Raw genomic sequence first — 71,573 nt, forward strand, 5'->3', positions numbered from 1 at the left:
GATGGCCATTCTGACTGGTGTGAGCGGATAGGTTTTTGTAATTTGGATTTGCATAGCTTTAATTATTCCTAATGTTCAGCATTTTTCCATGCCGTTTTAAATTTCTTTTTTTTTTGCCATTACAGTATGCTTTTATTAGAAAAAAAAATATATATATATGTATTGGGGAACATTAAATATCTTGGATGTGCTAATGAGAAAATCATTTTCTCTACATGGACTGAATTTTTACTTGGAGACATGTTTTCCTACTAAAGGGAAGACTAAAGAAGGATTTTACTGTCGACCAGGCAAGACACCTCCCCAAAGATGACAATGCCTTGGACAGTGTTGATGGCGGGCTGGGGCACCTGGAATCCTTGGCCCATACTGGCAGGTACTAACTGGAAACACACTCTTCCTGGGGGACAAGGATGAGAGGCACCTTAGGCCCAGCTGCTCATCGTCAAACCTTACACTTTTCAAACTATGTTGGTGTCTGACTTCCCTTTCCCTGACAGAACAACTCTGGCCCTTGGAGGTGGCTTTATGACTGCAGGCTGTAGAACCCATCATTCTCCCTTGCTCTGGGTAGGAGGTAAGCCTATGGTAGCAGAAACCCCCACATACTGGGACTTGGAATTCCACTCTGTGCTCATTTAACTCTGTGGCATGAAGTCCATGGTGAATTGCTCTTTTTTCTTCTACGATCTGTCCAACAGCTGTCATGAGTGCCTGACCCTCAGCAGTCTCACTCTTCAAGATTGATCTGATTTGACTGATCCGTGACTCCGGGCAGTGGCTGATATGGGCTTTTTTTTTTTTTTTCTTTGCAGAGCATCTCGACCATTGACTTTTTTTTTTTTTTTTTTTTTTTGCTGTATGCGGGCCTCTCACTGTTGTGGCCTCTCCTGTTGCGGAGCACAGGCTCCGGATGCGCAGGCCCAGCGGCCATGGCTCACGGGCCCAGCCGCTCCGCGGCATATGGGATCCTCCCAGACCGGGGCACGAACCCGTATCCCCTGCATCGGCAGGCGGACTCTCAACCACTGCGCCACCAGGGAGGCCCCCATTGACTTTTTTATTGGGGAAAATCCACTTTAAAAATAGCCTCATCCTTTTTCTGAAGAGGCTTTCTGGAGGGCTATATTTCTTCTCTGGCATGAGCTGGAGACATCTGCTCCCAATAGAGTCTGTTATGCCCCTGACCTGGGCAGGGCGGCTCATACTTCCAGCTTGAGGGGTCCCTCGTTCTTTAAACCTCTCTTCGTGCTCTCCTGGTTTATGCCTCCTACGGTCCTCTCTTTTGTAAGTAGGGGCAATCATCTTGCTCTGGCTCTTCCATGAGTCTTGGAGTTTTGAAGTTTGGGGCTCCTGCTGCCCTAGGTTGCTCCTTTGGCCTTCCATAAGGCCACTTGGCTCCTGGGAAGCTAACGTGTCTCTGGTGGGGACTCTCTGGGGATGGCACTGAGGCACCTGAGAAGCCAAGTTGTCTGCAACAAGGAACCTGTGTTTGGGAAAGTCCTGAAGCTGGTTGTCTGACTGTACCTTTACTTTGGAGTTAAACTCACTAGCAACCTCCATGTTAAGGCATGGCTCACCTAGAGGTTGGAAAACAGACATTCTAGGTAGTAGGAAACTTTTGCTGGCCCCTGGCACCTCTAAACTCCTCATAGGTACATTTGTGGTTTGGGATTTTGTCAACACTTTGGTTTCCATGATAACACTAGACTGTGGTTGAAGAGCAGGAGACTCCTTGGCCTCCACAGCCTCCCTGGCCTCTTCACCTCTCAAAGATTGGGATCCTAAGTTCACCTCTATCACTGTTACCCTATGGCAGGGGTCTCCTGAGGCCTGACCACCACTCTCCTCTCTTGGCTCGTTCCTGACCATTGCTGAACTTGGACCTGGCTCTAGGCTGTCCCTCTTGACCCATTCCACAGTCTCACTCTTCCAGGTTCTGCCCACAAGGCTGAGTGTGAGGGACTGAGAAGGTGGCCTGCCCTGCTGTGCAGTCAGAGAAGCCTTTGAGGGCCCATGGTAGTCACCAGGTGGAATCGCTCCCAGGGCACTCTGGATTTCCTTACACACAGTGGAGGGGACAAGGAGAGGCCTCTTCAGGGCAGGAACGGACTCTTCTGTTCTCACCTTCTCTCCTGAATGAGCCTGAGGAGGTTTCTCCGGGAACTCAGCAAACGTGACTGTTGAGTGGGACCCAGATACACAGGTGGCTGAAGGGGACGAGGCTAACCGCAGGGTGGTGGAGGGTTGGAACTTTGTCGACTTCAAGAGATTGATGGGCTTGAGGACCTTGAGGGGTAGGGTCCACCCGTGCTTTACCCAAAACCTTGTAATATGTGCTTCCAGCACCTCTCGAGTGTCTTGAACCAGGAAGGAAACCCTACAGGAGGTGTTCCTGCAGGGTTCCCAACCCTTCAAGCAGTATCCTCCACAGGCTCCAGCAGGCACTGCTTTGCACATCTCACCAGGAGGGTCTTGCCATGAGAGCTGATGAAAGTTGCCCTTGCCAGGAAGCCTCCCCAGGCAGCTCCGCAGAGGTGAAGCCAGGTTGTGAGTCCCCTCCAGTTCTTCCAGGCAATCTCTGCAAGCTTTCAAAGATCGACTTTTCTTCCTACTCCTGCTCCTCCCCTTCAGCTCTACTTGATGCTTCCTGATGTTTCTAGGTTTCCTAGGTGGTGCTAAGAATGGATTACTCTGGAAGCAGGGGAGTAACGTGAGGAAGAGCCCCAGTCCACACAGGAAGCCAAGGATGATATCAATCACCCAGGAAGTTGGGCTGGATCTCAGCCAGATAGCAACAGTGTTTTTCAAAGAAAAGAGATTCTCCGTCTTCTGAACTGCATTGCCGCCCTCAGGCAACAGAGCCCTGGGAGTTCACTTGATGGCAGAACCCCAGGCCTGCATCACAGAGCTGTGGCCTTGTCACAAAGGGCTCCTGAGTGTGGGGGAGGGGCACTAAGAGCAATAGGCTGAATCACTGCCCCTCCTTCGCGTCCAGACCCTTATCCAGCTTTATCCGGAGAGAGCTGCGGAGAGCCACACTGGCGGACAGGTGGCGGCGCCGGGGCTGGGCGCCGTTGGGGCCGGCCAGGTGCAGGTGGAGGGGCTCGCGGGCCGCACGGACGGCCCCCGGGCCCGTGGCGGAGTCTGGGTCCGGGCCAGCCACCCCCGGAGCGTCGGGTGTGCTGCTGCTTTCCAGGGCCGCCTTCGGGCCGCATGGAGCGACCCCTCTGGCGCTTTGTGGTGGTGGTGGGGGGGGCGGAGGAGGTGGGGCCTGCAGCGGTGCCCGGCGGGGGGCGGAGCTGGCGGCCACCGCCGCGGGCGACTAAAGGAGAAGGCGGAGCCGCAGCGGGAGGCCAAAAGCCTACAGCACCCGGTATTCCCAGGCGGTCTCCCATCCAAGTACTAACCAGGCCCGACCCTGCTTAGCTTCCGAGATCAGACGAGATCGGGCGCGTTCAGGGTGGTATGGCCGTAGACGGGGGCGGGGAACGCGGGCTGCCTCTTGAGGCCCAGCTTCGCTTGTCCTTGCGCCTTACCGCCATCCCCGCGGCCAGCCCGCCCCGGCAGCGCCCCGCCGCCCGCCCAGGCAGGGCAACGGAGGCCTCGGGTACCGGGGCGTGGCGGAGGGGCCGTTTTAAATTTCTGGTACAGAAAAACAGAAAAAAACGGAGAGTACAATTAACCTCTTGAAATTGTCCTCTTGCATGGTTGCCCTCTTTAGAAGTTTTGGGTCCATTTTCGACCCCAGGGTTGTTTTTCAGGGCAGGTGCCGTTTACAGGTTGCAATGAGTGTGGATATTTAGCGACCATGAGCACTGGGTTTAAAGCTGCTGTTGTGGCAAACGGCCACAAGGCGGCAGCATTTCTCCATTCCCAAATCTGGTTACTAGGGCAGCAGAGCTTTTCGGGGACCAATGCAATACAGAAGAAGGCATCACTGAAGTCTCATACAGAATACCGTGTCCTGGTGGATGGTAGAATGACCAGCAGGGTGTAGGAATTAGGAACTACTGGATGTATATCCTCGGTGGCTTCACTGACTGTCCCGACATCGTTTACCAGGTCCCCAGCAGCCCACGGGGCTCTCGTGGTCAGGGCAATCCCAGGATATGGAGCTCACCTGGGCAGGCCCCCCCTCCCCAGCAGCCCATGGTGCTCTCGTGGTCAGGCCCCTCCCAGGATACGGAGCTGCCCTGGGCAGGTACCCCGGCAGGGCTGGGCACACAGGTACCGTGCACGTAGCCCTCATTGCAGAGCAGCCCAGATCACCTGTCACTCAGAGCTGACACAGAGCACCTCAGAGCAGGACTTGAGCTAACAAACAGCAGCTCCGACAGGTCTGTGACCCTGGGCATCACTCTGTGCGGCCTCCCTCTGCCTGGTCTTCCAGAGGCTTCCACCGCAGCCGGGGCACCAGGCCTCTGTCTCCACCCATCACCCCTCCTCTCCCTGACTCCTGGGTTCCTCTCATTAGGAGAGGGTCTTCTTGAAGTTGTCTCCCACTCATGGGCCAGATAAAAGGATTAGAAAACAAGCCGGAGCTGCAGCCCCTTGTCTATCCAGACTCTCAGGAGCCCACACCTGTTCCTTGGACCTGGCCGGTTCAGCGAGGTCCATTTTCTGCAATGTGAGTCCCTGAGGGGTGAGGATGGGCTGACCTGGGCAGCCTGACCCTGCCGGCCAGCCCTCCCCAGGTGTGCCTGGGTTGAGGTCCATATAAACACGGCTCCAGGCAGCAAGAGCCCCTGCAGCTGTGCCTGCCGCCATATTCTCTGCCCCGTCAGCAGTCTCGGGGCTGTGCTGGTGGGAGGGAATGAGGGGCCACGGCTCTGTGGGTGGCCCGGTGTGAGTGGGGCTCTGCTGGACTTTCTGCAGGAGTTGCCGGGCTGCCACCTGCTAAAGAAGAGGATGTGTCACCCATACCTTCCGTTGGAATTTCTCCCCGGGCAGAGGTGAGGAAGGAAAAAAGCAGTGGGTGCCGGGACAGGAGGAGTATCTCAGGCAGGGAAATGGAAAGCTTCCAGAAGAGCGCCCGGGGCCAGGACCATCCTGGCTGGCCTGCAGGCACCAAGTCGGCCTGCGTGCTGTCGCTGCTGTGGCTCCACGGCCCTTCCTCTAGGCTTTCAAGTCCTTGGACATATTCAGGTGTTTTACCTGGGAAGGGTGGGAACAGTTCAGCAGCAGCTGGCCTGGGGCTCGGCTCACGTTGACTCACAGACGCCTCGGCACGGTCCCCCAGCTTTGCAATGACGACGCTCCTTGCGGGGGTTGGGGGGGCTGCTGGCTGCATGGGAGATGATTCCCCACCTCTGACCAACTTCAGAATTGTTTGCCGCTGGAGCCAGTGCCCTGATAGGGTTTTCCTGTGTATAACTGGTGGGTTCTGTTTTTTTTTTCTTTTTTGGTTCAAGTGAGATTTTATTCCTCTTCTATGTATTTATAGATATAAGCATGGAAATAATTCATTCCTATAAATACATCTGTGTGAAGGGAAGAACTTTTTTTCCGTTTTATTTTAAAATTTTATTTATTTTTTAAAATTTTGAAATTTAAGTTTATTTTTTTATTCAGCAGGATTATTATTAGTTATCTATTTTATGCATATACATGTATACAGGACAATCCCAATCTCCCGACTCATCCCACCACCAACAACCCATGGCTTCCCCCCTCTTGGTGTCCATACGTTTGTTCTCTACCTCTGTGTCTCTATTTCTGCCCTGCAAACCGGGTCATCTGTACCATCTTTCTAGGTTCCACATATATGCATTAATATACAATATTTGTTTTTCTCCTTCTGACTTACTTCACTCTGTATGACAGTCTCTAGATCCGTCGACGTCTCCACAGATGACCCAGTTTCGTTCCTTTTTATGGCTGAGTAATATTCCGTTTTATAGATGGACCACATCATTATCCGTTCGTCTGTCTGTGGGCATTTAGGTTGCTTCCATTACCTGGCTATTGTAAATAGTGCTGCAATGAACATTGTGGTGAATGTGTCTTTTTGATTTATGGTTTTCTCTGGCTATATGCCCAGAAGTGGGATTGCTGGATCCTATGGTAATTCTATTTTTAGTTTTTTAAGGAACCTCCATGCTGTTCTCCATAGTGACTGTATCAATTTACATTCCCACCAATAGTGGAAGAAGGTTCCTTTGGTCCACACCCTCCCCAGCATTTGTTGTTTGTACATTTTCTGATGATGCCCATTCTAACAGGTGTGAGGTGATACCTCACTGTAGTTTTGATGTGCATTTCTCTAATGATGAGTGATGTTGAGCAGCTTTTCATGTGCGTCTTGGCCATCTCTGTGTCTTCTTTGAAGAAACGTCTATTTAGATCTTCTGCCCATTTTTGTATTGGGTTGTTTGTTTTTTTTTTTAATATTAAGCTGCATGAGCTGTTATATATATTGGAGATTAAACCTTTGTCCGTGGATTCGTTTGCAAATATTTTCTCCCATTCTGAGGGTTGCCTTTTTCCATTCCCGTTTTTTTTTTAACAAAGAAAGAAAGAAAGAAAAAGAAGCAGAACCCTAATGTGCAGAACAAATATGCAGAACAAAATATGCCTCTTGAAAGTGTCGTTTTGAAATACGGACGTCTTTTGAATTTTTTGGTCGATATATGACCCCAGGATTTGTTTTCAGGGCAGGTGTCATTTACAGGCCTGCAATGATTTTGAATATCAACTGACATTAGCGTTGGGATTAAAGGTGCTGTTGTGTGAAACGGCCACAAGGGGGCAGCAGTTCTCCCTTACCAAATCTGGTTACTAGGGCAGCAGAGCCTCAATGGGAGTCGTGCTCTAGGTTGTAATTTAGAATGGAATGTGCCAGGAGAAGGTCCCTTAAGTTTGTCATACTACGTCTTGTTCGTTTTTTTAATTTAATTTTTTTATTTTTTATTTTATCACACCGTGTTTGATTACAATGTTTGGCTTGTTGCAGGTGTGCAAGATGTGGTTCTTTTACACATATACATATGTCTGTTCTTGCTGGGATCCTTTTCCCATGTATGTTATGACAGAATGTTGAGTAGTCTTCTCTTGGTCTTCTGTAGGTCTTTGGTGATTATATATTTCACCTGTGTTTGTATATGTCTGTTCACCCCAATCTCGTAATGTATCCAATCCTCACACCTTTCCGTTGGTGAACCATAAGTTTGTTTAATGAATCTGGGATTGCCCTTCTCTGTGGAAATATCTTCACTGGTATCAATTTTTAGGTAACACCTATAAGTGATATCATACGATACGTGTCTTTCTCTTTCTGACTTACTACAAGTCACGTGATCACCTCTAGACTCATCTACGCTGCTGCAAATGGCATGGTGTCCTTTTCTTCCTTGGCTAATATTCTGTCTGTACATGTACCAGTTCTTCTTTGTCCCCTCATCTGTTGATGGACTTTTTGGTTGCTTCCACGTCATGGCTATTGTAATGCTGCGGCAATGCACATTTGCCTGCCTGTGTCTTTCCAATTCTGTCTTCTTAGGTTATAGGCCCAGGAGTGGGCCTGCTGGATCATATGGTAGCGGAATGTTTACCTTGTAGAGGCACCTCCAGTCTGTTCTCATTAGTGGCTCTTACCAGGTTACGTCCCGCTTAAAGTTGAGGGTATGCGCTTCTCCACAACACCTTCAGCATTTTTTGTTTGTAGTTTTTTTGCTGATGTGTGTTCTGACTAGTGTGAGCCGATACCACTTTGTGGCTGGATTTGCATGCGTCTCATAATCCCTTGAAATTGAGCTTTCTGGCATGTCCTTCTTTTCTTCAACTGTGAGTACAGCTTACCTCTTCAAATTGTCTTCGTGAAGTGTGTGTGACATTTAGAAATATTTTGGCCATTACCTCCCTCAAGACGTTTGGAGGGCAGGTTTCATTTACAGCCCACCAGTACTGCTGCATATGAAGTGACCCTTAGCACAGGTCTTAAAGCTGCTGTTGCAGGTAATGGCCAGAGGGCGGCAGCATTTCTGCTTTTCCCAACCTGGGAACTAGGGAAACAGACCATCCGGGCAGTGGTGTTCCTCGGTTAAATATTAGAGTGGAATGTGCCCCCAAGAGCTGATGTCTCCTTAATTATGTTTGTTTTATAAATTGTATTTATATAGATTTTTTTATTGGAGTCATATTCCATTGTGTACAGGGACCACTTCTTCTTTGTGCATTCCTCTGTTGATGGACATTTTCGTAGCTTCCAAGTGTTGGCTATGGTAAATATTGCTGGAGTGGAGGATTGCCAGCCTGTGTTTTTTTTGTTTTTTGTTTGTTTGTTTGTTTGTTTGTTTTTTTTGCGGTACGTGGGCCTCTCACTGCGGTGGACCCTCCCATTGCAGAGCACAGGCTCCGGACGCGCAGGCCCAGCAGCCCTAGCTCACGGGACAAGCCGCTCCGTGGCACGTGGGATCTTCCCGACCCGGAGCATGAACGCGTGTCCCCTGCATTGGCAGGCGGGCTCTCAACCACTGCGCCACCAGTGAAGCCCAGCCTGTGTTTTTTTGATTCTCATCCCCTCAGGCGATAGGCCCAGCAGTGGGTATGCTTGATTGAATGGTAGCTCAGTATTTACCTTTACAAGGCACCTCATTTTTGTTTTCATTACTGGCTCTTACCATGTCCCACTTTGGACCAAGGGTAGGCATTTCTCTAAAACCCCTTCAGCATTTACTTTGTGCAGAATTCTTGCTGATGGCCATTCTGACTGGTGTGAGCGGATAGGTTTTTGTAATTTGGATTTGCATAGCTTTAATTATTCCTAATGTTCAGCATTTTTCCATGCCGTTTTAAATTTCTTTTTTTTTGCCATTACAGTATGCTTTTATTAGAAAAAAAAATATATATATATATATGTATTGGGGAACATTAAATATCTTGGATGTGCTAATGAGAAAATCATTTTCTCTACATGGACTGAATTTTTACTTGGAGACATGTTTTCCTACTAAAGGGAAGACTAAAGAAGGATTTTACTGTCGACCAGGCAAGACACCTCCCCAAAGATGACAATGCCTTGGACAGTGTTGATGGCGGGCTGGGGCACCTGGAATCCTTGGCCCATACTGGCAGGTACTAACTGGAAACACACTCTTCCTGGGGGACAAGGATGGGAGGCACCTTAGGCCCAGCTGCTCATCGTCAAACCTTACACTTTTCAAACTATGTTGGTGTCTGACTTCCCTTTCCCTGACAGAACAACTCTGGCCCTTGGAGGTGGCTTTATGACTGCAGGCTGTAGAACCCATCATTCTCCCTTGCTCTGGGTAGGAGGTAAGCCTATGGTAGCAGAAACCCCCACATACTGGGACTTGGAATTCCACTCTGTGCTCATTTAACTCTGTGGCATGAAGTCCATGGTGAATTGCTCTTTTTTCTTCTACGATCTGTCCAACAGCTGTCATGAGTGCCTGACCCTCAGCAGTCTCACTCTTCAAGATTGATCTGATTTGACTGATCCGTGACTCCGGGCAGTGGCTGATATGGGCTTTTTTTTTTTTTTCTTTGCAGAGCATCTCGACCATTGACTTTTTTATTGGGGAAAATCCACTTTAAAAATAGCCTCATCCTTTTTCTGAAGAGGCTTTCTGGAGGGCTCTATTTCTTCTCTGGCATGAGCTGGAGACATCTGCTCCCAATAGAGTCTGTTATGCCCCTGACCTGGGCAGGGCGGCTCATACTTCCAGCTTGAGGGGTCCCTCGTTCTTTAAACCTCTCTTCGTGCTCTCCTGGTTTATGCCTCCTACGGTCCTCTCTTTTGTAAGTAGGGGCAATCATCTTGCTCTGGCTCTTCCATGAGTCTTGGAGTTTTGAAGTTTGGGGCTCCTGCTGCCCTAGGTTGCTCCTTTGGCCTTCCATAAGGCCACTTGGCTCCTGGGAAGCTAACGTGTCTCTGGTGGGGACTCTCTGGGGATGGCACTGAGGCACCTGAGAAGCCAAGTTGTCTGCAGCAAGGAACCTGTGTTTGGGAAAGTCCTGAAGCTGGTTGTCTGACTGTACCTTTACTTTGGAGTTAAACTCACTAGCAACCTCCATGTTAAGGCATGGCTCACCTAGAGGTTGGAAAACAGACATTCTAGGTAGTAGGAAACTTTTACTGGCCCCTGGCACCTCTAAACTCCTCATAGGTACATTTGTGGTTTGGGATTTTGTCAACACTTTGGTTTCCAAGATAACACTAGACTGTGGTTGAAGAGCAGGAGACTCCTTGGCCTCCACAGCCTCCCTGGCCTCTTCACCTCTCAAAGATTGGGATCCTAAGTTCACCTCTATCACTGTTACCCTATGGCAGGGGTCTCCTGAGGCCTGACCACCACTCTCCTCTCTTGGCTCGTTCCTGACCATTGCTGAACTTGGACCTGGCTCTAGGCTGTCCCTCTTGACCCATTCCACAGTCTCACTCTTCCAGGTTCTGCCCACAAGGCTGAGTGTGAGGGACTGAGAAGGTGGCCTGCCCTGCTGTGCAGTCAGAGAAGCCTTTGAGGGCCCATGGTAGTCACCAGGTGGAATCGCTCCCAGGGCACTCTGGATTTCCTTACACACAGTGGAGGGGACAAGGAGAGGCCTCTTCAGGGCAGGAACGGACTCTTCTGTTCTCACCTTCTCTCCTGAATGAGCCTGAGGAGGTTTCTCCGGGAACTCAGCAAACGTGACTGTTGAGTGGGACCCAGATACACAGGTGGCTGAAGGGGACGAGTCTAACCGCAGGGTGGTGGAGGGTTGGAACTTTGTCGACTTCAAGAGATTGATGGGCTTGAGGAGCTTGAGGGGTAGGGTCCACCCGTGCTTTACCCAAAACCTTGTAATATGTGCTTCCAGCACCTCTCGAGTGTCTTGAACCAGGAAGGAAACCCTACAGGAGGTGTTCCTGCAGGGTTCCCAACCCTTCAAGCAGTATCCTCCACAGGCTCCAGCAGGCACTGCTTTGCACATCTCACCAGGAGGGTCTTGCCATGAGAGCTGATGAAAGTTGCCCTTGCCAGGAAGCCTCCCCAGGCAGCTCCGCAGAGGTGAAGCCAGGTTGTGAGTCCCCTCCAGTTCTTCCAGGCAATCTCTGCAAGCTTTCAAAGATCGACTTTTCTTCCTACTCCTGCTCCTCCCCTTCAGCTCTACTTGATGCTTCCTGATGTTTCTAGGTTTCCTAGGTGGTGCTAAGAATGGATTACTCTGGAAGCAGGGGAGTAACGTGAGGAAGAGCCCCAGTCCACACAGGAAGCCAAGGATGATATCAATCACCCAGGAAGTTGGGCTGGATCTCAGCCAGATAGCAACAGTGTTTTTCAAAGAAAAGAGATTCTCCGTCTTCTGAACTGCATTGCCGCCCTCAGGCAACAGAGCCCTGGGAGTTCACTTGATGGCAGAACCCCAGGCCTGCATCACAGAGCTGTGGCCTTGTCACAAAGGGCTCCTGAGTGTGGGGGAGGGGCACTAAGAGCAATAGGCTGAATCACTGCCCCTCCTTCGCGTCCAGATCCTTATCCAGCTTTATCCGGAGAGAGCTGCGGAGAGCCACACTGGCGGACAGGTGGCGGCGCCGGGGCTGGGCGCCGTTGGGGCCGGCCAGGTGCAGGTGGAGGGGCTCGCGGGCCGCACGGACGGCCCCCGGGCCCGTGGCGGAGTCTGGGTCCGGGCCAGCCACCCCCGGAGCGTCGGGTGTGCTGCTGCTTTCCAGGGCCGCCTTCGGGCCGCATGGAGCGACCCCTCTGGCGCTTTGTGGTGGTGGTGGGGGGGGCGGAGGAGGTGGGGCCTGCAGCGGTGCCCGGCGGGGGGCGGAGCTGGCGGCCACCGCCGCGGGCGACTAAAGGAGAAGGCGGAGCCGCAGCGGGAGGCCAAAAGCCTACAGCACCCGGTATTCCCAGGCGGTCTCCCATCCAAGTACTAACCAGGCCCGACCCTGCTTAGCTTCCGAGATCAGACGAGATCGGGCGCGTTCAGGGTGGTATGGCCGTAGACGGGGGCGGGGACCGCGGGCTGCCTCTTGAGGCCCAGCTTCGCTTGTCCTTGCGCCTTACCGCCATCCCCGCGGCCAGCCCGCCCCGGCAGCGCCCCGCCGCCCGCCCAGGCAGGGCAACGGAGGCCTCGGGTACCGGGGCGTGGCGGAGGGGCCGTTTTAAATTTCTGGTACAGAAAAACAGAAAAAAACGGAGAGTACAATTAACCTCTTGAAATTGTCCTCTTGCATGGTTGCCCTCTTTAGAAGTTTTGGGTCCATTTTCGACCCCAGGGTTGTTTTTCAGGGCAGGTGCCGTTTACAGGTTGCAATGAGTGTGGATATTTAGCGACCATGAGCACTGGGTTTAAAGCTGCTGTTGTGGCAAACGGCCACAAGGCGGCAGCATTTCTCCATTCCCAAATCTGGTTACTAGGGCAGCAGAGCTTTTCGGGGACCAATGCAATACAGAAGAAGGCATCACTGAAGTCTCATACAGAATACCGTGTCCTGGTGGATGGTAGAATGACCAGCAGGGTGTAGGAATTAGGAACTACTGGATGTATATCCTCGGTGGCTTCACTGACTGTCCCGACATCGTTTACCAGGTCCCCAGCAGCCCACGGGGCTCTCGTGGTCAGGGCAATCCCAGGATATGGAGCTCACCTGGGCAGGCCCCCCCTCCCCAGCAGCCCATGGTGCTCTCGTGGTCAGGCCCCTCCCAGGATACGGAGCTGCCCTGGGCAGGTACCCCGGCAGGGCTGGGCACACAGGTACCGTGCACGTAGCCCTCATTGCAGAGCAGCCCAGATCACCTGTCACTCAGAGCTGACACAGAGCACCTCAGAGCAGGACTTGAGCTAACAAACAGCAGCTCCGACAGGTCTGTGACCCTGGGCATCACTCTGTGCGGCCTCCCTCTGCCTGGTCTTCCAGAGGCTTCCACCGCAGCCGGGGCACCAGGCCTCTGTCTCCACCCATCACCCCTCCTCTCCCTGACTCCTGGGTTCCTCTCATTAGGAGAGGGTCTTCTTGAAGTTGTCTCCCACTCATGGGCCAGATAAAAGGATTAGAAAACAAGCCGGAGCTGCAGGCCCTTGTCTATCCAGACTCTCAGGAGCCCACACCTGTTCCTTGGACCTGGCCGGTTCAGCGAGGTCCATTTTCTGCAATGTGAGTCCCTGAGGGGTGAGGATGGGCTGACCTGGGCAGCCTGACCCTGCCGGCCAGCCCTCCCCAGGTGTGCCTGGGTTGAGGTCCATATAAACACGGCTCCAGGCAGCAAGAGCCCCTGCAGCTGTGCCTGCCGCCATATTCTCTGCCCCGTCAGCAGTCTCGGGGCTGTGCTGGTGGGAGGGAGTGAGGGGCCACGGCTCTGTGGGTGGCCCGGTGTGAGTGGGGCTCTGCTGGACTTTCTGCAGGAGTTGCCGGGCTGCCACCTGCTAAAGAAGAGGATGTGTCACCCATACCTTCCATTGGAATTTCTCCCCGGGCAGAGGTGAGGAAGGAAAAAAGCAGTGGGGGCCGGGACAGGAGGAGTATCTCAGGCAGGGAAATGGAAAGCTTCCAGAAGAGCGCCCGGGGCCAGGACCATCCTGGCTGGCCTGCAGGCACCAAGTCGGCCTGCGTGCTGTCGCTGCTGTGGCTCCACGGCCCTTCCTCTAGGCTTTCAAGTCCTTGGACATATTCAGGTGTTTTACCTGGGAAGGGTGGGAACAGTTCAGCAGCAGCTGGCCTGGGGCTCGGCTCACGTTGACTCACAGACGCCTCGGCACGGTCCCCCAGCTTTGCAATGACGACGCTCCTTGCGGGGGTTGGGGGGGCTGCTGGCTGCATGGGAGATGATTCCCCACCTCTGACCAACTTCAGAATTGTTTGCCGCTGGAGCCAGTGCCCTGATAGGGTTTTCCTGTGTATAACTGGTGGGTTCTGTTTTTTTTTTCTTTTTTGGTTCAAGTGAGATTTTATTCCTCTTCTATGTATTTATAGATATAAGCATGGAAATAATTCATTCCTATAAATACATCTGTGTGAAGGGAAGAACTTTTTTTCCGTTTTATTTTAAAATTTTATTTATTTTTTAAAATTTTGAAATTTAAGTTTATTTTTTTATTCAGCAGGATTATTATTAGTTATCTATTTTATGCATATACATGTATACAGGACAATCCCAATCTCCCGACTCATCCCACCACCAACAACCCATGGCTTCCCCCCTCTTGGTGTCCATACGTTTGTTCTCTACCTCTGTGTCTCTATTTCTGCCCTGCAAACCGGGTCATCTGTACCATCTTTCTAGGTTCCACATATATGCATTAATATACAATATTTGTTTTTCTCCTTCTGACTTACTTCACTCTGTATGACAGTCTCTAGATCCGTCGACGTCTCCACAGATGACCCAGTTTCGTTCCTTTTTATGGCTGAGTAATATTCCGTTTTATAGATGGACCACATCATTATCCGTTCGTCTGTCTGTGGGCATTTAGGTTGCTTCCATTACCTGGCTATTGTAAATAGTGCTGCAATGAACATTGTGGTGAATGTGTCTTTTTGATTTATGGTTTTCTCTGGCTATATGCCCAGAAGTGGGATTGCTGGATCCTATGGTAATTCTATTTTTAGTTTTTTAAGGAACCTCCATGCTGTTCTCCATAGTGACTGTATCAATTTACATTCCCACCAATAGTGGAAGAAGGTTCCTTTGGTCCACACCCTCCCCAGCATTTGTTGTTTGTACATTTTCTGATGATGCCCATTCTAACAGGTGTGAGGTGATACCTCACTGTAGTTTTGATGTGCATTTCTCTAATGATGAGTGATGTTGAGCAGCTTTTCATGTGCGTCTTGGCCATCTCTGTGTCTTCTTTGAAGAAACGTCTATTTAGATCTTCTGCCCATTTTTGTATTGGGTTGTTTGTTTTTTTTTTAATATTAAGCTGCATGAGCTGTTATATATATTGGAGATTAAACCTTTGTCCGTGGATTCGTTTGCAAATATTTTCTCCCATTCTGAGGGTTGCCTTTTTCCATTCCCGTTTTTTTTTTAACAAAGAAAGAAAGAAAGAAAAAGAAGCAGAACCCTAATGTGCAGAACAAATATGCAGAACAAAATATGCCTCTTGAAAGTGTCGTTTTGAAATACGGACGTCTTTTGAATTTTTTGGTCGATATATGACCCCAGGATTTGTTTTCAGGGCAGGTGTCATTTACAGGCCTGCAATGATTTTGAATATCAACTGACATTAGCGTTGGGATTAAAGGTGCTGTTGTGTGAAACGGCCACAAGGGGGCAGCAGTTCTCCCTTACCAAATCTGGTTACTAGGGCAGCAGAGCCTCAATGGGAGTCGTGCTCTAGGTTGTAATTTAGAATGGAATGTGCCAGGAGAAGGTCCCTTAAGTTTGTCACACTACGTCTTGTTCGTTTTTTTAATTTAATTTTTTTATTTTTTATTTTATCACACCGTGTTTGATTACAATGTTTGGCTTGTTGCAGGTGTGCAAGATGTGGTTCTTTTACACATATACATATGTCTGTTCTTGCTGGGATCCTTTTCCCATGTATGTTATGACAGAATGTTGAGTAGTCTTCTCTTGGTATTCTGTAGGTCTTTGGTGATTATATATTTCACCTGTGTTTGTATATGTCTGTTCACCCCAATCTCGTAATGTATCCAATCCTCACACCTTTCCGTTGGTGAACCATAAGTTTGTTTAATGAATCTGGGATTGCCCTTCTCTGTGGAAATATCTTCACTGGTATCAATTTTTAGGTAACACCTATAAGTGATATCATACGATACGTGTCTTTCTCTTTCTGACTTACTACAAGTCACGTGATCACCTCTAGACTCATCTACGCTGCTGCAAATGGCATGGTGTCCTTTTCTTCCTTGGCTAATATTCTGTCTGTACATGTACCAGTTCTTCTTTGTCCCCTCATCTGTTGATGGACTTTTTGGTTGCTTCCACGTCATGGCTATTGTAATGCTGCGGCAATGCACATTTGCCTGCCTGTGTCTTTCCAATTCTGTCTTCTTAGGTTATAGGCCCAGGAGTGGGCCTGCTGGATCATATGGTAGCGGAATGTTTACCTTGTAGAGGCACCTCCAGTCTGTTCTCATTAGTGGCTCTTACCAGGTTACGTCCCGCTTAAAGTTGAGGGTATGCGCTTCTCCACAACACCTTCAGCATTTTTTGTTTGTAGTTTTTTTGCTGATGTGTGTTCTGACTAGTGTGAGCCGATACCACTTTGTGGCTGGATTTGCATGCGTCTCATAATCCCTTGAAATTGAGCTTTCTGGCATGTCCTTCTTTTCTTCAACTGTGAGTACAGCTTACCTCTTCAAATTGTCTTCGTGAAGTGTGTGTGACATTTAGAAATATTTTGGCCATTACCTCCCTCAAGACGTTTGGAGGGCAGGTTTCATTTACAGCCCACCAGTACTGCTGCATATGAAGTGACCCTTAGCACAGGTCTTAAAGCTGCTGTTGCAGGTAATGGCCAGAGGGCGGCAGCATTTCTGCTTTTCCCAACCTGGGAACTAGGGAAACAGACCATCCGGGCAGTGGTGTTCCTCGGTTAAATATTAGAGTGGAATGTGCCCCCAAGAGCTGATGTCTCCTTAATTATGTTTGTTTTATAAATTGTATTTATATAGATTTTTTATTGGAGTCATATTCCATTGTGTACAGGGACCACTTCTTCTTTGTGCATTCCTCTGTTGATGGACATTTTCGTAGCTTCCAAGTGTTGGCTATGGTAAATATTGCTGGAGTGGAGGATTGCCAGCCTGTGTTTTTTTTGTTTTTTGTTTGTTTGTTTGTTTTTTTTTTTTTTTTGCGGTACGTGGGCCTCTCACTGCGGTGGACCCTCCCATTGCAGAGCACAGGCTCCGGACGCGCAGGCCCAGCAGCCCTAGCTCACGGGACAAGCCGCTCCGTGGCACGTGGGATCTTCCCGACCCGGAGCATGAACGCGTGTCCCCTGCATTGGCAGGCGGGCTCTCAACCACTGCGCCACCAGTGAAGCCCAGCCTGTGTTTTTTTGATTCTCATCCCCTCAGGCGATAGGCCCAGCAGTGGGTATGCTTGATTGAATGGTAGCTCAGTATTTACCTTTACAAGGCACCTCATTTTTGTTTTCATTACTGGCTCTTACCATGTCCCACTTTGGACCAAGGGTAGGCATTTCTCTAAAACCCCTTCAGCATTTACTTTGTGCAGAATTCTTGCTGATGGCCATTCTGACTGGTGTGAGCGGATAGGTTTTTGTAATTTGGATTTGCATAGCTTTAATTATTCCTAATGTTCAGCATTTTTCCATGCCGTTTTAAATTTCTTTTTTTTTGCCATTACAGTATGCTTTTATTAGAAAAAAAAAATATATATATATATGTATTGGGGAACATTAAATATCTTGGATGTGCTAATGAGAAAATCATTTTCTCTACATGGACTGAATTTTTACTTGGAGACATGTTTTCCTACTAAAGGGAAGACTAAAGAAGGATTTTACTGTCGACCAGGCAAGACACCTCCCCAAAGATGACAATGCCTTGGACAGTGTTGATGGCGGGCTGGGGCACCTGGAATCCTTGGCCCATACTGGCAGGTACTAACTGGAAACACACTCTTCCTGGGGGACAAGGATGGGAGGCACCTTAGGCCCAGCTGCTCATCGTCAAACCTTACACTTTTCAAACTATGTTGGTGTCTGACTTCCCTTTCCCTGACAGAACAACTCTGGCCCTTGGAGGTGGCTTTATGACTGCAGGCTGTAGAACCCATCATTCTCCCTTGCTCTGGGTAGGAGGTAAGCCTATGGTAGCAGAAACCCCCACATACTGGGACTTGGAATTCCACTCTGTGCTCATTTAACTCTGTGGCATGAAGTCCATGGTGAATTGCTCTTTTTTCTTCTACGATCTGTCCAACAGCTGTCATGAGTGCCTGACCCTCAGCAGTCTCACTCTTCAAGATTGATCTGATTTGACTGATCCATGACTCCGGGCAGTGGCTGATATGGGCTTTTTTTTTTTTTTCTTTGCAGAGCATCTCGACCATTGACTTTTTTATTGGGGAAAATCCACTTTAAAAATAGCCTCATCCTTTTTCTGAAGAGGCTTTCTGGAGGGCTCTATTTCTTCTCTGGCATGAGCTGGAGACATCTGCTCCCAATAGAGTCTGTTATGCCCCTGACCTGGGCAGGGCGGCTCATACTTCCAGCTTGAGGGGTCCCTCGTTCTTTAAACCTCTCTTCGTGCTCTCCTGGTTTATGCCTCCTACGGTCCTCTCTTTTGTAAGTAGGGGCAATCATCTTGCTCTGGCTCTTCCATGAGTCTTGGAGTTTTGAAGTTTGGGGCTCCTGCTGCCCTAGGTTGCTCCTTTGGCCTTCCATAAGGCCACTTGGCTCCTGGGAAGCTAACGTGTCTCTGGTGGGGACTCTCTGGGGATGGCACTGAGGCACCTGAGAAGCCAAGTTGTCTGCAGCAAGGAACCTGTGTTTGGGAAAGTCCTGAAGCTGGTTGTCTGACTGTACCTTTACTTTGGAGTTAAACTCACTAGCAACCTCCATGTTAAGGCATGGCTCACCTAGAGGTTGGAAAACAGACATTCTAGGTAGTAGGAAACTTTTACTGGCCCCTGGCACCTCTAAACTCCTCATAGGTACATTTGTGGTTTGGGATTTTGTCAACACTTTGGTTTCCAAGATAACACTAGACTGTGGTTGAAGAGCAGGAGACTCCTTGGCCTCCACAGCCTCCCTGGCCTCTTCACCTCTCAAAGATTGGGATCCTAAGTTCACCTCTATCACTGTTACCCTATGGCAGGGGTCTCCTGAGGCCTGACCACCACTCTCCTCTCTTGGCTCGTTCCTGACCATTGCTGAACTTGGACCTGGCTCTAGGCTGTCCCTCTTGACCCATTCCACAGTCTCACTCTTCCAGGTTCTGCCCACAAGGCTGAGTGTGAGGGACTGAGAAGGTGGCCTGCCCTGCTGTGCAGTCAGAGAAGCCTTTGAGGGCCCATGGTAGTCACCAGGTGGAATCGCTCCCAGGGCACTCTGGATTTCCTTACACACAGTGGAGGGGACAAGGAGAGGCCTCTTCAGGGCAGGAACGGACTCTTCTGTTCTCACCTTCTCTCCTGAATGAGCCTGAGGAGGTTTCTCCGGGAACTCAGCAAACGTGACTGTTGAGTGGGACCCAGATACACAGGTGGCTGAAGGGGACGAGGCTAACTGCAGGGTGGTGGAGGGTTGGAACTTTGTCGACTTCAAGAGATTGATGGGCTTGAGGAGCTTGAGGGGTAGGGTCCACCCGTGCTTTACCCAAAACCTTGTAATATGTGCTTCCAGCACCTCTCGAGTGTCTTGAACCAGGAAGGAAACCCTACAGGAGGTGTTCCTGCAGGGTTCCCAACCCTTCAAGCAGTATCCTCCACAGGCTCCAGCAGGCACTGCTTTGCACATCTCACCAGGAGGGTCTTGCCATGAGAGCTGATGAAAGTTGCCCTTGCCAGGAAGCCTCCCCAGGCAGCTCCGCAGAGGTGAAGCCAGGTTGTGAGTCCCCTCCAGTTCTTCCAGGCAATCTCTGCAAGCTTTCAAAGATCGACTTTTCTTCCTACTCCTGCTCCTCCCCTTCAGCTCTACTTGATGCTTCCTGATGTTTCTAGGTTTCCTAGGTGGTGCTAAGAATGGATTACTCTGGAAGCAGGGGAGTAACGTGAGGAAGAGCCCCAGTCCACACAGGAAGCCAAGGATGATATCAATCACCCAGGAAGTTGGGCTGGATCTCAGCCAGATAGCAACAGTGTTTTTCAAAGAAAAGAGATTCTCCGTCTTCTGAACTGCATTGCCGCCCTCAGGCAACAGAGCCCTGGGAGTTCACTTGATGGCAGAACCCCAGGCCTGCATCACAGAGCTGTGGCCTTGTCACAAAGGGCTCCTGAGTGTGGGGGAGGGGCACTAAGAGCAATAGGCTGAATCACTGCCCCTCCTTCGCGTCCAGACCTTTATCCAGCTTTATCCGGAGAGAGCTGCGGAGAGCCACACTGGCGGACAGGTGGCGGCGCCGGGGCTGGGCGCCGTTGGGGCCGGCCAGGTGCAGGTGGAGGGGCTCGCGGGCCGCACGGACGGCCCCTGGGCCCGTGGCGGAGTCTGGGTCCGGGCCAGCCACCCCCGGAGCGTAGGGTGTGCTGCTGCTTTCCAGGGCCGCCTTCGGGCCGCATGGAGCGACCCCTCTGGCGCTTTGTGGTGGTGGTGGGGGGGGCGGAGGAGGTGGGGCCTGCAGCGGTGCCCGGCGGGGGGCGGAGCTGGCGGCCACCGCCGCGGGCGACTAAAGGAGAAGGCGGAGCCGCAGCGGGAGGCCAAAAGCCTACAGCACCCGGTATTCCCAGGCGGTCTCCCATCCAAGTACTAACCAGGCCCGACCCTGCTTAGCTTCCGAGATCAGACGAGATCGGGCGCGTTCAGGGTGGTATGGCCGTAGACGGGGGCGGGGACCGCGGGCTGCCTCTTGAGGCCCAGCTTCGCTTGTCCTTGCGCCTTACCGCCATCCCCGCGGCCAGCCCGCCCCGGCAGCGCCCCGCCGCCCGCCCAGGCAGGGCAACGGAGGCCTCGGGTACCGGGGCGTGGCGGAGGGGCCGTTTTAAATTTCTGGTACAGAAAAACAGAAAAAAACGGAGAGTACAATTAACCTCTTGAAATTGTCCTCTTGCATGGTTGCCCTCTTTAGAAGTTTTGGGTCCATTTTCGACCCCAGGGTTGTTTTTCAGGGCAGGTGCCGTTTACAGGTTGCAATGAGTGTGGATATTTAGCGACCATGAGCACTGGGTTTAAAGCTGCTGTTGTGGCAAACGGCCACAAGGCGGCAGCATTTCTCCATTCCCAAATCTGGTTACTAGGGCAGCAGAGCTTTTCGGGGACCAATGCAATACAGAAGAAGGCATCACTGAAGTCTCATACAGAATACCGTGTCCTGGTGGATGGTAGAATGACCAGCAGGGTGTAGGAATTAGGAACTACTGGATGTATATCCTCGGTGGCTTCACTGACTGTCCCGACATCGTTTACCAGGTCCCCAGCAGCCCACGGGGCTCTCGTGGTCAGGGCAATCCCAGGATATGGAGCTCACCTGGGCAGGCCCCCCCTCCCCAGCAGCCCATGGTGCTCTCGTGGTCAGGCCCCTCCCAGGATACGGAGCTGCCCTGGGCAGGTACCCCGGCAGGGCTGGGCACACAGGTACCGTGCACGTAGCCCTCATTGCAGAGCAGCCCAGATCACCTGTCACTCAGAGCTGACACAGAGCACCTCAGAGCAGGACTTGAGCTAACAAACAGCAGCTCCGACAGGTCTGTGACCCTGGGCATCACTCTGTGCGGCCTCCCTCTGCCTGGTCTTCCAGAGGCTTCCACCGCAGCCGGGGCACCAGGCCTCTGTCTCCACCCATCACCCCTCCTCTCCCTGACTCCTGGGTTCCTCTCATTAGGAGAGGGTCTTCTTGAAGTTGTCTCCCACTCATGGGCCAGATAAAAGGATTAGAAAACAAGCCGGAGCTGCAGGCCCTTGTCTATCCAGACTCTCAGGATCCCACACCTGTTCCTTGGACCTGGCCGGTTCAGCGAGGTCCATTTTCTGCAATGTGAGTCCCTGAGGGGTGAGGATGGGCTGACCTGGGCAGCCTGACCCTGCCGGCCAGCCCTCCCCAGGTGTGCCTGGGTTGAGGTCCATATAAACACGGCTCCAGGCAGCAAGAGCCCCTGCAGCTGTGCCTGACGCCATATTCTCTGCCCCGTCAGCAGTCTCGGGGCTGTGCTGGTGGGAGGGAGTGAGGGGCCACGGCTCTGTGGGTGGCCCGGTGTGAGTGGGGCTCTGCTGGACTTTCTGCAGGAGTTGCCGGGCTGCCACCTGCTAAAGAAGAGGATGTGTCACCCATACCTTCCGTTGGAATTTCTCCCCGGGCAGAGGTGAGGAAGGAAAAAAGCAGTGGGGGCCGGGACAGGAGGAGTATCTCAGGCAGGGAAATGGAAAGCTTCCAGAAGAGCGCCCGGGGCCAGGACCATCCTGGCTGGCCTGCAGGCACCAAGTCGGCCTGCGTGCTGTCGCTGCTGTGGCTCCACGGCCCTTCCTCTAGGCTTTCAAGTCCTTGGACATATTCAGGTGTTTTACCTGGGAAGGGTGGGAACAGTTCAGCAGCAGCTGGCCTGGGGCTCGGCTCACGTTGACTCACAGACGCCTCGGCACGGTCCCCCAGCTTTGCAATGACGACGCTCCTTGCGGGGGTTGGGGGGGCTGCTGGCTGCATGGGAGATGATTCCCCACCTCTGACCAACTTCAGAATTGTTTGCCGCTGGAGCCAGTGCCCTGATAGGGTTTTCCTGTGTATAACTGGTGGGTTCTGTTTTTTTTTTCTTTTTTGGTTCAAGTGAGATTTTATTCCTCTTCTATGTATTTATAGATATAAGCATGGAAATAATTCATTCCTATAAATACATCTGTGTGAAGGGAAGAACTTTTTTTCCGTTTTATTTTAAAATTTTATTTATTTTTTAAAATTTTGAAATTTAAGTTTATTTTTTTATTCAGCAGGATTATTATTAGTTATCTATTTTATGCATATACATGTATACAGGACAATCCCAATCTCCCGACTCATCCCACCACCAACAACCCATGGCTTCCCCCCTCTTGGTGTCCATACGTTTGTTCTCTACCTCTGTGTCTCTATTTCTGCCCTGCAAACCGGGTCATCTGTACCATCTTTCTAGGTTCCACATATATGCATTAATATACAATATTTGTTTTTCTCTTTCTGACTTACTTCACTCTGTATGACAGTCTCTAGATCCGTCGACGTCTCCACAGATGACCCAGTTTCGTTCCTTTTTATGGCTGAGTAATATTCCGTTTTATAGATGGACGACATCATTATCCGTTCGTCTGTCTGTGAGCATTTAGGTTGCTTCCATTACCTGGCTATTGTAAATAGTGCTGCAATGAACATTGTGGTGAATGTGTCTTTTTGATTTATGGTTTTCTCTGGCTATATGCCCAGAAGTGGGATTGCTGGATCCTATGGTAATTCTATTTTTAGTTTTTTAAGGAACCTCCATGCTGTTCTCCATAGTGACTGTATCAATTTACATTCCCACCAATAGTGGAAGAAGGTTCCTTTGGTCCACACCCTCCCCAGCATTTGTTGTTTGTACATTTTCTGATGATGCCCATTCTAACAGGTGTGAGGTGATACCTCACTGTAGTTTTGATGTGCATTTCTCTAATGATGAGTGATGTTGAGCAGCTTTTCATGTGCGTCTTGGCCATCTCTGTGTCTTCTTTGAAGAAACGTCTATTTAGATCTTCTGCCCATTTTTGTATTGGGTTGTTTGTTTTTTTTTTTTAATATTAAGCTGCATGAGCTGTTATATATATTGGAGATTAAACCTTTGTCCATGGATTCGTTTGCAAATATTTTCTCCCATTCTGAGGGTTGCCTTTTTCCATTCCCGTTTTTTTTTTAACAAAGAAAGAAAGAAAGAAAAAGAAGCAGAACCCTAATGTGCAGAACAAATATGCAGAACAAAATATGCCTCTTGAAAGTGTCGTTTTGAAATACGGACGTCTTTTGAATTTTTTGGTCGATATATGACCCCAGGATTTGTTTTCAGGGCAGGTGTCATTTACAGGCCTGCAATGATTTTGAATATCAACTGACATTAGCGTTGGGATTAAAGGTGCTGTTGTGTGAAACGGCCACAAGGGGGCAGCAGTTCTCCCTTACCAAATCTGGTTACTAGGGCAGCAGAGCCTCAATGGGAGTCGTGCTCTAGGTTGTAATTTAGAATGGAATGTGCCAGGAGAAGGTCCCTTAAGTTTGTCACACTACGTCTTGTTCGTTTTTTTAATTTAATTTTTTTATTTTTTATTTTATCACACCGTGTTTGATTACAATGTTTGGCTTGTTGCAGGTGTGCAAGATGTGGTTCTTTTACACATATACATATGTCTGTTCTTGCTGGGATCCTTTTCCCATGTACGTTATGACAGAATGTTGAGTAGTCTTCTCTTGGTATTCTGTAGGTCTTTGGTGATTATATATTTCACCTGTGTTTGTATATGTCTGTTCACCCCAATCTCGTAATGTATCCAATCCTCACACCTTTCCGTTGGTGAACCATAAGTTTGTTTAATGAATCTGGGATTGCCCTTCTCTGTGGAAATATCTTCACTGGTATCAATTTTTAGGTAACACCTATAAGTGATATCATACGATACGTGTCTTTCTCTTTCTGACTTACTACAAGTCACGTGATCACCTCTAGACTCATCTACGGTGCTGTAAATGGCATTGTGTCCTTTTCTTCCTTGGCTAATATTCTGTCTGTACATGTACCAGTTCTTCTTTGTCCCCTCATCTGTTGATGGGCTTTTTGGTTGCTTCCACGTCATGGCTATTGTAATGCTGCGGCAATGCACATTTGCCTGCCTGTGTCTTTCCAATTCTGTCTTCTTAGGTTATAGGCCCAGGAGTGGGCCTGCTGGATCATATGGTAGCGGAATGTTTACCTTGTAGAGGCACCTCCAGTCTGTTCTCATTAGTGGCTCTTACCAGGTTACGTCCCGCTTAAAGTTGAGGGTATGCGCTTCTCCACAACACCTTCAGCATTTTTTGTTTGTAGTTTTTTTGCTGATGTGTGTTCTGACTAGTGTGAGCCGATACCACTTTGTGGCTGGATTTGCATGCGTCTCATAATCCCTTGAAATTGAGCTTTCTGGCATGTCCTTCTTTTCTTCAACTGTGAGTACAGCTTACCTCTTCAAATTGTCTTCGTGAAGTGTGTGTGACATTTAGAAATATTTTGGCCATTACCTCCCTCAAGACGTTTGGAGGGCAGGTTTCATTTACAGCCCACCAGTACTGCTGCATATGAAGTGACCCTTAGCACAGGTCTTAAAGCTGCTGTTGCAGGTAATGGCCAGAGGGCGGCAGCATTTCTGCTTTTCCCAACCTGGGAACTAGGGAAACAGACCATCCGGGCAGTGGTGTTCCTCGGTTAAATATTAGAGTGGAATGTGCCCCCAAGAGCTGATGTCTCCTTAATTATGTTTGTTTTATAAATTGTATTTATATAGATTTTTTATTGGAGTCATATTCCATTGTGTACAGGGACCACTTCTTCTTTGTGCATTCCTCTGTTGATGGACATTTTCGTAGCTTCCAAGTGTTGGCTATGGTAAATATTGCTGGAGTGGAGGATTGCCAGCCTGTGTTTTTTTGTTTTTTGTTTGTTTTTTTTTTTTTTTTTTTTTTTGCGGTACGTGGGCCTCTCACTGCGGTGGACCCTCCCATTGCAGAGCACAGGCTCCGGACGCGCAGGCCCAGCAGCCCTAGCTCACGGGACAAGCCGCTCCGCGGCACGTGGGATCTTCCCGACCGGAGCATGAACGCGTGTCCCCTGCATTGGCAGGCGGGCTCTCAACCACTGCGCCACCAGTGAAGCCCAGCCTGTGTTTTTTTGATTCTCATCCCCTCAGGCGATAGGCCCAGCAGTGGGTATGCTTGATTGAATGGTAGCTCAGTATTTACCTTTACAAGGCACCTCATTTTTGTTTTCATTACTGGCTCTTACCATGTCCCACTTTGGACCAAGGGTAGGCATTTCTCTAAAACCCCTTCAGCATTTACTTTGTGCAGAATTCTTGCTGATGGCCATTCTGACTGGTGTGAGCGGATAGGTTTTTGTAATTTGGATTTGCATAGCTTTAATTATTCCTAATGTTCAGCATTTTTCCATGCCGTTTTAAATTTCTTTTTTTTTTGCCATTACAGTATGCTTTTATTAGAAAAAAAAAATATATATATATATATGTATTGGGGAACATTAAATATCTTGGATGTGCTAATGAGAAAATCATTTTCTCTACATGGACTGAATTTTTACTTGGAGACATGTTTTCCTACTAAAGGGAAGACTAAAGAAGGATTTTACTGTCGACCAGGCAAGACACCTCCCCAAAGATGACAATGCCTTGGACAGTGTTGATGGCGGGCTGGGGCACCTGGAATCCTTGGCCCATACTGGCAGGTACTAACTGGAAACACACTCTTCCTGGGGGACAAGGATGGGAGGCACCTTAGGCCCAGCTGCTCATCGTCAAACCTTACACTTTTCAAACTATGTTGGTGTCTGACTTCCCTTTCCCTGACAGAACAACTCTGGCCCTTGGAGGTGGCTTTATGACTGCAGGCTGTAGAACCCATCATTCTCCCTTGCTCTGGGTAGGAGGTAAGCCTATGGTAGCAGAAACCCCCACATACTGGGACTTGGAATTCCACTCTGTGCTCATTTAACTCTGTGGCATGAAGTCCATGGTGAATTGCTCTTTTTTCTTCTACGATCTGTCCAACAGCTGTCATGAGTGCCTGACCCTCAGCAGTCTCACTCTTCAAGATTGATCTGATTTGACTGATCCGTGACTCCGGGCAGTGGCTGATATGGGCTTTTTTTTTTTTTTCTTTGCAGAGCATCTCGACCATTGACTTTTTTATTGGGGAAAATCCACTTTAAAAATAGCCTCATCCTTTTTCTGAAGAGGCTTTCTGGAGGGCTCTATTTCTTCTCTGGCATGAGCTGGAGACATCTGCTCCCAATAGAGTCTGTTATGCCCCTGACCTGGGCAGGGCGGCTCATACTTCCAGCTTGAGGGGTCCCTCGTTCTTTAAACCTCTCTTCGTGCTCTCCTGGTTTATGCCTCCTACGGTCCTCTCTTTTGTAAGTAGGGGCAATCATCTTGCTCTGGCTCTTCCATGAGTCTTGGAGTTTTGAAGTTTGGGGCTCCTGCTGCCCTAGGTTGCTCCTTTGGCCTTCCATAAGGCCACTTGGCTCCTGGGAAGCTAACGTGTCTCTGGTGGGGACTCTCTGGGGATGGCACTGAGGCACCTGAGAAGCCAAGTTGTCTGCAGCAAGGAACCTGTGTTTGGGAAAGTCCTGAAGCTGGTTGTCTGACTGTACCTTTACTTTGGAGTTAAACTCACTAGCAACCTCCATGTTAAGGCATGGCTCACCTAGAGGTTGGAAAACAGACATTCTAGGTAGTAGGAAACTTTTACTGGCCCCTGGCACCTCTAAACTCCTCATAGGTACATTTGTGGTTTGGGATTTTGTCAACACTTTGGTTTCCAAGATAACACTAGACTGTGGTTGAAGAGCAGGAGACTCCTTGGCCTCCACAGCCTCCCTGGCCTCTTCACCTCTCAAAGATTGGGATCCTAAGTTCACCTCTATCACTGTTACCCTATGGCAGGGGTCTCCTGAGGCCTGACCACCACTCTCCTCTCTTGGCTCGTTCCTGACCATTGCTGAACTTGGACCTGGCTCTAGGCTGTCCCTCTTGACCCATTCCACAGTCTCACTCTTCCAGGTTCTGCCCACAAGGCTGAGTGTGAGGGACTGAGAAGGTGGCCTGCCCTGCTGTGCAGTCAGAGAAGCCTTTGAGGGCCCATGGTAGTCACCAGGTGGAATCGCTCCCAGGGCACTCTGGATTTCCTTACACACAGTGGAGGGGACAAGGAGAGGCCTCTTCAGGGCAGGAACGGACTCTTCTGTTCTCACCTTCTCTCCTGAATGAGCCTGAGGAGGTTTCTCCGGGAACTCAGCAAACGTGACTGTTGAGTGGGACCCAGATACACAGGTGGCTGAAGGGGACGAGGCTAACCGCAGGGTGGTGGAGGGTTGGAACTTTGTCGACTTCAAGAGATTGATGGGCTTGAGGAGCTTGAGGGGTAGGGTCCACCCGTGCTTTACCCAAAACCTTGTAATATGTGCTTCCAGCACCTCTCGAGTGTCTTGAACCAGGAAGGAAACCCTACAGGAGGTGTTCCTGCAGGGTTCCCAACCCTTCAAGCAGTATCCTCCACAGGCTCCAGCAGGCACTGCTTTGCACATCTCACCAGGAGGGTCTTGCCATGAGAGCTGATGAAAGTTGCCCTTGCCAGGAAGCCTCCCCAGGCAGCTCCGCAGAGGTGAAGCCAGGTTGTGAGTCCCCTCCAGTTCTTCCAGGCAATCTCTGCAAGCTTTCAAAGATCGACTTTTCTTCCTACTCCTGCTCCTCCCCTTCAGCTCTACTTGATGCTTCCTGATGTTTCTAGGTTTCCTAGGTGGTGCTAAGAATGGATTACTCTGGAAGCAGGGGAGTAACGTGAGGAAGAGCCCCAGTCCACACAGGAAGCCAAGGATGATATCAATCACCCAGGAAGTTGGGCTGGATCTCAGCCAGATAGCAACAGTGTTTTTCAAAGAAAAGAGATTCTCCGTCTTCTGAACTGCATTGCCGCCCTCAGGCAACAGAGCCCTGGGAGTTCACTTGATGGCAGAACCCCAGGCCTGCATCACAGAGCTGTGGCCTTGTCACAAAGGGCTCCTGAGTGTGGGGGAGGGGCACTAAGAGCAATAGGCTGAATCACTGCCCCTCCTTCGCGTCCAGACCTTTATCCAGCTTTATCCGGAGAGAGCTGCGGAGAGCCACACTGGCGGACAGGTGGCGGCGCCGGGGCTGGGCGCCGTTGGGGCCGGCCAGGTGCAGGTGGAGGGGCTCGCGTGCCGCACGGACGGCCCCTGGGCCCGTGGCGGAGTCTGGGTCCGGGCCAGCCACCCCCGGAGCGTCGGGTGTGCTGCTGCTTTCCAGGGCCGCCTTCGGGCCGCATGGAGCGACCCCTCTGGCGCTTTGTGGTGGTGGTGGTGGGGCGGAGGAGGTGGGGCCTGCAGCGGTGCCCGGCGGGGGGCGGAGCTGGCGGCCACCGCCGCGGGCGACTAAAGGAGAAGGCGGAGCCGCAGCGGGAGGCCAAAAGCCTACAGCACCCGGTATTCCCAGGCGGTCTCCCATCCAAGTACTAACCAGGCCCGACCCTGCTTAGCTTCCGAGATCAGACGAGATCGGGCGCGTTCAGGGTGGTATGGCCGTAGACGGGGGCGGGGACCGCGGGCTGCCTCTTGAGGCCCAGCTTCGCTTGTCCTTGCGCCTTACCGCCATCCCCGCGGCCAGCCCGCCCCGGCAGCGCCCCGCCGCCCGCCCAGGCAGGGCAACGGAGGCCTCGGGTACCGGGGCGTGGCGGAGGGACCGTTTTGAATTTCTGGTCCAGAAAAACAGAAAAAAACGGAGAGTACAATTAACCTCTTGAAATTGTCCTCTTGCATGGTTGCCCTCTTTAGAAGTTTTGGGTCCATTTTCGACCCCAGGGTTGTTTTTCAGGGCAGGTGCCGTTTACAGGTTGCAATGAGTGTGGATATTTAGCGACCATGAGCACTGGGTTTAAAGCTGCTGTTGTGGCAAACGGCCACAAGGCGGCAGCATTTCTCCATTCCCAAATCTGGTTACTAGGGCAGCAGAGCTTTTCGGGGACCAATGCAATACAGAAGAAGGCATCACTGAAGTCTCATACAGAATACCGTGTCCTGGTGGTTGGTAGAATGACCAGCAGGGTGTAGGAATTAGGAACTACTGGATGTATATCCTCGGTGGCTTCACTGACTGTCCCGACATCGTTTACCAGGTCCCCAGCAGCCCACGGGGCTCTCGTGGTCAGGGCAATCCCAGGATATGGAGCTCACCTGGGCAGGCCCCCCCTCCCCAGCAGCCCATGGTGCTCTCGTGGTCAGGCCCCTCCCAGGATACGGAGCTGCCCTGGGCAGGTACCCCGGCAGGGCTGGGCACACAGGTACCGTGCACGTAGCCCTCATTGCAGAGCAGCCCAGATCACCTGTCACTCAGAGCTGACACAGAGCACCTCAGAGCAGGACTTGAGCTAACAAACAGCAGCTCCGACAGGTCTGTGACCCTGGGCATCACTCTGTGCGGCCTCCCTCTGCCTGGTCTTCCAGAGGCTTCCACCGCAGCCGGGGCACCAGGCCTCTGTCTCCACCCATCACCCCTCCTCTCCCTGACTCCTGGGTTCCTCTCATTAGGAGAGGGTCTTCTTGAAGTTGTCTCCCACTCATGGGCCAGATAAAAGGATTAGAAAACAAGCCGGAGCTGCAGGCCCTTGTCTATCCAGACTCTCAGGAGCCCACACCTGTTCCTTGGACCTGGCCGGTTCAGCGAGGTCCATTTTCTGCAATGTGAGTCCCTGAGGGGTGAGGATGGGCTGACCTGGGCAGCCTGACCCTGCCGGCCAGCCCTCCCCAGGTGTGCCTGGGTTGAGGTCCATATAAACACGGCTCCAGGCAGCAAGAGCCCCTGCAGCTGTGCCTGCCGCCATATTCTCTGCCCCGTCAGCAGTCTCGGGGCTGTGCTGGTGGGAGGGAGTGAGGGGCCACGGCTCTGTGGGTGGCCCGGTGTGAGTGGGGCTCTGCTGGACTTTCTGCAGGAGTTGCCGGGCTGCCACCTGCTAAAGAAGAGGATGTGTCACCCATACCTTCCGTTGGAATTTCTCCCCGGGCAGAGGTGAGGAAGGAAAAAAGCAGTGGGGGCCGGGACAGGAGGAGTATCTCAGGCAGGGAAATGGAAAGCTTCCAGAAGAGCGCCCGGGGCCAGGACCATCCTGGCTGGCCTGCAGGCACCAAGTCGGCCTGCGTGCTGTCGCTGCTGTGGCTCCACGGCCCTTCCTCTAGGCTTTCAAGTCCTTGGACATATTCAGGTGTTTTACCTGGGAAGGGTGGGAACAGTTCAGCAGCAGCTGGCCTGGGGCTCGGCTCACGTTGACTCACAGACGCCTCGGCACGGTCCCCCAGCTTTGCAATGACGACGCTCCTTGCGGGGGTTGGGGGGGCTGCTGGCTGCATGGGAGATGATTCCCCACCTCTGACCAACTTCAGAATTGTTTGCCGCTGGAGCCAGTGCCCTGATAGGGTTTTCCTGTGTATAACTGGTGGGTTCTGTTTTTTTTTTCTTTTTTGGTTCAAGTGAGATTTTATTCCTCTTCTATGTATTTATAGATATAAGCATGGAAATAATTCATTCCTATAAATACATCTGTGTGAAGGGAAGAACTTTTTTTCCGTTTTATTTTAAAATTTTATTTATTTTTTAAAATTTTGAAATTTAAGTTTATTTTTTTATTCAGCAGGATTATTATTAGTTATCTATTTTATGCATATACATGTATACAGGACAATCCCAATCTCCCGACTCATCCCACCACCAACAACCCATGGCTTCCCCCCTCTTGGTGTCCATACGTTTGTTCTCTACCTCTGTGTCTCTATTTCTGCCCTGCAAACCGGGTCATCTGTACCATCTTTCTAGGTTCCACATATATGCATTAATATACAATATTTGTTTTTCTCCTTCTGACTTACTTCACTCTGTATGACAGTCTCTAGATCCGTCGACGTCTCCACAGATGACCCAGTTTCGTTCCTTTTTATGGCTGAGTAATATTCCGTTTTATAGATGGACCACATCATTATCCGTTCATCTGTCTGTGAGCATTTAGGTTGCTTCCATTACCTGGCTATTGTAAATAGTGCTGCAATGAACATTGTGGTGAATGTGTCTTTTTGATTTATGGTTTTCTCTGGCTATATGCCCAGAAGTGGGATTGCTGGATCCTATGGTAATTCTATTTTTAGTTTTTTAAGGAACCTCCATGCTGTTCTCCATAGTGACTGTATCAATTTACATTCCCACCAATAGTGGAAGAAGGTTCCTTTGGTCCACACCCTCCCCAGCATTTGTTGTTTGTACATTTTCTGATGATGCCCATTCTAACAGGTGTGAGGTGATACCTCACTGTAGTTTTGATGTGCATTTCTCTAATGATGAGTGATGTTGAGCAGCTTTTCATGTGCGTCTTGGCCATCTCTGTGTCTTCTTTGAAGAAACGTCTATTTAGATCTTCTGCCCATTTTTGTATTGGGTTGTTTGTTTTTTTTTTTAATATTAAGCTGCATGAGCTGTTATATATATTGGAGATTAAACCTTTGTCCATGGATTCGTTTGCAAATATTTTCTCCCATTCTGAGGGTTGCCTTTTTCCATTCCCGTTTTTTTTTTAACAAAGAAAGAAAGAAAGAAAAAGAAGCAGAACCCTAATGTGCAGAACAAATATGCAGAACAAAATATGCCTCTTGAAAGTGTCGTTTTGAAATACGGACGTGTTTTGAATTTTTTGGTCGATATATGACCCCAGGATTTGTTTTCAGGGCAGGTGTCATTTACAGGCCTGCAATGATTTTGAATATCAACTGACATTAGCGTTGGGATTAAAGGTGCTGTTGTGTGAAACGGCCACAAGGGGGCAGCAGTTCTCCCTTACCAAATCTGGTTACTAGGGCAGCAGAGCCTCAATGGGAGTCGTGCTCTAGGTTGTAATTTAGAATGGAATGTGCCAGGAGAAGGTCCCTTAAGTTTGTCACACTACGTCTTGTTCGTTTTTTTAATTTAATTTTTTTATTTTTTATTTTATCACACCGTGTTTGATTACAATGTTTGGCTTGTTGCAGGTGTGCAAGATGTGGTTCTTTTACACATATACATATGTCTGTTCTTGCTGGGATCCTTTTCCCATGTACGTTATGACAGAATGTTGAGTAGTCTTCTCTTGGTATTCTGTAGGTCTTTGGTGATTATATATTTCACCTGTGTTTGTATATGTCTGTTCACCCCAATCTCGTAATGTATCCAATCCTCACACCTTTCCGTTGGTGAACCATAAGTTTGTTTAATGAATCTGGGATTGCCCTTCTCTGTGGAAATATCTTCACTGGTATCAATTTTTAGGTAACACCTATAAGTGATATCATACGATACGTGTCTTTCTCTTTCTGACTTACTACAAGTCACGTGATCACCTCTAGACTCATCTACGCTGCTGCAAATGGCATGGTGTCCTTTTCTTCCTTGGCTAATATTCTGTCTGTACATGTACCAGTTCTTCTTTGTCCCCTCATCTGTTGATGGACTTTTTGGTTGCTTCCACGTCATGGCTATTGTAATGCTGCGGCAATGCACATTTGCCTGCCTGTGTCTTTCCAATTCTGTCTTCTTAGGTTATAGGCCCAGGAGTGGGCCTGCTGGATCATATGGTAGCGGAATGTTTACCTTGTAGAGGCACCTCCAGTCTGTTCTCATTAGTGGCTCTTACCAGGTTACGTCCCGCTTAAAGTTGAGGGTATGCGCTTCTCCACAACACCTTCAGCATTTTTTGTTTGTAGTTTTTTTGCTGATGTGTGTTCTGACTAGTGTGAGCCGATACCACTTTGTGGCTGGATTTGCATGCGTCTCATAATCCCTTGAAATTGAGCTTTCTGGCATGTCCTTCTTTTCTTCAACTGTGAGTACAGCTTACCTCTTCAAATTGTCTTCGTGAAGTGTGTGTGACATTTAGAAATATTTTGGCCATTACCTCCCTCAAGACGTTTGGAGGGCAGGTTTCATTTACAGCCCACCAGTACTGCTGCATATGAAGTGACCCTTAGCACAGGTCTTAAAGCTGCTGTTGCAGGTAATGGCCAGAGGGCGGCAGCATTTCTGCTTTTCCCAACCTGGGAACTAGGGAAACAGACCATCCGGGCAGTGGTGTTCCTCGGTTAAATATTAGAGTGGAATGTGCCCCCAAGAGCTGATGTCTCCTTAATTATGTTTGTTTTATAAATTGTATTTATATAGATTTTTTATTGGAGTCATATTCCATTGTGTACAGGGACCACTTCTTCTTTGTGCATTCCTCTGTTGATGGACATTTTCGTAGCTTCCAAGTGTTGGCTATGGTAAATATTGCTGGAGTGGAGGATTGCCAGCCTGTGTTTTTTTTGTTTTTTGTTTGTTTGTTTGTTTTTTTTTTTTTTTTGCGGTACGTGGGCCTCTCACTGCGGTGGACCCTCCCATTGCAGAGCACAGGCTCCGGACGCGCAGGCCCAGCAGCCCTAGCTCACGGGACAAGCCGCTCCGCGGCACGTGGGATCTTCCCGACCCGGAGCATGAACGCGTGTCCCCTGCATTGGCAGGCGGGCTCTCAACCACTGCGCCACCAGTGAAGCCCAGCCTGTGTTTTTTTGATTCTCATCCCCTCAGGCGATAGGCCCAGCAGTGGGTATGCTTGATTGAATGGTAGCTCAGTATTTACCTTTACAAGGCACCTCATTTTTGTTTTCATTACTGGCTCTTACCATGTCCCACTTTGGACCAAGGGTAGGCATTTCTCTAAAACCCCTTCAGCATTTACTTTGTGCAGAATTCTTGCTGATGGCCATTCTGACTGGTGTGAGCGGATAGGTTTTTGTAATTTGGATTTGCATAGCTTTAATTATTCCTAATGTTCAGCATTTTTCCATGCCGTTTTAAATTTCTTTTTTTTTTGCCATTAGAGTATGCTTTTATTAGAAAAAATATATATATATATATATATATGTATTGGGGAACATTAAATATCTTGGATGTGCTAATGAGAAAATCATTTTCTCTACATGGACTGAATTTTTACTTGGAGACATGTTTTCCTACTAAAGGGAAGACTAAAGAAGGATTTTACTGTCGACCAGGCAAGACACCTCCCCAAAGATGACAATGCCTTGGACAGTGTTGATGGCGGGCTGGGGCACCTGGAATCCTTGGCCCATACTGGCAGGTACTAACTGGAAACACACTCTTCCTGGGGGACAAGGATGGGAGGCACCTTAGGCCCAGCTGCTCATCGTCAAACCTTACACTTTTCAAACTATGTTGGTGTCTGACTTCCCTTTCCCTGACAGAACAACTCTGGCCCTTGGAGGTGGCTTTATGACTGCAGGCTGTAGAACCCATCATTCTCCCTTGCTCTGGGTAGGAGGTAAGCCTATGGTAGCAGAAACCCCCACATACTGGGACTTGGAATTCCACTCTGTGCTCATTTAACTCTGTGGCATGAAGTCCATGGTGAATTGCTCTTTTTTCTTCTACGATCTGTCCAACAGCTGTCATGAGTGCCTGACCCTCAGCAGTCTCACTCTTCAAGATTGATCTGATTTGACTGATCCGTGACTCCGGGCAGTGGCTGATATGGGCCTTTTTTTTTTTTTCTTTGCAGAGCATCTCGACCATTGACTTTTTTATTGGGGAAAATCCACTTTAAAAATAGCCTCATCCTTTTTCTGAAGAGGCTTTCTGGAGGGCTCTATTTCTTCTCTGGCATGAGCTGGAGACATCTGCTCCCAATAGAGTCTGTTATGCCCCTGACCTGGGCAGGGCGGCTCATACTTCCAGCTTGAGGGGTCCCTCGTTCTTTAAACCTCTCTTCGTGCTCTCCTGGTTTATGCCTCCTACGGTCCTCTCTTTTGTAAGTAGGGGCAATCATCTTGCTCTGGCTCTTCCATGAGTCTTGGAGTTTTGAAGTTTGGGGCTCCTGCTGCCCTAGGTTGCTCCTTTGGCCTTCCATAAGGCCACTTGGCTCCTGGGAAGCTAACGTGTCTCTGGTGGGGACTCTCTGGGGATGGCACTGAGGCACCTGAGAAGCCAAGTTGTCTGCAGCAAGGAACCTGTGTTTGGGAAAGTCCTGAAGCTGGTTGTCTGACTGTACCTTTACTTTGGAGTTAAACTCACTAGCAACCTCCATGTTAAGGCATGGCTCACCTAGAGGTTGGAAAACAGACATTCTAGGTAGTAGGAAACTTTTACTGGCCCCTGGCACCTCTAAACTCCTCATAGGTACATTTGTGGTTTGGGATTTTGTCAACACTTTGGTTTCCAAGATAACACTAGACTGTGGTTGAAGAGCAGGAGACTCCTTGGCCTCCACAGCCTCCCTGGCCTCTTCACCTCTCAAAGATTGGGATCCTAAGTTCACCTCTATCACTGTTACCCTATGGCAGGGGTCTCCTGAGGCCTGACCACCACTCTCCTCTCTTGGCTCGTTCCTGACCATTGCTGAACTTGGACCTGGCTCTAGGCTGTCCCTCTTGACCCATTCCACAGTCTCACTCTTCCAGGTTCTGCCCACAAGGCTGAGTGTGAGGGACTGAGAAGGTGGCCTGCCCTGCTGTGCAGTCAGAGAAGCCTTTGAGGGCCCCTGGTAGTCACCAGGTGGAATCGCTCCCAGGGCACTCTGGATTTCCTTACACACAGTGGAGGGGACAAGGAGAGGCCTCTTCAGGGCAGGAACGGACTCTTCTGTTCTCACCTTCTCTCCTGAATGAGCCTGAGGAGGTTTCTCCGGGAACTCAGCAAACGTGACTGTTGAGTGGGACCCAGATACACAGGTGGCTGAAGGGGACGAGGCTAACCGCAGGGTGGTGGAGGGTTGGAACTTTGTCGACTTCAAGAGATTGATGGGCTTGAGGAGCTTGAGGGGTAGGGTCCACCCGTGCTTTACCCAAAACCTTGTAATATGTGCTTCCAGCACCTCTCGAGTGTCTTGAACCAGGAAGGAAACCCTACAGGAGGTGTTCCTGCAGGGTTCCCAACCCTTCAAGCAGTATCCTCCACAGGCTCCAGCAGGCACTGCTTTGCACATCTCACCAGGAGGGTCTTGCCATGAGAGCTGATGAAAGTTGCCCTTGCCAGGAAGCCTCCCCAGGCAGCTCCGCAGAGGTGAAGCCAGGTTGTGAGTCCCCTCCAGTTCTTCCAGGCAATCTCTGCAAGCTTTCAAAGATCGACTTTTCTTCCTACTCCTGCTCCTCCCCTTCAGCTCTATTTGATGCTTCCTGATGTTTCTAGGTTTCCTAGGTGGTGCTAAGAATGGATTACTCTGGAAGCAGGGGAGTAACGTGAGGAAGAGCCCCAGTCCACACAGGAAGCCAAGGATGATATCAATCACCCAGGAAGTTGGGCTGGATCTCAGCCAGATAGCAACAGTGTTTTTCAAAGAAAAGAGATTCTCCGTCTTCTGAACTGCATTGCCGCCCTCAGGCAACAGAGCCCTGGGAGTTCACTTGATGGCAGAACCCCAGGCCTGCATCACAGAGCTGTGGCCTTGTCACAAAGGGCTCCTGAGTGTGGGGGAGGGGCACTAAGAGCAATAGGCTGAATCACTGCCCCTCCTTCGCGTCCAGACCTTTATCCAGCTTTATCCGGAGAGAGCTGCGGAGAGCCACACTGGCGGACAGGTGGCGGCGCCGGGGCTGGGCGCCGTTGGGGCCGGCCAGGTGCAGGTGGAGGGGCTCGCGTGCCGCACGGACAGCCCCTGGGCCCGTGGCGGAGTCTGGGTCCGGGCCAGCCACCCCCGGAGCGTCGGGTGTGCTGCTGCTTTCCAGGGCCGCCTTCGGGCCGCATGGAGCGACCCCTCTGGCGCTTTGTGGTGGTGGTGGTGGGGCGGAGGAGGTGGGGCCTGCAGCGGTGCCCGGCGGGGGGCGGAGCTGGCGGCCACCGCCGCGGGCGACTAAAGGAGAAGGCGGAGCCGCAGCGGGAGGCCAAAAGCCTACAGCACCCGGTATTCCCAGGCGGTCTCCCATCCAAGTACTAACCAGGCCCGACCCTGCTTAGCTTCCGAGATCAGACGAGATCGGGCGCGTTCAGGGTGGTATGGCCGTAGACGGGGGCGGGGACCGCGGGCTGCCTCTTGAGGCCCAGCTTCGCTTGTCCTTGCGCCTTACCGCCATCCCCGCGGCCAGCCCGCCCCGGCAGCGCCCCGCCGCCCGCCCAGGCAGGGCAACGGAGGCCTCGGGTACCGGGGCGTGGCGGAGGGACCGTTTTGAATTTCTGGTCCAGAAAAACAGAAAAAAACGGAGAGTACAATTAACCTCTTGAAATTGTCCTCTTGCATGGTTGCCCTCTTTAGAAGTTTTGGGTCCATTTTCGACCCCAGGGTTGTTTTTCAGGGCAGGTGCCGTTTACAGGTTGCAATGAGTGTGGATATTTAGCGACCATGAGCACTGGGTTTAAAGCTGCTGTTGTGGCAAACGGCCACAAGGCGGCAGCATTTCTCCATTCCCAAATCTGGTTACTAGGGCAGCAGAGCTTTTCGGGGACCAATGCAATACAGAAGAAGGCATCACTGAAGTCTCATACAGAATACCGTGTCCTGGTGGTTGGTAGAATGACCAGCAGGGTGTAGGAATTAGGAACTACTGGATGTATATCCTCGGTGGCTTCACTGACTGTCCCGACATCGTTTACCAGGTCCCCAGCAGCCCACGGGGCTCTCGTGGTCAGGGCAATCCCAGGATATGGAGCTCACCTGGGCAGGCCCCCCCTCCCCAGCAGCCCATGGTGCTCTCGTGGTCAGGCCCCTCCCAGGATACGGAGCTGCCCTGGGCAGGTACCCCGGCAGGGCTGGGCACACAGGTACCGTGCACGTAGCCCTCATTGCAGAGCAGCCCAGATCACCTGTCACTCAGAGCTGACACAGAGCACCTCAGAGCAGGACTTGAGCTAACAAACAGCAGCTCCGACAGGTCTGTGACCCTGGGCATCACTCTGTGCGGCCTCCCTCTGCCTGGTCTTCCAGAGGCTTCCACCGCAGCCGGGGCACCAGGCCTCTGTCTCCACCCATCACCCCTCCTCTCCCTGACTCCTGGGTTCCTCTCATTAGGAGAGGGTCTTCTTGAAGTTGTCTCCCACTCATGGGCCAGATAAAAGCATTAGAAAACAAGCCGGAGCTGCAGGCCCTTGTCTATCCAGACTCTCAGGAGCCCACACCTGTTCCTTGGACCTGGCCGGTTCAGCGAGGTCCATTTTCTGCAATGTGAGTCCCTGAGGGGTGAGGATGGGCTGACCTGGGCAGCCTGACCCTGCCGGCCAGCCCTCCCCAGGTGTGCCTGGGTTGAGGTCCATATAAACACGGCTCCAGGCAGCAAGAGCCCCTGCAGCTGTGCCTGACGCCATATTCTCTGCCCCGTCAGCAGTCTCGGGGCTGTGCTGGTGGGAGGGAGTGAGGGGCCACGGCTCTGTGGGTGGCCCGGTGTGAGTGGGGCTCTGCTGGACTTTCTGCAGGAGTTGCCGGGCTGCCACCTGCTAAAGAAGAGGATGTGTCACCCATACCTTCCGTTGGAATTTCTCCCCGGGCAGAGGTGAGGAAGGAAAAAAGCAGTGGGGGCCGGGACAGGAGGAGTATCTCAGGCAGGGAAATGGAAAGCTTCCAGAAGAGCGCCCGGGGCCAGGACCATCCTGGCTGGCCTGCAGGCACCAAGTCGGCCTGCGTGCTGTCGCTGCTGTGGCTCCACGGCCCTTCCTCTAGGCTTTCAAGTCCTTGGACATATTCAGGTGTTTTACCTGGGAAGGGTGGGAACAGTTCAGCAGCAGCTGGCCTGGGGCTCGGCTCACGTTGACTCACAGACGCCTCGGCACGGTCCCCCAGCTTTGCAATGACGACGCTCCTTGCGGGGGTTGGGGGGGCTGCTGGCTGCATGGGAGATGATTCCCCACCTCTGACCAACTTCAGAATTGTTTGCCGCTGGAGCCAGTGCCCTGATAGGGTTTTCCTGTGTATAACTGGTGGGTTCTGTTTTTTTTTTCTTTTTTGGTTCAAGTGAGATTTTATTCCTCTTCTATGTATTTATAGATATAAGCATGGAAATAATTCATTCCTATAAATACATCTGTGTGAAGGGAAGAACTTTTTTTCCGTTTTATTTTAAAATTTTATTTATTTTTTAAAATTTTGAAATTTAAGTTTATTTTTTTATTCAGCAGGATTATTATTAGTTATCTATTTTATGCATATACATGTATACAGGACAATCCCAATCTCCCGACTCATCCCACCACCAACAACCCATGGCTTCCCCCCTCTTGGTGTCCATACGTTTGTTCTCTACCTCTGTGTCTCTATTTCTGCCCTGCAAACCGGGTCATCTGTACCATCTTTCTAGGTTCCACATATATGCATTAATATACAATATTTGTTTTTCTCCTTCTGACTTACTTCACTCTGTATGACAGTCTCTAGATCCGTCGACGTCTCCACAGATGACCCAGTTTCGTTCCTTTTTATGGCTGAGTAATATTCCGTTTTATAGATGGACCACATCATTATCCGTTCATCTGTCTGTGAGCATTTAGGTTGCTTCCATTACCTGGCTATTGTAAATAGTGCTGCAATGAACATTGTGGTGAATGTGTCTTTTTGATTTATGGTTTTCTCTGGCTATATGCCCAGAAGTGGGATTGCTGGATCCTATGGTAATTCTATTTTTAGTTTTTTAAGGAACCTCCATGCTGTTCTCCATAGTGACTGTATCAATTTACATTCCCACCAATAGTGGAAGAAGGTTCCTTTGGTCCACACCCTCCCCAGCATTTGTTGTTTGTACATTTTCTGATGATGCCCATTCTAACAGGTGTGAGGTGATACCTCACTGTAGTTTTGATGTGCATTTCTCTAATGATGAGTGATGTTGAGCAGCTTTTCATGTGCGTCTTGGCCATCTCTGTGTCTTCTTTGAAGAAACGTCTATTTAGATCTTCTGCCCATTTTTGTATTGGGTTGTTTGTTTTTTTTTTTAATATTAAGCTGCATGAGCTGTTATATATATTGGAGATTAAACCTTTGTCCATGGATTCGTTTGCAAATATTTTCTCCCATTCTGAGGGTTGCCTTTTTCCATTCCCGTTTTTTTTTTAACAAAGAAAGAAAGAAAGAAAAAGAAGCAGAACCCTAATGTGCAGAACAAATATGCAGAACAAAATATGCCTCTTGAAAGTGTCGTTTTGAAATACGGACGTCTTTTGAATTTTTTGGTCGATATATGACCCCAGGATTTGTTTTCAGGGCAGGTGTCATTTACAGGCCTGCAATGATTTTGAATATCAACTGACATTAGCGTTGGGATTAAAGGTGCTGTTGTGTGAAACGGCCACAAGGGGGCAGCAGTTCTCCCTTACCAAATCTGGTTACTAGGGCAGCAGAGCCTCAATGGGAGTCGTGCTCTAGGTTGTAATTTAGAATGGAATGTGCCAGGAGAAGGTCCCTTAAGTTTGTCACACTACGTCTTGTTCGTTTTTTTAATTTAATTTTTTTATTTTTTATTTTATCACACCGTGTTTGATTACAATGTTTGGCTTGTTGCAGGTGTGCAAGATGTGGTTCTTTTACACATATACATATGTCTGTTCTTGCTGGGATCCTTTTCCCATGTACGTTATGACAGAATGTTGAGTAGTCTTCTCTTGGTATTCTGTAGGTCTTTGGTGATTATATATTTCACCTGTGTTTGTATATGTCTGTTCACCCCAATCTCGTAATGTATCCAATCCTCACACCTTTCCGTTGGTGAACCATAAGTTTGTTTAATGAATCTGGGATTGCCCTTCTCTGTGGAAATATCTTCACTGGTATCAATTTTTAGGTAACACCTATAAGTGATATCATACGATACGTGTCTTTCTCTTTCTGACTTACTACAAGTCACGTGATCACCTCTAGACTCATCTACGCTGCTGCAAATGGCATGGTGTCCTTTTCTTCCTTGGCTAATATTCTGTCTGTACATGTACCAGTTCTTCTTTGTCCCCTCATCTGTTGATGGACTTTTTGGTTGCTTCCACGTCATGGCTATTGTAATGCTGCGGCAATGCACATTTGCCTGCCTGTGTCTTTCCAATTCTGTCTTCTTAGGTTATAGGCCCAGGAGTGGGCCTGCTGGATCATATGGTAGCGGAATGTTTACCTTGTAGAGGCACCTCCAGTCTGTTCTCATTAGTGGCTCTTACCAGGTTACGTCCCGCTTAAAGTTGAGGGTATGCGCTTCTCCACAACACCTTCAGCATTTTTTGTTTGTAGTTTTTTTGCTGATGTGTGTTCTGACTAGTGTGAGCCGATACCACTTTGTGGCTGGATTTGCATGCGTCTCATAATCCCTTGAAATTGAGCTTTCTGGCATGTCCTTCTTTTCTTCAACTGTGAGTACAGCTTACCTCTTCAAATTGTCTTCGTGAAGTGTGTGTGACATTTAGAAATATTTTGGCCATTACCTCCCTCAAGACGTTTGGAGGGCAGGTTTCATTTACAGCCCACCAGTACTGCTGCATATGAAGTGACCCTTAGCACAGGTCTTAAAGCTGCTGTTGCAGGTAATGGCCAGAGGGCGGCAGCATTTCTGCTTTTCCCAACCTGGGAACTAGGGAAACAGACCATCCGGGCAGTGGTGTTCCTCGGTTAAATATTAGAGTGGAATGTGCCCCCAAGAGCTGATGTCTCCTTAATTATGTTTGTTTTATAAATTGTATTTATATAGATTTTTTATTGGAGTCATATTCCATTGTGTACAGGGACCACTTCTTCTTTGTGCATTCCTCTGTTGATGGACATTTTCGTAGCTTCCAAGTGTTGGCTATGGTAAATATTGCTGGAGTGGAGGATTGCCAGCCTGTGTTTTTTTTGTTTTTTGTTTGTTTGTTTGTTTTTTTTTTTTTTTTGCGGTACGTGGGCCTCTCACTGCGGTGGACCCTCCCATTGCAGAGCACAGGCTCCGGACGCGCAGGCCCAGCAGCCCTAGCTCACGGGACAAGCCGCTCCGCGGCACGTGGGATCTTCCCGACCCGGAGCATGAACGCGTGTCCCCTGCATTGGCAGGCGGGCTCTCAACCACTGCGCCACCAGTGAAGCCCAGCCTGTGTTTTTTTGATTCTCATCCCCTCAGGCGATAGGCCCAGCAGTGGGTATGCTTGATTGAATGGTAGCTCAGTATTTACCTTTACAAGGCACCTCATTTTTGTTTTCATTACTGGCTCTTACCATGTCCCACTTTGGACCAAGGGTAGGCATTTCTCTAAAACCCCTTCAGCATTTACTTTGTGCAGAATTCTTGCTGATGGCCATTCTGACTGGTGTGAGCGGATAGGTTTTTGTAATTTGGATTTGCATAGCTTTAATTATTCCTAATGTTCAGCATTTTTCCATGCCGTTTTAAATTTCTTTTTTTTTGCCATTACAGTATGCTTTTATTAGAAAAAAAAAATATATATATATATGTATTGGGGAACATTAAATATCTTGGATGTGCTAATGAGAAAATCATTTTCTCTACATGGACTGAATTTTTACTTGGAGACATGTTTTCCTACTAAAGGGAAGACTAAAGAAGGATTTTACTGTCGACCAGGCAAGACACCTCCCCAAAGATGACAATGCCTTGGACAGTGTTGATGGCGGGCTGGGGCACCTGGAATCCTTGGCCCATACTGGCAGGTACTAACTGGAAACACACTCTTCCTGGGGGACAAGGATGGGAGGCACCTTAGGCCCAGCTGCTCATCGTCAAACCTTACACTTTTCAAACTATGTTGGTGTCTGACTTCCCTTTCCCTGACAGAACAACTCTGGCCCTTGGAGGTGGCTTTATGACTGCAGGCTGTAGAACCCATCATTCTCCCTTGCTCTGGGTAGGAGGTAAGCCTATGGTAGCAGAAACCCCCACATACTGGGACTTGGAATTCCACTCTGTGCTCATTTAACTCTGTGGCATGAAGTCCATGGTGAATTGCTCTTTTTTCTTCTACGATCTGTCCAACAGCTGTCATGAGTGCCTGACCCTCAGCAGTCTCACTCTTCAAGATTGATCTGATTTGACTGATCCGTGACTCCGGGCAGTGGCTGATATGGGCTTTTTTTTTTTTTTCTTTGCAGAGCATCTCGACCATTGACTTTTTTATTGGGGAAAATCCACTTTAAAAATAGCCTCATCCTTTTTCTGAAGAGGCTTTCTGGAGGGCTCTATTTCTTCTCTGGCATGAGCTGGAGACATCTGCTCCCAATAGAGTCTGTTATGCCCCTGACCTGGGCAGGGCGGCTCATACTTCCAGCTTGAGGGGTCCCTCGTTCTTTAAACCTCTCTTCGTGCTCTCCTGGTTTATGCCTCCTACGGTCCTCTCTTTTGTAAGTAGGGGCAATCATCTTGCTCTGGCTCTTCCATGAGTCTTGGAGTTTTGAAGTTTGGGGCTCCTGCTGCCCTAGGTTGCTCCTTTGGCCTTCCATAAGGCCACTTGGCTCCTGGGAAGCTAACGTGTCTCTGGTGGGGACTCTCTGGGGATGGCACTGAGGCACCTGAGAAGCCAAGTTGTCTGCAGCAAGGAACCTGTGTTTGGGAAAGTCCTGAAGCTGGTTGTCTGACTGTACCTTTACTTTGGAGTTAAACTCACTAGCAACCTCCATGTTAAGGCATGGCTCACCTAGAGGTTGGAAAACAGACATTCTAGGTAGTAGGAAACTTTTACTGGCCCCTGGCACCTCTAAACTCCTCATAGGTACATTTGTGGTTTGGGATTTTGTCAACACTTTGGTTTCCAAGATAACACTAGACTGTGGTTGAAGAGCAGGAGACTCCTTGGCCTCCACAGCCTCCCTGGCCTCTTCACCTCTCAAAGATTGGGATCCTAAGTTCACCTCTATCACTGTTACCCTATGGCAGGGGTCTCCTGAGGCCTGACCACCACTCTCCTCTCTTGGCTCGTTCCTGACCATTGCTGAACTTGGACCTGGCTCTAGGCTGTCCCTCTTGACCCATTCCACAGTCTCACTCTTCCAGGTTCTGCCCACAAGGCTGAGTGTGAGGGACTGAGAAGGTGGCCTGCCCTGCTGTGCAGTCAGAGAAGCCTTTGAGGGCCCCTGGTAGTCACCAGGTGGAATCGCTCCCAGGGCACTCTGGATTTCCTTACACACAGTGGAGGGGACAAGGAGAGGCCTCTTCAGGGCAGGAACGGACTCTTCTGTTCTCACCTTCTCTCCTGAATGAGCCTGAGGAGGTTTCTCCGGGAACTCAGCAAACGTGACTGTTGAGTGGGACCCAGATACACAGGTGGCTGAAGGGGACGAGGCTAACCGCAGGGTGGTGGAGGGTTGGAACTTTGTCGACTTCAAGAGATTGATGGGCTTGAGGAGCTTGAGGGGTAGGGTCCACCCGTGCTTTACCCAAAACCTTGTAATATGTGCTTCCAGCACCTCTCGAGTGTCTTGAACCAGGAAGGAAACCCTACAGGAGGTGTTCCTGCAGGGTTCCCAACCCTTCAAGCAGTATCCTCCACAGGCTCCAGCAGGCACTGCTTTGCACATCTCACCAGGAGGGTCTTGCCATGAGAGCTGATGAAAGTTGCCCTTGCCAGGAAGCCTCCCCAGGCAGCTCCGCAGAGGTGAAGCCAGGTTGTGAGTCCCCTCCAGTTCTTCCAGGCAATCTCTGCAAGCTTTCAAAGATCGACTTTTCTTCCTACTCCTGCTCCTCCCCTTCAGCTCTATTTGATGCTTCCTGATGTTTCTAGGTTTCCTAGGTGGTGCTAAGAATGGATTACTCTGGAAGCAGGGGAGTAACGTGAGGAAGAGCCCCAGTCCACACAGGAAGCCAAGGATGATATCAATCACCCAGGAAGTTGGGCTGGATCTCAGCCAGATAGCAACAGTGTTTTTCAAAGAAAAGAGATTCTCCGTCTTCTGAACTGCATTGCCGCCCTCAGGCAACAGAGCCCTGGGAGTTCACTTGATGGCAGAACCCCAGGCCTGCATCACAGAGCTGTGGCCTTGTCACAAAGGGCTCCTGAGTGTGGGGGAGGGGCACTAAGAGCAATAGGCTGAATCACTGCCCCTCCTTCGCGTCCAGACCTTTATCCAGCTTTATCCGGAGAGAGCTGCGGAGAGCCACACTGGCGGACAGGTGGCGGCGCCGGGGCTGGGCGCCGTTGGGGCCGGCCAGGTGCAGGTGGAGGGGCTCGCGGGCCGCACGGACGGCCCCCGGGCCCGTGGCGGAGTCTGGGTCCGGGCCAGCCACCCCCGGAGCGTCGGGTGTGCTGCTGCTTTCCAGGGCCGCCTTCGGGCCGCATGGAGCGACCCCTCTGGCGCTTTGTGGTGGTGGTGGGGGGGGCGGAGGAGGTGGGGCCTGCAGCGGTGCCCGGCGGGGGGCGGAGCTGGCGGCCACCGCCGCGGGCGACTAAAGGAGAAGGCGGAGCCCCAGCGGGAGGCCAAAAGCCTACAGCACCCGGTATTCCCAGGCGGTCTCCCATCCAAGTACTAACCAGGCCCGACCCTGCTTAGCTTCCGAGATCAGACGAGATCGGGCGCGTTCAGGGTGGTATGGCCGTAGACGGGGGCGGGGACCGCGGGCTGCCTCTTGAGGCCCAGCTTCGCTTGTCCTTGCGCCTTACCGCCATCCCCGCGGCCAGCCCGCCCCGGCAGCGCCCCGCCGCCCGCCCAGGCAGGGCAACGGAGGCCTCGGGTACCGGGGCGTGGCGGAGGGGCCGTTTTAAATTTCTGGTACAGAAAAACAGAAAAAAACGGAGAGTACAATTAACCTCTTGAAATTGTCCTCTTGCATGGTTGCCCTCTTTAGAAGTTTTGGGTCCATTTTCGACCCCAGGATTGTTTTTCAGGGCAGGTGCCGTTTACAGGCTGCAATGAGTGTGAATATTTAGTGACCATGAGCACTGGGTTTAAAGCTGCTGTTGTGGCAAACGGCCACAAGGCGGCAGCATTTCTCCATTCCCAAATCTGGTTACTAGGGCAGCAGAGCTTTTCGGGGACCAATGCAATACAGAAGAAGGCATCACTGAAGTCTCATACAGAATACCGTGTCCTGGTGGATGGTAGAATGACCAGCAGGGTGTAGGAATTAGGAACTACTGGATGTATATCCTCGGTGGCTTCACTGACTGTCCCGACATCGTTTACCAGGTCCCCAGCAGCCCACGGGGCTCTCGTGGTCAGGGCAATCCCAGGATATGGAGCTCACCTGGGCAGGCCCCCCCTCCCCAGCAGCCCATGGTGCTCTCGTGGTCAGGCCCCTCCCAGGATACGGAGCTGCCCTGGGCAGGTACCCCGGCAGGGCTGGGCACACAGGTACCGTGCACGTAGCCCTCATTGCAGAGCAGCCCAGATCACCTGTCACTCAGAGCTGACACAGAGCACCTCAGAGCAGGACTTGAGCTAACAAACAGCAGCTCCGACAGGTCTGTGACCCTGGGCATCACTCTGTGCGGCCTCCCTCTGCCTGGTCTTCCAGAGGCTTCCACCGCAGCCGGGGCACCAGGCCTCTGTCTCCACCCATCACCCCTCCTCTCCCTGACTCCTGGGTTCCTCACATTAGGAGAGGGTCTTCTTGAAGTTGTCTCCCACTCATGGGCCAGATAAAAGGATTAGAAAACAAGCCGGAGCTGCAGCCCCTTGTCTATCCAGACTCTCAGGAGCCCACACCTGTTCCTTGGACCTGGCCGGTTCAGCGAGGTCCATTTTCTGCAATGTGAGTCCCTGAGGGGTGAGGATGGGCTGACCTGGGCAGCCTGACCCTGCCGGCCAGCCCTCCCCAGGTGTGCCTGGGTTGAGGTCCATATAAACACGGCTCCAGGCAGCAAGAGCCCCTGCAGCTGTGCCTGACGCCATATTCTCTGCCCCGTCAGCAGTCTCGGGGCTGTGCTGGTGGGAGGGAGTGAGGGGCCACGGCTCTGTGGGTGGCCCGGTGTGAGTGGGGCTCTGCTGGACTTTCTGCAGGAGTTGCCGGGCTGCCACCTGCTAAAGAAGAGGATGTGTCACCCATACCTTCCGTTGGAATTTCTCCCCGGGCAGAGGTGAGGAAGGAAAAAAGCAGTGGGGGCCGGGACAGGAGGAGTATCTCAGGCAGGGAAATGGAAAGCTTCCAGAAGAGCGCCCGGGGCCAGGACCATCCTGGCTGGCCTGCAGGCACCAAGTCGGCCTGCGTGCTGTCGCTGCTGTGGCTCCACGGCCCTTCCTCTAGGCTTTCAAGTCCTTGGACATATTCAGGTGTTTTACCTGGGAAGGGTGGGAACAGTTCAGCAGCAGCTGGCCTGGGGCTCGGCTCACGTTGACTCACAGACGCCTCGGCACGGTCCCCCAGCTTTGCAATGACGACGCTCCTTGCGGGGGTTGGGGGGGCTGCTGGCTGCATGGGAGATGATTCCCCACCTCTGACCAACTTCAGAATTGTTTGCCGCTGGAGCCAGTGCCCTGATAGGGTTTTCCTGTGTATAACTGGTGGGTTCTGTTTTTTTTTTCTTTTTTGGTTCAAGTGAGATTTTATTCCTCTTCTATGTATTTATAGATATAAGCATGGAAATAATTCATTCCTATAAATACATCTGTGTGAAGGGAAGAACTTTTTTTCCGTTTTATTTTAAAATTTTATTTATTTTTTAAAATTTTGAAATTTAAGTTTATTTTTTTATTCAGCAGGATTATTATTAGTTATCTATTTTATGCATATACATGTATACAGGACAATCCCAATCTCCCGACTCATCCCACCACCAACAACCCATGGCTTCCCCCCTCTTGGTGTCCATACGTTTGTTCTCTACCTCTGTGTCTCTATTTCTGCCCTGCAAACCGGGTCATCTGTACCATCTTTCTAGGTTCCCCATATATGCATTAATATACAATATTTGTTTTTCTCCTTCTGACTTACTTCACTCTGTATGACAGTCTCTAGATCCGTCGACGTCTCCACAGATGACCCAGTTTCGTTCCTTTTTATGGCTGAGTAATATTCCGTTTTATAGATGGACCACATCATTATCCGTTCGTCTGTCTGTGGGCATTTAGGTTGCTTCCATTACCTGGCTATTGTAAATAGTGCTGCAATGAACATTGTGGTGAATGTGTCTTTTTGATTTATGGTTTTCTCTGGCTATATGCCCAGAAGTGGGATTGCTGGATCCTATGGTAATTCTATTTTTAGTTTTTTAAGGAACCTCCATGCTGTTCTCCATAGTGACTGTATCAATTTACATTCCCACCAATAGTGGAAGAAGGTTCCTTTGGTCCACACCCTCCCCAGCATTTGTTGTTTGTACATTTTCTGATGATGCCCATTCTAACAGGTGTGAGGTGATACCTCACTGTAGTTTTGATGTGCATTTCTCTAATGATGAGTGATGTTGAGCAGCTTTTCATGTGCGTCTTGGCCATCTCTGTGTCTTCTTTGAAGAAACGTCTATTTAGATCTTCTGCCCATTTTTGTATTGGGTTGTTTGTTTTTTTTTTAATATTAAGCTGCATGAGCTGTTATATATATTGGAGATTAAACCTTTGTCCGTGGATTCGTTTGCAAATATTTTCTCCCATTCTGAGGGTTGCCTTTTTCCATTCCCGTTTTTTTTTTAACAAAGAAAGAAAGAAAGATAAAGAAGCAGAACCCTAATGTGCAGAACAAATATGCAGAACAAAATATGCCTCTTGAAAGTGTCGTTTTGAAATACGGACGTCTTTTGAATTTTTTGGTCGATATATGACCCCAGGATTTGTTTTCAGGGCAGGTGTCATTTACAGGCCTGCAATGATTTTGAATATCAACTGACATTAGCGTTGGGATTAAAGGTGCTGTTGTGTGAAACGGCCACAAGGGGGCAGCAGTTCTCCCTTACCAAATCTGGTTACTAGGGCAGCAGAGCCTCAATGGGAGTCGTGCTCTAGGTTGTAATTTAGAATGGAATGTGCCAGGAGAAGGCCCCTTAAGTTTGTCTCACTACGTCTTGTTCGTTTTTTTAATTTAATTTTTTTATTTTTTATTTTATCACACCGTGTTTGATTACAATGTTTGGCTTGTTGCAGGTGTGCAAGATGTGGTTCTTTTACACATATACATATGTCTGTTCTTGCTGGGATCCTTTTCCCATGTACGTTATGACAGAATGTTGAGTAGTCTTCTCTTGGTATTCTGTAGGTCTTTGGTGATTATATATTTCACCTGTGTTTGTATATGTCTGTTCACCCCAATCTCGTAATGTATCCAATCCTCACACCTTTCCGTTGGTGAACCATAAGTTTGTTTAATGAATCTGGGATTGCCCTTCTCTGTGGAAATATCTTCACTGGTATCAATTTTTAGGTAACACCTATAAGTGATATCATACGATACGTGTCTTTCTCTTTCTGACTTACTACAAGTCACGTGATCACCTCTAGACTCATCTACGCTGCTGCAAATGGCATGGTGTCCTTTTCTTCCTTGGCTAATATTCTGTCTGTACATGTACCAGTTCTTCTTTGTCCCCTCATCTGTTGATGGGCTTTTTGGTTGCTTCCACGTCATGGCTATTGTAATGCTGCGGCAATGCACATTTGCCTGCCTGTGTCTTTCCAATTCTGTCTTCTTAGGTTATAGGCCCAGGAGTGGGCCTGCTGGATCATATGGTAGCGGAATGTTTACCTTGTAGAGGCACCTCCAGTCTGTTCTCATTAGTGGCTCTTACCAGGTTACGTCCCGCTTAAAGTTGAGGGTATGCGCTTCTCCACAACACCTTCAGCATTTTTTGTTTGTAGTTTTTTTGCTGATGTGTGTTCTGACTAGTGTGAGCCGATACCACTTTGTGGCTGGATTTGCATGCGTCTCATAATCCCTTGAAATTGAGCTTTCTGGCATGTCCTTCTTTTCTTCAACTGTGAGTACAGCTTACCTCTTCAAATTGTCTTCGTGAAGTGTGTGTGACATTTAGAAATATTTTGGCCATTACCTCCCTCAAGACGTTTGGAGGGCAGGTTTCATTTACAGCCCACCAGTACTGCTGCATATGAAGTGACCCTTAGCACAGGTCTTAAAGCTGCTGTTGCAGGTAATGGCCAGAGGGCGGCAGCATTTCTGCTTTTCCCAACCTGGGAACTAGGGAAACAGACCATCCGGGCAGTGGTGTTCCTCGGTTAAATATTAGAGTGGAATGTGCCCCCAAGAGCTGATGTCTCCTTAATTATGTTTGTTTTATAAATTGTATTTATATAGATTTTTTATTGGAGTCATATTCCATTGTGTACAGGGACCACTTCTTCTTTGTGCATTCCTCTGTTGATGGACATTTTCGTAGCTTCCAAGTGTTGGCTATGGTAAATATTGCTGGAGTGGAGGATTGCCAGCCTGTGTTTTTTTTGTTTTTTGTTTGTTTGTTTGTTTTTTTTTTTTTTTTGCGGTACGTGGGCCTCTCACTGCGGTGGACCCTCCCATTGCAGAGCACAGGCTCCGGACGCGCAGGCCCAGCAGCCCTAGCTCACGGGACAAGCCGCTCCACGGCACGTGGGATCTTCCCGACCCGGAGCATGAACGCGTGTCCCCTGCATTGGCAGGCCGGCTCTCAACCACTTCGCCACCAGTGAAGCCCAGCCTGTGTTTTTTTGATTCTCATCCCCTCAGGCGATAGGCCCAGCAGTGGGTATGCTTGATTGAATGGTAGCTCAGTATTTACCTTTAAAAGGCACCTCATTTTTGTTTTCATTACTGGCTCTTACCATGTCCCACTTTGGACCAAGGGTAGGCATTTCTCTAAAACCCCTTCAGCATTTACTTTTTGCAGAATTCTTGCTGATGGCCATTCTGACTGGTGTGAGCGGATAGGTTTTTGTAATTTGGATTTGCATAGCTTTAATTATTCCTAATGTTCAGCATTTTTCCATGCCTTTTTAAATTTCTTTTTTTTTGCCATTACTGTATGCTTTTATTAGAAAAAAATATATATATATATATGTATTGGGGAACATTAAATATCTTGGATGTGCTAATGAGAAAATCATTTTCTCTACATGGACTGAATTTTTACTTGGAGACATGTTTTCCTACTAAAGGGAAGACTAAAGAAGGATTTTACTGTCGACCAGGCAAGACACCTCCCCAAAGATGACAATGCCTTGGACAGTGTTGATGGCGGGCTGGGGCACCTGGAATCCTTGGCCCATACTGGCAGGTACTAACTGGAAACACACTCTTCCTGGGGGACAAGGATGGGAGGCACCTTAGGCCCAGCTGCTCATCGTCAAACCTTACACTTTTCAAACTATGTTGGTGTCTGACTTCCCTTTCCCTGACAGAACAACTCTGGCCCTTGGAGATGGCTTTATGACTGCAGGCTGTAGAACCCATCATTCTCCCTTGCTCTGGGTAGGAGGTAAGCCTATGGTAGCAGAAACCCCCACATACTGGGACTTGGAATTCCACTCTGTGCTCATTTAACTCTGTGGCATGAAGTCCATGGTGAATTGCTCTTTTTTCTTCTACGATCTGTCCAACGGCTGTCATGAGTGCCTGACCCTCAGCAGTCTCACTCTTCAAGATTGATCTGATTTGACTGATCCGTGACTCCGGGCAGTGGCTGATATGGGCTTTTTTTTTTTTTTTTTTCTTTGCAGAGCATCTCGACCATTGACTTTTTTATTGGGGAAAATCCACTTTAAAAATAGCCTCATCCTTTTTCTGAAGAGGCTTTCTGGAGGGCTCTATTTCTTCTCTGGCATGAGCTGGAGACATCTGCTCCCAATAGAGTCTGTTATGCCCCTGACCTGGGCAGGGCGGCTCATACTTCCAGCTTGAGGGGTCCCTCGTTCTTTAAACCTCTCTTCGTGCTCTCCTGGTTTATGCCTCCTACGGTCCTCTCTTTTGTAAGTAGGGGCAATCATCTTGCTCTGGCTCTTCCATGAGTCTTGGAGTTTTGAAGTTTGGGGCTCCTGCTGCCCTAGGTTGCTCCTTTGGCCTTCCATAAGGCCACTTGGCTCCTGGGAAGCTAACGTGTCTCTGGTGGGGACTCTCTGGGGATGGCACTGAGGCACCTGAGAAGCCAAGTTGTCTGCAGCAAGGAACCTGTGTTTGGGAAAGTCCTGAAGCTGGTTGTCTGACTGTACCTGTACTTTGGAGTTAAACTCACTAGCAACCTCCATGTTAAGGCATGGCTCACCTAGAGGTTGGAAAACAGACATTCTAGGTAGTAGGAAACTTTTACTGGCCCCTGGCACCTCTAAACTCCTCATAGGTACATTTGTGGTTTGGGATTTTGTCAACACTTTGGTTTCCAAGATAACACTAGACTGTGGTTGAAGAGCAGGAGACTCCTTGGCCTCCACAGCCTCCCTGGCCTCTTCACCTCTCAAAGATTGGGATCCTAAGTTCACCTCTATCACTGTTACCCTATGGCAGGGGTCTCCTGAGGCCTGACCACCACTCTCCTCTCTTGGCTCGTTCCTGACCATTGCTGAACTTGGACCTGGCTCTAGGCTGTCCCTCTTGACCCATTCCACAGTCTCACTCTTCCAGGTTCTGCCCACAAGGCTGAGTGTGAGGGACTGAGAAGGTGGCCTGCCCTGCTGTGCAGTCAGAGAAGCCTTTGAGGGCCCATGGTAGTCACCAGGTGGAATCGCTCCCAGGGCACTCTGGATTTCCTTACACACAGTGGAGGGGACAAGGAGAGGCCTCTTCAGGGCAGGAACGGACTCTTCTGTTCTCACCTTCTCTCCTGAATGAGCCTGAGGAGGTTTCTCCGGGAACTCAGCAAACGTGACTGTTGAGTGGGACCCAGATACACAGGTGGCTGAAGGGGACGAGGCTAACCGCAGGGTGGTGGAGGGTTGGAACTTTGTCGACTTCAAGAGATTGATGGGCTTGAGGAGCTTGAGGGGTAGGGTCCACCCGTGCTTTACCCAAAACCTTGTAATATGTGCTTCCAGCACCTCTCGAGTGTCTTGAACCAGGAAGGAAACCCTACAGGAGGTGTTCCTGCAGGGTTCCCAACCCTTCAAGCAGTATCCTCCACAGGCTCCAGCAGGCACTGCTTTGCACATCTCACCAGGAGGGTCTTGCCATGAGAGCTGATGAAAGTTGCCCTTGCCAGGAAGCCTCCCCAGGCAGCTCCGCAGAGGTGAAGCCAGGTTGTGAGTCCCCTCCAGTTCTTCCAGGCAATCTCTGCAAGCTTTCAAAGATCGATTTTTCTTCCTACTCCTGCTCCTCCCCTTCAGCTCTACTTGATGCTTCCTGATGTTTCTAGGTTTCCTAGGTGGTGCTAAGAATGGATTACTCTGGAAGCAGGGGAGTAACGTGAGGAAGAGCCCCAGTCCACACAGGAAGCCAAGGATGATATCAATCACCCAGGAAGTTGGGCTGGATCTCAGCCAGATAGCAACAGTGTTTTTCAAAGAAAAGAGATTCTCCGTCTTCTGAACTGCATTGCCGCCCTCAGGCAACAGAGCCCTGGGAGTTCACTTGATGGCAGAACCCCAGGCCTGCATCACAGAGCTGTGGCCTTGTCACAAAGGGCTCCTGAGTGTGGGGGAGGGGCACTAAGAGCAATAGGCTGAATCACTGCCCCTCCTTCGCGTCCAGACCCTTATCCAGCTTTATCCGGAGAGAGCTGCGGAGAGCCACACTGGCGGACAGGTGGCGGCGCCGGGGCTGGGCGCCGTTGGGGCCGGCCAGGTGCAGGTGGAGGGGCTCGCGGGCCGCACGGACGGCCCCTGGGCCCGTGGCGGAGTCTGGGTCCGGGCCAGCCACCCCCGGAGCGTCGGGTGTGCTGCTGCTTTCCAGGGCCGCCTTCGGGCCGCATGGAGCGACCCCTCTGGCGCTTTGTGGTGGTGGTGGGGGGGGCGGAGGAGGTGGGGCCTGCAGCGGTGCCCGGCGGGGGGCGGAGCTGGCGGCCACCGCCGCGGGCGACTAAAGGAGAAGGCGGAGCCGCAGCGGGAGGCCAAAAGCCTACAGCACCCGGTATTCCCAGGCGGCCTCCCATCCAAGTACTAACCAGGCCCGACCCTGCTTAGCTTCCGAGATCAGACGAGATCGGGCGCGTTCAGGGTGGTATGGCCGTAGACGGGGGCGGGGACCGCGGGCTGCCTCTTGAGGCCCAGCTTCGCTTGTCCTTGCGCCTTACCGCCATCCCCGCGGCCAGCCCGCCCCGGCAGCGCCCCGCCGCCCGCCCAGGCAGGGCAACGGAGGCCTCGGGTACCGGGGCGTGGCGGAGGGGCCGTTTTAAATTTCTGGTACAGAAAAACAGAAAAAAACGGAGAGTACAATTAACCTCTTGAAATTGTCCTCTTGCATGGTTGCCCTCTTTAGAAGTTTTGGGTCCATTTTCGACCCCAGGATTGTTTTTCAGGGCAGGTGCCGTTTACAGGCTGCAATGAGTGTGAATATTTAGTGACCATGAGCACTGGGTTTAAAGCTGCTGTTGTGGCAAACGGCCACAAGGCGGCAGCATTTCTCCATTCCCAAATCTGGTTACTAGGGCAGCAGAGCCTTTCGGGGACCAATGCAATACAGAAGAAGGCATCACTGAAGTCTCATACAGAATACCGTGTCCTGGTGGATGGTAGAATGACCAGCAGGGTGTAGGAATTAGGAACTACTGGATGTATATCCTCGGTGGCTTCACTGACTGTCCCGACATCGTTTACCAGGTCCCCAGCAGCCCACGGGCCTCTCGTGGTCAGGGCAATCCCAGGATATGGAGCTCACCTGGGCAGGCCCCCCCTCCCCAGCAGCCCATGGTGCTCTCGTGGTCAGGCCCCTCCCAGGATACGGAGCTGCCCTGGGCAGGTACCCCGGCAGGGCTGGGCACACAGGTACCGTGCACGTAGCCCTCATTGCAGAGCAGCCCAGATCACCTGTCACTCAGAGCTGACACAGAGCACCTCAGAGCAGGACTTGAGCTAACAAACAGCAGCTCCGACAGGTCTGTGACCCTGGGCATCACTCTGTGCGGCCTCCCTCTGCCTGGTCTTCCAGAGGCTTCCACCGCAGCCGGGGCACCAGGCCTCTGTCTCCACCCATCACCCCTCCTCTCCCTGACTCCTGGGTTCCTCTCATTAGGAGAGGGTCTTCTTGAAGTTGTCTCCCACTCATGGGCCAGATAAAAGGATTAGAAAACAAGCCGGAGCTGCAGCCCCTTGTCTATCCAGACTCTCAGGAGCCCACACCTGTTCCTTGGACCTGGCCGGTTCAGCGAGGTCCATTTTCTGCAATGGGAGTCCCTGAGGGGTGAGGATGGGCTGACCTGGGCAGCCTGACCCTGCCGGCCAGCCCTCCCCAGGTGTGCCTGGGTTGAGGTCCATATAAACACGGCTCCAGGCAGCAAGAGCCCCTGCAGCTGTGCCTGACGCCATATTCTCTGCCCCGTCAGCAGTCTCGGGGCTGTGCTGGTGGGAGGGAGTGAGGGGCCACGGCTCTGTGGGTGGCCCGGTGTGAGTGGGGCTCTGCTGGACTTTCTGCAGGAGTTGCCGGGCTGCCACCTGCTAAAGAAGAGGATGTGTCACCCATACCTTCCGTTGGAATTTCTCCCCGGGCAGAGGTGAGGAAGGAAAAAAGCAGTGGGGGCCGGGACAGGAGGAGTATCTCAGGCAGGGAAATGGAAAGCTTCCAGAAGAGCGCCCGGGGCCAGGACCATCCTGGCTGGCCTGCAGGCACCAAGTCGGCCTGCGTGCTGTCGCTGCTGTGGCTCCACGGCCCTTCCTCTAGGCTTTCAAGTCCTTGGACATATTCAGGTGTTTTACCTGGGAAGGGTGGGAACAGTTCAGCAGCAGCTGGCCTGGGGCTCGGCTCACGTTGACTCACAGACGCCTCGGCACAGTCCCCCAGCTTTGCAATGACGACGCTCCTTGCGGGGGTTGGGGGGGCTGCTGGCTGCATGGGAGATGATTCCCCACCTCTGACCAACTTCAGAATTGTTTGCCGCTGGAGCCAGTGCCCTGATAGGGTTTTCCTGTGTATAACTGGTGGGTTCTGTTTTTTTTTTTTCTTTTTTGGTTCAAGTGAGATTTTATTCCTCTTCTATGTATTTATAGATATAAGCATGGAAATAATTCATTCCTATAAATACATCTGTGTGAAGGGAAGAACTTTTTTTCCGTTTTATTTTAAAATTTTATTTATTTTTTAAAATTTTGAAATTTAAGTTTATTTTTTTATTCAGCAGGATTATTATTAGTTATCTATTTTATGCATATACATGTATACAGGACAATCCCAATCTCCCGACTCATCCCACCACCAACAACCCATGGCTTCCCCCATCTTGGTGTCCATACGTTTGTTCTCTACCTCTGTGTCTCTATTTCTGCCCTGCAAACCGGGTCATCTGTACCATCTTTCTAGGTTCCACATATATGCATTAATATACAATATTTGTTTTTCTCCTTCTGACTTACTTCACTCTGTATGACAGTCTCTAGATCCGTCGACGTCTCCACAGATGACCCAGTTTCGTTCCTTTTTATGGCTGAGTAATATTCCGTTTTATAGATGGACCACATCATTATCCGTTCGTCTGTCTGTGGGCATTTAGGTTGCTTCCATTACCTGGCTATTGTAAATAGTGCTGCAATGAACATTGTGGTGAATGTGTCTTTTTGATTTATGGTTTTCTCTGGCTATATGCCCAGAAGTGGGATTGCTGGATCCTATGGTAATTCTATTTTTAGTTTTTTAAGGAACCTCCATGCTGTTCTCCATAGTGACTGTATCAATTTACATTCCCACCAATAGTGGAAGAAGGTTCCTTTGGTCCACACCCTCCCCAGCATTTGTTGTTTGTACATTTTCTGATGATGCCCATTCTAACAGGTGTGAGGTGATACCTCACTGTAGTTTTGATGTGCATTTCTCTAATGATGAGTGATGTTGAGCAGCTTTTCATGTGCGTCTTGGCCATCTCTGTGTCTTCTTTGAAGAAACGTCTATTTAGATCTTCTGCCCATTTTTGTATTGGGTTGTTTGTTTTTTTTTTAATATTAAGCTGCATGAGCTGTTATATATATTGGAGATTAAACCTTTGTCCGTGGATTCGTTTGCAAATATTTTCTCCCATTCTGAGGGTTGCCTTTTTCCATTCCCGTTTTTTTTTTAACAAAGAAAGAAAGAAAGATAAAGAAGCAGAACCCTAATGTGCAGAACAAATATGCAGAACAAAATATGCCTCTTGAAAGTGTCGTTTTGAAATACGGACGTCTTTTGAATTTTTTGGTCGATATATGACCCCAGGATTTGTTTTCAGGGCAGGTGTCATTTACAGGCCTGCAATGATTTTGAATATCAACTGACATTAGCGTTGGGATTAAAGGTGCTGTTGTGTGAAACGGCCACAAGGGGGCAGCAGTTCTCCCTTACCAAATCTGGTTACTAGGGCAGCAGAGCCTCAATGGGAGTCGTGCTCTAGGTTGTAATTTAGAATGGAATGTGCCAGGAGAAGGCCCCTTAAGTTTGTCTCACTACTTCTTGTTCGTTTTTTTAATTTAATTTTTTTATTTTTTATTTTATCACAGCGTGTTTGATTACAATGTTTGGCTTGTTGCAGGTGTGCAAGATGTGGTTCTTTTACACATATACATATGTCTGTTCTTGCTGGGATCCTTTTCCCATGTACGTTATGACAGAATGTTGAGTAGTCTTCTCTTGGTATTCTGTAGGTCTTTGGTGATTATATATTTCACCTGTGTTTGTATATGTCTGTTCACCCCAATCTCGTAATGTATCCAATCCTCACACCTTTCCGTTGGTGAACCATAAGTTTGTTTAATGAATCTGGGATTGCCCTTCTCTGTGGAAATATCTTCACTGGTATCAATTTTTAGGTAACACCTATAAGTGATATCATACGATACATGTCTTTCTCTTTCTGACTTACTACAAGTCACGTGATCACCTCTAGACTCATCTACGGTGCTGCAAATGGCATTGTGTCCTTTTCTTCCTTGGCTAATATTCTGTCTGTACATGTACCAGTTCTTCTTTGTCCCCTCATCTGTTGATGGGCTTTTTGGTTGCTTCCACGTCATGGCTATTGTAATGCTGCGGCAATGCACATTTGCCTGCCTGTGTCTTTCCAATTCTGTCTTCTTAGGTTATAGGCCCAGGAGTGGGCCTGCTGGATCATATGGTAGCGGAATGTTTACCTTGTAGAGGCACCTCCAGTCTGTTCTCATTAGTGGCTCTTACCAGGTTACGTCCCGCTTAAAGTTGAGGGTATGCGCTTCTCCACAACACCTTCAACATTTTTTGTTTGTAGTTTTTTTGCTGATGTGTGTTCTGACTAGTGTGAGCCGATACCACTTTGTGGCTGGATTTGCATGCGTCTCATAATCCCTTGAAATTGAGCTTTCTGGCATGTCCTTCTTTTCTTCAACTGTGAGTACAGCTTACCTCTTCAAATTGTCTTCGTGAAGTGTGTGTGACATTTAGAAATATTTTGGCCATTACCTCCCTCAAGACGTTTGGAGGGCAGGTTTCATTTACAGCCCACCAGTACTGCTGCATATGAAGTGACCCTTAGCACAGGTCTTAAAGCTGCTGTTGCAGGTAATGGCCAGAGGGCGGCAGCATTTCTGCTTTTCCCAACCTGGGAACTAGGGAAACAGACCATCCGGGCAGTGGTGTTCCTCAGTTAAATATTAGAGTGGAATGTGCCCCCAAGAGCTGATGACTCCTTAATTATGTTTGTTTTATAAATTGTATTTATATAGATTTTTTATTGGAGTCATATTCCATTGTGTACAGGGACCACTTCTTCTTTGTGCATTCCTCTGTTGATGGACATTTTCGTAGCTTCCAAGTGTTGGCTATGGTAAATATTGCTGGAGTGGAGGATTGCCAGCCTGTGTTTTTTTTGTTTTTTGTTTGTTTGTTTTTTTTTTTTTTTTTTTTTTTTTGCGGTACGTGGGCCTCTCACTGCGGTGGACCCTCCCATTGCAGAGCACAGGCTCCGGACGCGCAGGCCCAGCAGCCCTAGCTCACGGGACAAGCCGCTCCGCGGCACGTGGGATCTTCCCGACCCGGAGCATGAACGCGTGTCCCCTGCATTGGCAGGCGGGCTCTCAACCACTGCGCCACCAGTGAAGCCCAGCCTGTGTTTTTTTGATTCTCATCCCCTCAGGCGATAGGCCCAGCAGTGGGTATGCTTGATTGAATGGTAGCTCAGTATTTACCTTTACAAGGCACCTCATTTTTGTTTTCATTACTGGCTCTTACCATGTCCCACTTTGGACCAAGGGTAGGCATTTCTCTAAAACCCCTTCAGCATTTACTTTGTGCAGAATTCTTGCTGATGGCCATTCTGACTGGTGTGAGCGGATAGGTTTTTGTAATTTGGATTTGCATAGCTTTAATTATTCCTAATGTTCAGCATTTTTCCATGCCGTTTTAAATTTCTTTTTTTTTGCCATTACTGTATGCTTTTATTAGAAAAAAAAAATATATATATATATATATATATATGTATTGGGGAACATTAAATATCTTGGATGTGCTAATGAGAAAATCATTTTCTCTACATGGACTGAATTTTTACTTGGAGACATGTTTTCCTACTAAAGGGAAGACTAAAGAAGGGTTTTACTGTCGACTAGGCAAGACACCTCCCCAAAGATGACAATGCCTTGGACAGTGTTGATGGCGGGCTGGGGCACCTGGAATCCTTGGCCCATACTGGCAGGTACTAACTGGAAACACACTCTTCCTGGGGGACAAGGATGGGAGGCACCTTAGGCCCAGCTGCTCATCGTCAAACCTTACACTTTTCAAACTATGTTGGTGTCTGACTTCCCTTTCCCTGACAGAACAACTCTGGCCCTTGGAGGTGGCTTTATGACTGCAGGCTGTAGAACCCATCATTCTCCCTTGCTCTGGGTAGGAGGTAAGCCTATGGTAGCAGAAACCCCCACATACTGGGACTTGGAATTCCACTCTGTGCTCATTTAACTCTGTGGCATGAAGTCCATGGTGAATTGCTCTTTTTTCTTCTACGATCTGTCCAACAGCTGTCATGAGTGCCTGACCCTCAGCAGTCTCACTCTTCAAGATTGATCTGATTTGACTGATCCGTGACTCCGGGCAGTGGCTGATATGGGCTTTTTTTTTTTTTTTCTTTGCAGAGCATCTCGACCATTGACTTTTTTATTGGGGAAAATCCACTTTAAAAATAGCCTCATCCTTTTTCTGAAGAGGCTTTCTGGAGGGCTCTATTTCTTCTCTGGCATGAGCTGGAGACATCTGCTCCCAATAGAGTCTGTTATGCCCCTGACCTGGGCAGGGCGGCTCATACTTCCAGCTTGAGGGGTCCCTCGTTCTTTAAACCTCTCTTCGTGCTCTCCTGGTTTATGCCTCCTACGGTCCTCTCTTTTGTAAGTAGGGGCAATCATCTTGCTCTGGCTCTTCCATGAGTCTTGGAGTTTTGAAGTTTGGGGCTCCTGCTGCCCTAGGTTGCTCCTTTGGCCTTCCATAAGGCCACTTGTCTCCTGGGAAGCTAACGTGTCTCTGGTGGGGACTCTCTGGGGATGGCACTGAGGCACCTGAGAAGCCAAGTTGTCTGCAGCAAGGAACCTGTGTTTGGGAAAGTCCTGAAGCTGGTTGTCTGACTGTACCTGTACTTTGGAGTTAAACTCACTAGCAACCTCCATGTTAAGGCATGGCTCACCTAGAGGTTGGAAAACAGACATTCTAGGTAGTAGGAAACTTTTACTGGCCCCTGGCACCTCTAAACTCCTCATAGGTACATTTGTGGTTTGGGATTTTGTCAACACTTTGGTTTCCAAGATAACACTAGACTGTGGTTGAAGAGCAGGAGACTCCTTGGCCTCCACAGCCTCCCTGGCCTCTTCACCTCTCAAAGATTGGGATCCTAAGTTCACCTCTATCACTGTTACCCTATGGCAGGGGTCTCCTGAGGCCTGACCACCACTCTCCTCTCTTGGCTCGTTCCTGACCATTGCTGAACTTGGACCTGGCTCTAGGCTGTCCCTCTTGACCCATTCCACAGTCTCACTCTTCCAGGTTCTGCCCACAAGGCTGAGTGTGAGGGACTGAGAAGGTGGCCTGCCCTGCTGTGCAGTCAGAGAAGCCTTTGAGGGCCCATGGTAGTCACCAGGTGGAATCGCTCCCAGGGCACTCTGGATTTCCTTACACACAGTGGAGGGGACAAGGAGAGGCCTCTTCAGGGCAGGAACGGACTCTTCTGTTCTCACCTTCTCTCCTGAATGAGCCTGAGGAGGTTTCTCCGGGAACTCAGCAAACGTGACTGTTGAGTGGGACCCAGATACACAGGTGGCTGAAGGGGACGAGGCTAACCGCAGGGTGGTGGAGGGTTGGAACTTTGTCGACTTCAAGAGATTGATGGGCTTGAGGAGCTTGAGGGGTAGGGTCCACCCGTGCTTTACCCAAAACCTTGTAATATGTGCTTCCAGCACCTCTCGAGTGTCTTGAACCAGGAAGGAAACCCTACAGGAGGTGTTCCTGCAGGGTTCCCAACCCTTCAAGCAGTATCCTCCACAGGCTCCAGCAGGCACTGCTTTGCACATCTCACCAGGAGGGTCTTGCCATGAGAGCTGATGAAAGTTGCCCTTGCCAGGAAGCCTCCCCAGGCAGCTCCGCAGAGGTGAAGCCAGGTTGTGAGTCCCCTCCAGTTCTTCCAGGCAATCTCTGCAAGCTTTCAAAGATCGACTTTTCTTCCTACTCCTGCTCCTCCCCTTCAGCTCTACTTGATGCTTCCTGATGTTTCTAGGTTTCCTAGGTGGTGCTAAGAATGGATTACTCTGGAAGCAGGGGAGTAACGTGAGGAAGAGCCCCAGTCCACACAGGAAGCCAAGGATGATATCAATCACCCAGGAAGTTGGGCTGGATCTCAGCCAGATAGCAACAGTGTTTTTCAAAGAAAAGAGATTCTCCGTCTTCTGAACTGCATTGCCGCCCTCAGGCAACAGAGCCCTGGGAGTTCACTTGATGGCAGAACCCCAGGCCTGCATCACAGAGCTGTGGCCTTGTCACAAAGGGCTCCTGAGTGTGGGGGAGGGGCACTAAGAGCAATAGGCTGAATCACTGCCCCTCCTTCGCGTCCAGACCCTTATCCAGCTTTATCCGGAGAGAGCTGCGGAGAGCCACACTGGCGGACAGGTGGCGGCGCCGGGGCTGGGCGCCGTTGGGGCCGGCCAGGTGCAGGTGGAGGGGCTCGCGGGCCGCACGGACGGCCCCCGGGCCCGTGGCGGAGTCTGGGTCCGGGCCAGACACCCCCGGAGCGTCGGGTGTGCTGCTGCTTTCCAGGGTCGCCTTCGGGCCGCATGGAGCGACCCCTCTGGCGCTTTGTGGTGGTGGTGGGGGGGGCGGAGGAGGTGGGGCCTGCAGCGGTGCCCGGCGGGGGGCGGAGCTGGCGGCCACCGCCGCAGGCGACTAAAGGAGAAGGCGGAGCCGCAGCGGGAGGCCAAAAGCCTACAGCACCCGGTATTCCCAGGCGGCCTCCCATCCAAGTACTAACCAGGCCCGACCCTGCTTAGCTTCCGAGATCAGACGAGATCGGGCGCGTTCAGGGTGGTATGGCCGTAGACGGGGGCGGGGACCGCGGGCTGCCTCCTGAGGCCCAGCTTCGCTTGTCCTTGCGCCTTACCGCCATCCCCGCGGCCAGCCCGCCCCGGCAGCGCCCCGCCGCCCGCCCAGGCAGGGCAACGGAGGCCTCGGGTACCGGGGCGTGGCGGAGGGGCCGTTTTAAATTTCTGGTACAGAAAAACAGAAAAAAACGGAGAGTACAATTAACCTCTTGAAATTGTCCTCTTGCATGGTTGCCCTCTTTAGAAGTTTTGGGTCCATTTTCGACCCCAGGGTTGTTTTTCAGGGCAGGTGCCGTTTACATGTTGCAATGAGTGTGGATATTTAGTGACCATGAGCACTGGGTTTAAAGCTGCTGTTGTGGCAAACGGCCACAAGGCGGCAGCATTTCTCCATTCCCAAATCTGGTTACTAGGGCAGCAGAGCTTTTCGGGGACCAATGCAATACAGAAGAAGGCATCACTGAAGTCTCATACAGAATACCGTGTCCTGGTGGATGGTAGAATGACCAGCAGGGTGTAGGAATTAGGAACTACTGGATGTATATCCTCGGTGGCTTCACTGACTGTCCCGACATCGTTTACCAGGTCCCCAGCAGCCCACGGGGCTCTCGTGGTCAGGGCAATCCCAGGATATGGAGCTCACCTGGGCAGGCCCCCCCTCCCCAGCAGCCCATGGTGCTCTCGTGGTCAGGCCCCTCCCAGGATACGGAGCTGCCCTGGGCAGGTACCCCGGCAGGGCTGGGCACACAGGTACCGTGCACGTAGCCCTCATTGCAGAGCAGCCCAGATCACCTGTCACTCAGAGCTGACACAGAGCACCTCAGAGCAGGACTTGAGCTAACAAACAGCAGCTCCGACAGGTCTGTGACCCTGGGCATCACTCTGTGCGGCCTCCCTCTGCCTGGTCTTCCAGAGGCTTCCACCGCAGCCGGGGCACCAGGCCTCTGTCTCCACCCATCACCCCTCCTCTCCCTGACTCCTGGGTTCCTCTCATTAGGAGAGGGTCTTCTTGAAGTTGTCTCCCACTCATGGGCCAGATAAAAGGATTAGAAAACAAGCCGGAGCTGCAGCCCCTTGTCTATCCAGACTCTCAGGAGCCCACACCTGTTCCTTGGACCTGGCCGGTTCAGCGAGGTCCATTTTCTGCAATGGGAGTCCCTGAGGGGTGAGGATGGGCTGACCTGGGCAGCCTGACCCTGCCGGCCAGCCCTCCCCAGGTGTGCCTGGGTTGAGGTCCATATAAACACGGCTCCAGGCAGCAAGAGCCCCTGCAGCTGTGCCTGCCGCCATATTCTCTGCCCCGTCAGCAGTCACGGGGCTGTGCTGGTGGGAGGGAGTGAGGGGCCACGGCTCTGTGGGTGGCCCGGTGTGAGTGGGGCTCTGCTGGACTTTCTGCAGGAGTTGCCGGGCTGCCACCTGCTAAAGAAGAGGATGTGTCACCCATACCTTCCGTTGGAATTTCTCCCCGGGCAGAGGTGAGGAAGGAAAAAAGCAGTGGGGGCCGGGACAGGAGGAGTATCTCAGGCAGGGAAATGGAAAGCTTCCAGAAGAGCGCCCGGGGCCAGGACCATCCTGGCTGGCCTGCAGGCACCAAGTCGGCCTGCGTGCTGTCGCTGCTGTGGCTCCACGGCCCTTCCTCTAGGCTTTCAAGTCCTTGGACATATTCAGGTGTTTTACCTGGGAAGGGTGGGAACAGTTCAGCAGCAGCTGGCCTGGGGCTCGGCTCACGTTGACTCACAGACGCCTCGGCACGGTCCCCCAGCTTTGCAATGACGACGCTCCTTGCGGGGGTTGGGGGGGCTGCTGGCTGCATGGGAGATGATTCCCCACCTCTGACCAACTTCAGAATTGTTTGCCGCTGGAGCCAGTGCCCTGATAGGGTTTTCCTGTGTATAACTGGTGGGTTCTGTTTTTTTTTTTCTTTTTTGGTTCAAGTGAGATTTTATTCCTCTTCTATGTATTTATAGATATAAGCATGGAAATAATTCATTCCTATAAATACATCTGTGTGAAGGGAAGAACTTTTTTTCCGTTTTATTTTAAAATTTTATTTATTTTTTAAAATTTTGAAATTTAAGTTTATTTTTTTATTCAGCAGGATTATTATTAGTTATCTATTTTATGCATATACATGTATACAGGACAATCCCAATCTCCCGACTCATCCCACCACCAACAACCCATGGCTTCCCCCCTCTTGGTGTCCATACGTTTGTTCTCTACCTCTGTGTCTCTATTTCTGCCCTGCAAACCGGGTCATCTGTACCATCTTTCTAGGTTCCACATATATGCATTAATATACAATATTTGTTTTTCTCCTTCTGACTTACTTCACTCTGTATGACAGTCTCTAGATCCGTCGACGTCTCCACAGATGACCCAGTTTCGTTCCTTTTTATGGCTGAGTAATATTCCGTTTTATAGATGGACCACATCATTATCCGTTCGTCTGTCTGTGGGCATTTAGGTTGCTTCCATTACCTGGCTATTGTAAATAGTGCTGCAATGAACATTGTGGTGAATGTGTCTTTTTGATTTATGGTTTTCTCTGGCTATATGCCCAGAAGTGGGATTGCTGGATCCTATGGTAATTCTATTTTTAGTTTTTTAAGGAACCTCCATGCTGTTCTCCATAGTGACTGTATCAATTTACATTCCCACCAATAGTGGAAGAAGGTTCCTTTGGTCCACACCCTCCCCAGCATTTGTTGTTTGTACATTTTCTGATGATGCCCATTCTAACAGGTGTGAGGTGATACCTCACTGTAGTTTTGATGTGCATTTCTCTAATGATGAGTGATGTTGAGCAGCTTTTCATGTGCGTCTTGGCCATCTCTGTGTCTTCTTTGAAGAAACGTCTATTTAGATCTTCTGCCCATATTTGTATTGGGTTGTTTGTTTTTTTTTTAATATTAAGCTGCATGAGCTGTTATATATATTGGAGATTAAACCTTTGTCCGTGGATTCGTTTGCAAATATTTTCTCCCATTCTGAGGGTTGCCTTTTTCCATTCCCGTTTTTTTTTTAACAAAGAAAGAAAGAAAGATAAAGAAGCAGAACCCTAATGTGCAGAACAAATATGCAGAACAAAATATGCCTCTTGAAAGTGTCGTTTTGAAATACGGACGTCTTTTGAATTTTTTGGTCGATATATGACCCCAGGATTTGTTTTCAGGGCAGGTGTCATTTACAGGCCTGCAATGATTTTGAATATCAACTGACATTAGCGTTGGGATTAAAGGTGCTGTTGTGTGAAACGGCCACAAGGGGGCAGCAGTTCTCCCTTACCAAATCTGGTTACTAGGGCAGCAGAGCCTCAATGGGAGTCGTGCTCTAGGTTGTAATTTAGAATGGAATGTGCCAGGAGAAGGCCCCTTAAGTTTGTCTCACTACGTCTTGTTCGTTTTTGTAATTTAATTTTTTTATTTTTTATTTTATCACAGCGTGTTTGATTACAATGTTTGGCTTGTTGCAGGTGTGCAAGATGTGGTTCTTTTACACATATACATATGTCTGTTCTTGCTGGGATCCTTTTCCCATGTACGTTATGACAGAATGTTGAGTAGTCTTCTCTTGGTATTCTGTAGGTCTTTGGTGATTATATATTTCACCTGTGTTTGTATATGTCTGTTCACCCCAATCTCGTAATGTATCCAATCCTCACACCTTTCCGTTGGTGAACCATAAGTTTGTTTAATGAATCTGGGATTGCCCTTCTCTGTGGAAATATCTTCACTGGTATCAATTTTTAGGTAACACCTATAAGTGATATCATACGATACGTGTCTTTCTCTTTCTGACTTACTACAAGTCACGTGATCACCTCTAGACTCATCTACGGTGCTGCAAATGGCATTGTGTCCTTTTCTTCCTTGGCTAATATTCTGTCTGTACATGTACCAGTTCTTCTTTGTCCCCTCATCTGTTGATGGACTTTTTGGTTGCTTCCACGTCATGGCTATTGTAATGCTGCGGCAATGCACATTTGCCTGCCTGTGTCTTTCCAATTCTGTCTTCTTAGGTTATAGGCCCAGGAGTGGGCCTGCTGGATCATATGGTAGCGGAATGTTTACCTTGTAGAGGCACCTCCAGTCTGTTCTCATTAGTGGCTCTTACCAGGTTACGTCCCGCTTAAAGTTGAGGGTATGCGCTTCTCCACAACACCTTCAGCATTTTTTGTTTGTAGTTTTTTTGCTGATGTGTGTTCTGACTAGTGTGAGCCGATACCACTTTGTGGCTGGATTTGCATGCGTCTCATAATCCCTTGAAATTGAGCTTTCTGGCATGTCCTTCTTTTCTTCAACTGTGAGTACAGCTTACCTCTTCAAATTGTCTTCGTGAAGTGTGTGTGACATTTAGAAATATTTTGGCCATTACCTCCCTCAAGACGTTTGGAGGGCAGGTTTCATTTACAGCCCACCAGTACTGCTGCATATGAAGTGACCCTTAGCACAGGTCTTAAAGCTGCTGTTGCAGGTAATGGCCAGAGGGCGGCAGCATTTCTGCTTTTCCCAACCTGGGAACTAGGGAAACAGACCATCCGGGCAGTGGTGTTCCTCGGTTAAATATTAGAGTGGAATGTGCCCCCAAGAGCTGATGTCTCCTTAATTATGTTTGTTTTATAAATTGTATTTATATAGATTTTTTATTGGAGTCATATTCCATTGTGTACAGGGACCACTTCTTCTTTGTGCATTCCTCTGTTGATGGACATTTTCGTAGCTTCCAAGTGTTGGCTATGGTAAATATTGCTGGAGTGGAGGATTGCCAGCCTGTGTTTTTTTTTTGTTTGTTTTGTTTTTGTTTTTTTTTTTTTTGCGGTACGTGGGCCTCTCACTGCGGTGGACCCTCCCATTGCAGAGCACAGGCTCCGGACGCGCAGGCCCAGCAGCCCTAGCTCACGGGACAAGCCGATCCGCGGCACGTGGGATCTTCCCGACCCGGAGCATGAACGCGTGTCCCCTGCATTGGCAGGCGGGCTCTCAACCACTTCGCCACCAGTGAAGCCCAGCCTGTGTTTTTTTGATTCTCATCCCCTCAGGCAATAGGCCCAGCAGTGGGTATGCTTGATTGAATGGTAGCTCAGTATTTACCTTTAAAAGGCACCTCATTTTTGTTTTCATTACTGGCTCTTACCATGTCCCACTTTGGACCAAGGGTAGGCATTTCTCTAAAACCCCTTCAGCATTTACTTTGTGCAGAATTCTTGCTGATGGCCATTCTGACTGGTGTGAGCGGATAGGTTTTTGTAATTTGGATTTGCATAGCTTTAATTATTCCTAATGTTCAGCATTTTTCCATGCCGTTTTAAATTTCTTTTTTTTTGCCATTACTGTATGCTTTTATTAGAAAAAAAAATATATATATATATATATGTATTGGGGAACATTAAATATCTTGGATGTGCTAATGAGAAAATCATTTTCTCTACATGGACTGAATTTTTACTTGGAGACATGTTTTCCTACTAAAGGGAAGACTAAAGAAGGATTTTACTGTCGACCAGGCAAGACACCTCCCCAAAGATGACAATGCCTTGGACAGTGTTGATGGCGGGCTGGGGCACCTGGAATCCTTGGCCCATACTGGCAGGTACTAACTGGAAACACACTCTTCCTGGGGGACAAGGATGGGAGGCACCTTAGGCCCAGCTGCTCATCGTCAAACCTTACACTTTTCAAACTATGTTGGTGTCTGACTTCCCTTTCCCTGACAGAACAACTCTGGCCCTTGGAGGTGGCTTTATGACTGCAGGCTGTAGAACCCATCATTCTCCCTTGCTCTGGGTAGGAGGTAAGCCTATGGTAGCAGAAACCCCCACATACTGGGACTTGGAATTCCACTCTGTGCTCATTTAACTCTGTGGCATGAAGTCCATGGTGAATTGCTCTTTTTTCTTCTACGATCTGTCCAACGGCTGTCATGAGTGCCTGACCCTCAGCAGTCTCACTCTTCAAGATTGATCTGATTTGACTGATCCGTGACTCCGGGCAGTGGCTGATATGGGCTTTTTTTTTTTTTTTTCTTTGCAGAGCATCTCGACCATTGACTTTTTTATTGGGGAAAATCCACTTTAAAAATAGCCTCATCCTTTTTCTGAAGAGGCTTTCTGGAGGGCTCTATTTCTTCTCTGGCATGAGCTGGAGACATCTGCTCCCAATAGAGTCTGTTATGCCCCTGACCTGGGCAGGGCGGCTCATACTTCCAGCTTGAGGGGTCCCTCATTCTTTAAACCTCTCTTCGTGCTCCCCTGGTTTATGCCTCCTACGGTCCTCTCTTTTGTAAGTAGGGGCAATCATCTTGCTCTGGCTCTTCCATGAGTCTTGGAGTTTTGAAGTTTGGGGCTCCTGCTGCCCTAGGTTGCTCCTTTGGCCTTCCATAAGGCCACTTGTCTCCTGGGAAGCTAACGTGTCTCTGGTGGGGACTCTCTGGGGATGGCACTGAGGCACCTGAGAAGCCAAGTTGTCTGCAGCAAGGAACCTGTGTTTGGGAAAGTCCTGAAGCTGGTTGTCTGACTGTACCTGTACTTTGGAGTTAAACTCACTAGCAACCTCCATGTTAAGGCATGGCTCACCTAGAGGTTGGAAAACAGACATTCTAGGTAGTAGGAAACTTTTACTGGCCCCTGGCACCTCTAAACTCCTCATAGGTACATTTGTGGTTTGGGATTTTGTCAACACTTTGGTTTCCAAGATAACACTAGACTGTGGTTGAAGAGCAGGAGACTCCTTGGCCTCCACAGCCTCCCTGGCCTCTTCACCTCTCAAAGATTGGGATCCTAAGTTCACCTCTATCACTGTTACCCTATGGCAGGGGTCTCCTGAGGCCTGACCACCACTCTCCTCTCTTGGCTCGTTCCTGACCATTGCTGAACTTGGACCTGGCTCTAGGCTGTCCCTCTTGACCCATTCCACAGTCTCACTCTTCCAGGTTCTGCCCACAAGGCTGAGTGTGAGGGACTGAGAAGGTGGCCTGCCCTGCTGTGCAGTCAGAGAAGCCTTTGAGGGCCCATGGTAGTCACCAGGTGGAATCGCTCCCAGGGCACTCTGGATTTCCTTACACACAGTGGAGGGGACAAGGAGAGGCCTCTTCAGGGCAGGAACGGACTCTTCTGTTCTCACCTTCTCTCCTGAATGAGCCTGAGGAGGTTTCTCCGGGAACTCAGCAAACGTGACTGTTGAGTGGGACCCAGATACACAGGTGGCTGAAGGGGACGAGGCTAACCGCAGGGTGGTGGAGGGTTGGAACTTTGTCGACTTCAAGAGATTGATGGGCTTGAGGAGCTTGAGGGGTAGGGTCCACCCGTGCTTTACCCAAAACCTTGTAATATGTGCTTCCAGCACCTCTCGAGTGTCTTGAACCAGGAAGGAAACCCTACAGGAGGTGTTCCTGCAGGGTTCCCAACCCTTCAAGCAGTATCCTCCACAGGCTCCAGCAGGCACTGCTTTGCACATCTCACCAGGAGGGTCTTGCCATGAGAGCTGATGAAAGTTGCCCTTGCCAGGAAGCCTCCCCAGGCAGCTCCGCAGAGGTGAAGCCAGGTTGTGAGTCCCCTCCAGTTCTTCCAGGCAATCTCTGCAAGCTTTCAAAGATCGACTTTTCTTCCTACTCCTGCTCCTCCCCTTCAGCTCTACTTGATGCTTCCTGATGTTTCTAGGTTTCCTAGGTGGTGCTAAGAATGGATTACTCTGGAAGCAGGGGAGTAACGTGAGGAAGAGCCCCAGTCCACACAGGAAGCCAAGGATGATATCAATCACCCAGGAAGTTGGGCTGGATCTCAGCCAGATAGCAACAGTGTTTTTCAAAGAAAAGAGATTCTCCGTCTTCTGAACTGCATTGCCGCCCTCAGGCAACAGAGCCCTGGGAGTTCACTTGATGGCAGAACCCCAGGCCTGCATCACAGAGCTGTGGCCTTGTCACAAAGGGCTCCTGAGTGTGGGGGAGGGGCACTAAGAGCAATAGGCTGAATCACTGCCCCTCCTTCGCGTCCAGACCCTTATCCAGCTTTATCCGGAGAGAGCTGCGGAGAGCCACACTGGCGGACAGGTGGCGGCGCCGGGGCTGGGCGCCGTTGGGGCCGGCCAGGTGCAGGTGGAGGGGCTCGCGGGCCGCACGGACGGCCCCCGGGCCCGTGGCGGAGTCTGGGTCCGGGCCAGACACCCCCGGAGCGTCGGGTGTGCTGCTGCTTTCCAGGGTCGCCTTCGGGCCGCATGGAGCGACCCCTCTGGCGCTTTGTGGTGGTGGTGGGGGGGGCGGAGGAGGTGGGGCCTGCAGCGGTGCCCGGCGGGGGGCGGAGCTGGCGGCCACCGCCGCGGGCGACTAAAGGAGAAGGCGGAGCCGCAGCGGGAGGCCAAAAGCCTACAGCACCCGGTATTCCCAGGCGGCCTCCCATCCAAGTACTAACCAGGCCCGACCCTGCTTAGCTTCCGAGATCAGACGAGATCGGGCGCGTTCAGGGTGGTATGGCCGTAGACGGGGGCGGGGACCGCGGGCTGCCTCCTGAGGCCCAGCTTCGCTTGTCCTTGCGCCTTACCGCCATCCCCGCGGCCAGCCCGCCCCGGCAGCGCCCCGCCGCCCGCCCAGGCAGGGCAACGGAGGCCTCGGGTACCGGGGCGTGGCGGAGGGGCCGTTTTAAATTTCTGGTACAGAAAAACAGAAAAAAACGGAGAGTACAATTAACCTCTTGAAATTGTCCTCTTGCATGGTTGCCCTCTTTAGAAGTTTTGGGTCCATTTTCGACCCCAGGGTTGTTTTTCAG

This window comes from Mesoplodon mirus, assembly GCF_964341445.2.
Source record: "Mesoplodon mirus genome assembly, chromosome: 1".
NCBI classification, from domain to species: Eukaryota; Metazoa; Chordata; class Mammalia; order Artiodactyla; family Ziphiidae; genus Mesoplodon; species Mesoplodon mirus.